Source organism: Muntiacus reevesi, chromosome 9 (assembly GCF_963930625.1).
Source record: "Muntiacus reevesi chromosome 9, mMunRee1.1, whole genome shotgun sequence".
In the NCBI taxonomy this organism is placed as follows: domain Eukaryota; kingdom Metazoa; phylum Chordata; class Mammalia; order Artiodactyla; family Cervidae; genus Muntiacus; species Muntiacus reevesi.
Window position 1 is genome coordinate 43,931,337 of NC_089257.1, and position 72,089 is coordinate 44,003,425.

General features: G+C 39.2%; 3 protein-coding genes and 2 pseudogenes across 3 annotated transcripts; 1 reads left to right on the plus strand and 4 right to left on the minus strand.

Moving 5' to 3' along the window:
* Positions 1-16,738: 16,738 nt before the first annotated feature.
* On the plus strand, positions 16,739-17,680 carry LOC136174912 (olfactory receptor 56A3-like). The gene has a single exon (XM_065945176.1). It carries the CDS (start codon positions 16,739-16,741, stop codon positions 17,678-17,680), a length of 942 nt encoding a protein of 313 aa, XP_065801248.1.
* Positions 17,681-23,361: 5,681 nt separating this feature from the next.
* LOC136174831 (olfactory receptor 56A4-like) lies at positions 23,362-25,288 on the minus strand. The gene is made up of 2 exons (XM_065945077.1): positions 25,040-25,288; positions 23,362-24,057 (listed from the first exon to the last, which is right to left on the minus strand). The coding sequence occupies exons 1-2, from the start codon at positions 25,286-25,288 to the stop codon at positions 23,362-23,364; spliced, it is 945 nt and encodes a 314-aa protein (XP_065801149.1).
* Positions 25,289-32,744: 7,456 nt separating this feature from the next.
* On the minus strand, positions 32,745-33,686 carry LOC136174919 (olfactory receptor 56A4-like; annotated as a pseudogene).
* A 6,167-nt stretch (positions 33,687-39,853) lies between these two features.
* Positions 39,854-40,795, minus strand: LOC136174918 (olfactory receptor 56A4). The gene has a single exon (XM_065945185.1). The coding sequence runs from the start codon at positions 40,793-40,795 to the stop codon at positions 39,854-39,856; it is 942 nt and encodes a 313-aa protein (XP_065801257.1).
* Positions 40,796-58,778: 17,983 nt separating this feature from the next.
* On the minus strand, positions 58,779-59,719 carry LOC136174895 (olfactory receptor 56A1-like; annotated as a pseudogene).
* Positions 59,720-72,089: the final 12,370 nt, after the last annotated feature.

Consider the following 72,089-nt stretch of genomic DNA (forward strand, 5'->3'; position numbering starts at 1 on the left):
TTGTTCAGTGCTTTTTGAGAGGCATTTGCATTGAAGAACATGTAGGAACAAATATTCCAGGGAAAAGAGAACAGAAGGGTCAGTGAATGGGGGGGGGGGGGAAATAATCCTCTTATAATATTCTTTAAAAAAAAAAAAATTTCATCCTACTGCTAATAATAATTAACCCAAAGTTCTTCAGGAAACAAGATAGTGCTTCTTTTTCCAGGTTCCCCTTGGACACTAACTTCTAAATTACCAGTTATTCCAATTGGCTATACCTTCTGAAGATCATTTCAAAATGTTTCCTGCTTCCTTGTAGGCATTTCTTAATTCTTTCAGGAAATACTTTGAAATCCCTAGATAAGAAAAGTTTCTGAAGATACTGAGAATTGGGACTGTGACATGTGAAACTTAAATGTGAAAATTTTGCAGAGTAGTACCAGAGGATGATGTGTGCAAAGATCAAATGACAAAACCTGAAGGGCAGAAGTAGTGGGGTTTTTTTTGAAGGCAGGTGACCCAGTGGTTGATGGCGAGGAAGAGAGAAGCCTTCCAAAGACTCATTGATTGAGCCAGTTCAGAATTTGCCTTGTGGGTTTCTGAATACACTGATTGATCAAATTAACATGCAAGCTAAAGCTGTGCATGTGCATGCGTGTGTGTGTGTGTGTGTGTGTGTGTGTGTATTTTAGATAAAATACAATATGTGACTGACTGATTCATTTAAAAAAAAAAAAAAATTAACCTTGTGAACACGTACCAGCCACTGGGAACTGGGAAGAAGGGAGCTGGGCTGGGAGAGGAAAGACGATGTGGTGGGGCCAGGAGCAGGGAGCAGGGAGGGCCAGGGGTGATGGCAAGAGGAAAGGAAAGTAAAAGAAAAATAAGGGCTTCCCTGGTGGCTCAGATGGTAAAGAATTTGACCGCAATGGGGGAGACTTGGCCCTGGAAAGATTCCCTAGAGAAGGGAATGGCTACCCACTTCAGCACTCCTGCCTGGAGAATTCCATGGACAGAGGAGCCTGGCAGGCTACAGTCCATGGGGCCGCAAAGAGTCAGACATGACTAAACAACTAACACTTTCAAGCTTTTCCAATCTCCTCCCCTCGGTGACCCCCTCATTTTCTCTCTCTCAGTGACCCCGCCCCGCCCCGTTCTCTCTCTCTCTCTCTCTCTCTGTGTCTCTCTCTCAGAATCTCTTGGATTTGACTCGCACCCTCTCTCATCTCAGCAAAATCAGAGATGGTGTTTAGAGGGGACATTTGGAATTTGGCAGGCTGGGTTGTACGAGGTGTGGATACAAACAAACCTAATAGAAACTGGGTCACTGTGGCAAGTGGTGCGCTTGGTAAATTTTTTTTTCCCCACAAATTTGTAAGTGAATGAATGTATTCTAAGAGAAAGAGGGAGAGAAAGGCAGAGCTGAATGAACATAATTCAGAACATGGAGAAGGTCCTTTGGTTACAGCTCCAAACTGGAAGTTATATTTCTTTTCTCTTAATGATATCCTATACTTCCAGTATCTCACTCTTTGGGGGCAATTCTACCTGGAAAAGCACTGAACTGCTAGACAAGATGCACTGAGTAGAAGTGACGTGTGTATGGTTTTGAAATAGAAAAAAAAAAAAAATAGAGAATACGGCTATAAAATTATTTTTAGAATCTTTATCGAATACTTGAAGGGCAAACCCGGGAAAACAGTAATGAGAGACACAAGATACAGGTAGACTAAGAAGGAAATTGGACTCAGTGAGCACTGGGAAGCAGGAGTCAGAATAGCAAGTGGAAGAAAAAGAGAGATTTCAGATAGCTGGAAAAGTACCCTTAGGATGGTCCAGTGAGAGACCTGCAAGTCTATAAAACAATATGGCAAATAAGATAAGCATTCTACCTCACTGTGGTGACAGCTGTATGCATATGTTCAGAGGCTTTGGACCTGTTCAAAGTCCTGTTCAAGTCCTACCAGTTCAAGTCCTACCAGTTAAGCTACAGAAAAGACTTGTAATACCACTGAAGCAATCTGTCCCTTTGACAGGATAAATTATTAAGATCATCAACCTTTCCCACTTACTCAGAGTATGGCGTGCATGCTCAGTTGTGTCCAACTCCTGCAACCCTATGGACTATACTATAGCCCACCAGGCTCTTCTGTCCATGGAATTTTCCAGGCAAGAATACTGGAGTGGGTTGCCATCTCCTTCTCCAGGGGATCTTCATGACTCAGGGATTGAACTCAGGTCTTGTGTGTCTCCTGCATTGGCAGGCGAATTCTTTACCACTGAGCCACCTGGGAAGACCTTACTCAGAGTATTATGAGTCCTAAAGGACATAATATGTTTAAAATCCAATCCAGTGTTGTCAAAATCATTACTAATATGTTTTGTTATTATCAAGAAAAAAATGAGAAATAGGTCATGTAAATCTCTTCTACAAATCAGGTGGGAAGGCCATGCCTGGCAAACATCAGCAAGAGAGCACCCTTTGTCTGGGGAAGAAAAGGACCAGGAAGAATGAAGAGAGGAGCCCTGGGAGGGCATGCCCCTTATCCCTCCTCTGAGAGCCAGCCCTGGTCGCTAACAGGGACTCTCTGGTGAGGAGAATCTGGGAGGAGTCAGCTGAGGAGGACTGGAGCTGCATTTGAAGACTAGAATTCATAACTGGAAACAAAAACACTACTTGAACCACTACAAAAACAAAAGGATGTTTCTATTGGTATGAAAATATTGTTCCATTCTGGGTTCCCAGTTTGATTAAAATGTCCTTTCTCTTGTCATCCTGCCCCCACTCCAAAGTTATTTCTCCTCTAGTTCTGTTTTCAAAACTATTAATTGTATTATGGATGAAATTTGCTTTCTTTTTTATAATGTTGATGAGGTAAGTACATCATCATAGAATTCTTTATTAAGACCAGAGGAATACTAGAAATTATTCACATCCAATCCATTGTACTACACAACATTGGGATTTTGAGAACCAGTTCCCTTGTTTGTAATGTGGGATAATGAAACATCTCTCAGGATGATGAAGGATTAAATGGGGGAGGCCCTAGAATATTTGAGCAGTCTGAGCAAATGTGAGGAGTTCTAAAATTAATTAATTTGCAATTTTATGTATGTTAGGCTCCAAAGTAGTTTGTAAACACCTGATAAAAAGGTTTCTAAATCCATAAAATAAAACTTTATCTGAGAACTCTGAGTAGACAGATTTAAATTTAATAGACTGCATGATTTAAAGGACCCCAGAAAGACAAGACCTATACATTTTGCTAAGTTACTACCTTCTTTGGACTCTCTATCACAATTCAGGGAGAGCTTTAGAGTCCTTATCTCTAATGTAAAGGAACATACCACATCACTTTCCCTACAGTTTTCTTTTTTCCAGCCTATTCCCCATGCCCATTAGTTAGTCCTCCCACCTACTCTCATAATAGCTTATGCAAGGCCCTTTCATTTCTCACAGGACTTATTTTTATCCATTGTCCCTAGAATGGCTTTAGTTTTACTCTTTCAGAGTAAGGACAATTCATTATTCAATTTTTTTTTTTTAATTTTTCAGTGGGTTTTGTCATACATTGATGTGAATCAGCCATAGAGTTACACGAATTCCCCATCCCGGTCTCCCATCCCACCTCCCTCTCCACCCGATTCCTCTCATTATTCAATTTCGTGATCCTAGTTTTGGTTCCTAAGAGAATACCAAGAGGAAAGTTTAAGTGATAAGAGAACAGTGGCAACATTGAACCACTTCCTTGAAGAGACTGTTTAGTTTCTATAAAGACTTCACAGTTCTATTTAAACAAACAAACAAACAAACAAAAAAACCTTGCACACATCAAACGTTTATAAAGAAATAAAATCCACCTCATCCTTATGTATTGTTAAAAGTAATAAGAATAAAAGTAATAAGAATATCCCAGCAAAGGCACAAAGGATATACACATAAATTTGCTTAGCTCTGCAGAACCTGCCAGAATCCACAAGTCACTTTTTCTATTTTCATGTATCTTGCATCAGTTGCTAATTTTTATCTTAATTTTACAGAGCACTAAAAGGAATCCGCAGAAATATTTGATAAAACGTGACAGCACACAAAAATGGCACCATCCCCACTGAAGTTTCAGGTTTCCTCCTGAACTGTTTGGCCATGGCCTCCAGCTGGTAGCACTGGCTATCCCTTCCCCTCAGCCTCCTTTTGCTTCTGACGCTGGGAGCCAACACTACCCTCCTGATCACCATTCAGCTGGAGGCCTCTCTGCATGAGCCTGCTCAGCCTCATTGCCCTACTGGACATTGTGTTCTGCCTCACTGTCATCTCCAAGGTGCTGGCCATCTTCTGGTTTGACTTCGGGTCCTTCAGCTTCTTTGTTTCTTTCAGATGTTCATCACGAATAGTTTCTTTGCCATGGACTCCTGCACATTCATGGTCATGGCCTATAACCACTATGTGGCCATCTGCCATCCACTAAGGTACACATCCATCATCACTGTTCAATTTATCATCAAGGCAGCCATTTTTATTTTGGCCAAAAATGCCCTTTTCATAGGGCACATCCCTGTTCTTTACTTTGAGATGAAGAAGAAAAAGAAATGGACGTAGCTTTGCAGAATGAAAGCTCAAAGTAGGTTAAGGAAGCAGGTGCTTCCAGTGAAAACTAAGAGGCTCAGACTTTGGGGACAGTATTGACACTGCATTTTGGGGAGATTTTCCTTCCATGATCAAAACAAAGTAACACACAAGTTGTTACTGAGGCACAAAAGCTTTTATTTGGAAAAGATCAAAAACAAATTTTTCTCTGTCATCAGGTTATAGATGATGAGTAGTATCAGGATAGACTGGAACCTGGAACTCTTTGCTGCAGTACTGCAATGCTGGCATCTGGACAAATGTCTCCTTGAGCAATAAAATACATAGAAACTATAAGAGACTAAAAATAACTGCATGCATGCACAGTTGGGGATAATTTAGAGTGAAAAGATACAAAAAGACCAAAAACCCAACTGTCACTTCTGGAGAGTTGGGAGCAAAGCAAAGTGTCAGGAGCAAAAGCAAGGTACTGCACATGCCCTGTACAATCAGCACCGCTAACGAAGTGGTCAAAACACCTAAGCCACTGCTCCAGCCCAACCCTTGGACATACGCTTACCCTCATTCTATGTAAGAAACCAGCTAACTTGAGATTCATAACAAAGGATGAGAGAAATGAACTCTTAAAATCAAAGAAGACAAAATGTCCAGTTTACCCAGTCCACAGATATAAATTTCAGTCTATTCATCCATTATTTTTCCATTTATTTTTTTTTAATTGACATATAGTTGACTTATAGTATATTAATTTCAGGTCTATAGCACAGTGACTCAGCTGTACACATAATATGCATATTATATATCTTCAAACTTATCTCTCATTAAAAAAAAAAACAGGGTTATAGTGTACATATATCAAACCCAGATATCCCAAATTAGCTCTTCAGTGATACTAAAATATAATAAAAGGGCTACATAGGGGATTTAGAGCACATAACCCTCTCCCAAGGATCGAGGAATTTTACACAAATTTTGTCTTCCAAATACTAAGACCATTATATTTTTAGAAGTAGTTTGTTGGCTTTGCATTTCTTTCTGTTTTATGCAACTTTTACAGATATATGACTCATATCAAATCATTACTGATGGCTTCATTTGATAAACAAGGTGAACAGATTAGCAATGGCTTTATCCTTATCCCACTAAAAAAAAAATAAGAATTTTCTCTAAAATAATATTTTCTACTTAAAAAATATTATTTTGTGACTACCCTATTGACACAGTGGATAGGAGTCCATCTGCCAATGCAAGGGACATGAGGTTCAATATCTGGACCAGGAAGATTCCATACGCACAGAGCAACTGGACCCATGGTCCACAATTACTGAGCCCACATGCTGCAACTACTATAGCCTGCAAACCTAGAACCCGTGCTCCACAACAAAAGATTCTACTGCAATGAGAAGCCCATATGCCATAACAAAGAGTAGCCTCTACTCACTAAAGCTAAAGAAAGCTTGCACACAGCAACGAAGACCCAGGGCAACAGAAAATAAATAAAATAAATAAGTAAATACTAAAAACATGTAATTTTAAGCTTTCATGTGGCCAAATTAAAATAAAAAGGAAAAGTTACATTAATTTTAATAATGTATCTTATTTAATCCAATATATCTAAAGTATTATTTCTACAAATAAAATATATAATTTAATAATGAATATTCTTTTGCCATGATCTGGATCTTTGAAATCCAGTGTAATTTATATCTGAAGCATATTTCAGTTGGGACTATCTGCATTTTGAGATAACCACATGTGGCCAATGGCTACCATATTGATCAGAACAATTTGCTTTTAAAAGGCAAATGAAAAGTGTGTAGGAGAGCAATTGAGTTGGGGGAAAGTGTGACCTTCTTGGAAAAGAATTACAGCTATATTCTTTCTTTTGGCTATGGTTTTTCTTTCTTTATTATGTTTTGCCATGTAGAAAAAAAGGAAGCCAGGATTTTAGGAGATACATGATGACATCTTCATCTTAAAATGCTGGATGACATGAACCTAGATACCAGGCATCAATGTGTGAAGATTAAAATGAAAGAATACTCATTTATTTGCTATGTACAACACATAGTCCTCAAATCCTCAAAATCTGCAATGACAGAGTTGAAATGGAGCCATGCATAAAATTTGTAAGTCACAGAACCTAATGAAAAATGTAAATAGAAATTTTACTCTTTACTCATGTAAAGTAAAAAATATTAGTGCTAAAATAAGCAATAGATATAAATATCAAAGATTTATAAGAAGGTAGATGATGATCATCATTTGTAATTTCTAAACTTTATGCTGTTTGCACATGCTTATGTATATGTATTTTAAATTAGTTATTTTGTGTTTTAGTATTTTAACAAATATATTTTCTATGAAATGTTTAATAGTAAAAACATTATAATTTATTATTCATTCAAACATGAACAGGAAACCTGTCTCTTCAAACCAAATAAGCATTATCCATAAAATTCAAAGCTAAGATTTTGTTGATGTGAACTTGCAGTTTGCTCATACATTATCCATAGTTAGACCTTTCTTCATATATCCAGAAAGAGTGAGATAGATAGATATTTGAGACCAGACCCAGCTGACACAGGATATTGATCTTGAGCTGGGAGAACAATGCAGAGTGCATACAGACAATGGTGATGGCCCTTCAGGCCAACATTTTAACATCATATCATCTATCAAATATGCATTTATGTCTAATTTAGTCAAACCCTTGTTATGGTGCTAAGGTTTCAGTAATGAGCAAATAGGCAAGGTCCATGTGTATAAGAGCAAAGTCTCTGAATTTGGAAGAAACAGAAATTCAAGAAGTAGTGAGAAATGTCAATAGGCAGGAAGAATATAGCCAAGGAGAACATAAGATATGGGTACAAGGCCATGGTCACTTGCAGAGAGAACATTATGAACAGTTTTGTACAAATAAATTGACAGACATTTTACAACTAAACAAAATGAACAGATTTCTTAGTGACACAAATTATTAAAACTGAGTATGATAATTAGTATCATGTGTCAAATTAGCTGGGCCATGAGATGCACAGATAGTTGGTCAAATGTTATTCTGGCTATCATTCTGGGTGTTTCTGTGAGGGAGTTTTGAATGAGATTAACATTTAAATCAGTGGACTTTGAGTAAAGCAGTTCATAATTTGTGTGGGCCTCATCCAATCAGTTGAAGACCTGAATAGAACAGAAAGATGGTTGTCACTCTGAGCAAGAGAAAATTCTCCAGCTGACTATTTAGACTTCATCTGCAACATCAGCTCTTCCTTGTTCTGCAGCAGATGGTCTTCAGATTAAAACTGAAGCATTACCCTTCCTGTGTCTCCAGCCTACCTGCTCACTCTGCCAACTTTGAACTTTCCAGCCTCCATATTGACATGAGCCAATTCTTTTATATATATAAATGTATATATATATGTAACTACACACATTATATATATATACATATATACATACACATACACTGATACAATGAGAAATAGAAAATCTGAATAGAATAACACCTACTAAAGAAGTTATATTTTACAACCTTTCCATAAAGAAAATTCTAGTCACAAATACTTCCATGATGAATTCTAGTAAACATTTATGGAAGAAATAATATTAATTTCCAAAAGCTCATAATAATAAAACAAAGGAAATAATTCTTGTCATTTTATGAGACCAAAATTACCCTGACAACAAAATGAGGAAATAATATTGTAAGAGCATTTCAAATCAATTTCATTCATAAATGTACATATAAAATCTTAGCAAATCAAACAAGTAGTATATTTAAAGGGTAATATATTATGACCAAGAGGCCTAGAAATGCAATATTGACTTAACATTCAAAATCATTCATTGTAATTCTTTGAATTAAACTAAAACAGTTTTGAAAAACAGAGTGAAATTCAATTCACCTTACCAGATATTAGTATAAATCACAAAGCAATTGTAACAAAACATTGTAGAACTGATTCAAAAGTGACCACATACTTCAACTTAGAGGATATTTTGGACATGAGATTCTTGTATGTAAGAATATAGCAAATGTCATCACTGACAATATAAATCAGTACTGTAAATATTTATTACTTAGTAAATTGTGTTGATAAAATTGCACCCTCATTTGCAGAAAATGAAGCTGGTTATATATGTTAGAATAACCACAGAGGCCATATTCAAAGACTTTAATGAGTAGTACATACAGCATGAACACTAACAGACTAAAGTGAATAGCTATTTACATAACTAAAGGCCATATTTAACCCTTAATAACTTGATCCTAAATAAATAGGATACTAGGGCAGTGATGGTAGGGGGTGGGAGAGGGATAGTTGCCCATGGGCCTTTGAATGGCAGTTATTTATAAAGAAACCAAGTCTTTTTTTTTTTTTTCCCCAGTGGGTTTTGTCATACATTGATATAAATCAGCCATAGAGTTACATGTATTCCCCATCCCGATCTCCCCTCCCACCTCCCTCTCTACCCGATTCCTCTGGGTCGTCCCAGCCCACCAGGCCCGAGCACTTGACTCATGCATCCCACCTGGGCTGGTGATCTGTTTCACCATAGATAATATACATGCTGTTCTTTCGAAACATTCCACCCTCACCTTCTCCCACAGAGTTCAGAAGTCTGTTCTGTACTTCTGCGTCTCTTTTTCTGTTTTGCATATACGGTTATCTTTACCATCTTTCTAAATTCCATATATATATGTTAGTATGCTGTAATGTTCTTTATCTTTCTGGCTTACTTCACTCTGTATAATGGGCTTCAGTTTCATCCATCTCATTAGAACTGAGTCAAATGAATTCTTTTTAACGGCTGAGTAATATTCCATGGTGTATATGTACCACAGCTTCCTTATCCATTCATCTGCTGATGGGCATCTAGGCTGCTTCCATGTCCTGGCTATTATAAACAGTGCTGCGATGAACATTGGGGTGCACGTGTCTCTTTCAGATCTGGTTTCCTCGGTGTGTATGCCCAGGAGTGGTACTGCTGGGTCATATGGCAGTTCTATTTCCAGTTTTTTAAGAAATCTCCACACTGTTTTCCATAGTGGCTGTACTAGTTTGCATTCCCAACAACAGTGTAAGAGGGTTGCCTTTTCTCCACACCCTCTCCAGCATTTATTGCTTGTAGACTTTTGGATAGCAGCCATCCTGACTGGCATGTAATGGTACCTCATTGTGGTTTTGATTTGCATTTCTCTAATAATGAGTGATGTTGAGCATCTTTTCATGTGTTTGTTAGCCATCTGTATGTCTTCTTTGGAGAAATGTCTGTTTAGTTCTTTGGTCCATTTTTTGCTTGGGTCATTTGTTTTTCTGGAATGTAGCTGCAGGAGTTGCTTGTATATTTTTGAGATTAATCCTTTGTCTGTTTCTTCATTTGCTATTATTTTCTCCCAATCTGAGGGCTGTCTTTTCATCTTACTTATAGTTTCCTTTGTAGTGAAGAAGTTTTTAAGTTTCATTAGGTCCCATTTGTTTAGTTTTGCTTTTATTTCCAATATTCTGGGAGGTGGGTCATAGAGGATCCTGCTGAGATTTATGTCGGAGAGTGTTTTGCCTGTGTTCTCCTCTAGGAGTTTTATAGTTTATGGTCTCTGGTCTTACATTTAGATCTTTAATCCATTTTGAGTTTATTTTTGTGTATGGTGTTAGAAAGTGTTCTAGTTTCATTCTTTTACAAGTGGTTGACCAGTTTTCCCAGCACCACTTGTTAAAGAGGTTGTCTTTTTTCCATTGTATATCCTTGCCTCCTTTGTCAAAGATAAGGTGTCCATAGGTTCGTGGATTTATCTCTGGGCTTTCTATTCTGTTCCATTGGTCTATATTTCTGTCTTTGTGCCACTACCATACTCTCTTGATGACTGTGGCTTTGTAGTAGAGTCTGAAGTCAGGCAGGTTGATTCCTCCAGTTCCATTCTTCTTTCTCAAGATTACTTTGGCTATTCGAGGTTTTTTGTATTTCCATACAAATTGTGAAATGATTTGTTCTAGTTCTGTGAAAAATACTGTTGGTAGCTTGATAGGGATTGCATTGAATCTATAGATTGATTTGGGTAGAATAGCCATTTTGACAATATTGATTCTTCCAATCCATGAACACGGTATGTTTCTCCATCTGTTTGTGTCCTCTTTGATTTCTTTCATCAGTGTTTTATAGTTTTCTATGTATAGGTCTTTTGTTTCTTTAGATAGATATACTCCTAAGTATTTTATAGCAGCCATCCTGACTGGCGTGTAATGGTACCTCATTGTGGTTTTGATTTGCATTTCTCTGATAATGAGTGATGTTGAGCATCTTTTCATGTGTAAACAAACCAAATCTTAATGGACAAAATGAAATGACTGTACTAGAGTAAGGAAGTGAATATCAGCCTCATGATATACAATATAAACCATAAATAAAGACATAAAAATTAAAGGTAATACTTGAGAGTTTATAGAAAATATAGAAAAACAACTTTGCAAACTTGATGGGAAAGAGTTCTTAACCAATCATCCAACAGTAGAAACTACTAGGAAAGCTCTAGCTAAGATTGCCTATATCAAAATTGAAGATTTCTATTTAACAAAAATATTGTATTCTAAATTAGACTGCTGATCAGGAGAGCCTATTAGCAATCTCTAAAGATAGAATTAAGTGTTCTAAAACTTCAGTTTTAAACTATAAAAGGAACTATCGAGAAAAAAAAGAGCAAGAAAAGGTAAAGAATATATAAGAGAAGAATCACCAGAATGACTTAAATTTTTGTTTAAAAAAGTTTAACAATCCAAAAGTTAAATTAAAGCAGTGAGGATTCTTTTCAACATTATATCTATTTTTTTTTTTAATTGGACAACAGCTAACACTGCAGTGGCTATGAGAAATCAAGGAACTCAATCTAATTCTGGAAAGAGTGCACAGGTGTCATAGAGAAATCTGGTCTCCTAGGTTTATACCACAGGGAAATTTTCACACATACAGTTTTGAAAAATAATAAAGACAACATTCCTTGTCATGTAGCTATAGAAAGGCCCCAATCTAAATGTTGGCTTTGTTAATAAAAAGTATACATACGATAGAATACTACTCAGAGTTAAAAGAAATGATTTGGATTTGCACATTGTACTTTTCATAGTTTTTTTTTTTTACATAGTTGAATGAAAAAATAAGGAACAGGGTGAGATTTATAATATAATACAATATATAAAAGTTAAACATCACCACTGAGAAAAATTCTTTCTTATGGATAACTTATAGATAAATAAACATTGATGCTGAATGAGCAAGGACATGTATTATTTAAATAAAGCTTATGTCTTTTGAGGGGAGCAGAAATTAGGATTGAGATTGCACGATGAAAGTAAAATAAACTGTTTCATTATTAATATTAAAAAGCAAAAACATTAGCATAAAGTTAAATCGAGGTCATGATATTAGTGTGTCACAATGTGAAGAGATCCTCAACTCTGGGACCCAGAAATCCCAAAGGAAAACAAATAAATAAATAAAAGAAAAGTTTCATTTTCCATAACAATTATAGAGTTAAAATCAAATCACCAGAGTTCCTTGGCAATCCAGTGGTTACAACACTACACTTTCACTGCTGTGGCCTGGGTTCAATTCCTGGTCGTGGAACTAATAACCTGTAAGTGTCCAGCATAGCAAAAAGAAAAAAAAAAAAACTTGCAATTAAAAATATTGTATTGCAAAAAATATATATATTGTATTGCATTTTGTAATCTTTCATTTCAGTAAAAATGTAATGAGAGTCTTCTCTGGAGAATGCATCTTATTTCTCAATAACTAAGTTTTCATTTGTTTCATTTCACTTTTTTCATTGTAATGTTACAGTGAGGGTCACAATAAGAAATCATCTATCCATTCATTAACTTTATATGTGTGCTTAGTTGCTCAGTTATGTCTGACTCTTTGCGACCCCAAGAATTCCTCTGTCTGTGGATATTCTCCAGGCAAGAATACTGGAGTGGGTTGCCATTCCCTCCTCCAGGGGATCTCCCCAATTCAGGGATTGAACCCAGGTCTCCCACATTGCAGGCAGATTCTTTACTATCTGGGCCACCAGGGAAGCCCTTAATAACATTTATGGGCAATACTTATTCTCCACTGAGAATGAACTTGAAGCCACAGTGACTTGTGAATGAGCTTAATGCATCTCTGGGAAGGAATGAGGGCATTCCTATACATAATTGTGTGAATACATGGGTGTAAATATGTGAGTTATTGATGTTCAGAGAAATAACTCATAGCATGTCTTATATACAACATAGCCAGTAGGTCTGAGCTCCCACAGGCTCTTTTTCTCAGGCTGAGACAGAAACATTATCTTCCTTAACTGCATTCCTATCTGTCCTGGAGGGCCTTATGAGCTTGCTTGTCTTGATTTCTACCTCCACCTCAAGGGAAAAGGGACAGACAGTTCCTCCAAGGCAGAGTCCCTGAGGCCAGTGTGGTTATAACAATCTCAAATTATATTGGTTAGAGTTCCAACGTCAGAGGAGCCAGAACCCGTGATATTGCATCCTCTGAAAGTGAGTCTGGGAAGCAAACCTGGAGGAGGGCTGAGAGGCATGGACACCAATATCAGCTAGAAGGCAGAAGGGCCCTATGTCTTCAGTCCAGATGTGTATTCCTGTCCTTCCCTGAGTCAAGAGTGCTTGAGGAGTTCGAACAGAGGTAGTGGAAACTGTGTCCTGTGTGATAAGAGGGCCTTTCTTAACTGCCTTGGCACATCTGGGGGTTTCATATACTAGGGATGAATGTGAGCTGGATCTTGTCCATGGAAAGTTAACTAATGTCTTGGAATAGCTAATAAATAGGACCTAGTAGAACAATTCAGCTGTTTTCAGTCTGAAGTCTGGAAATCTAGAAACCCGACAAGAGAAAATCTGTGCATAAATACTTGATTAATCAGAGGAGAGAAAGATACTCTACACAGTGACAGACCAGAAAACAAGGGTGTGTATGAGAAGGAGGAGGGGGAGAATAACATATCTCAGTTCAATCCAAAGAATTTCTAGGGACTTCCCTGGTGGTACAGTGGTCAAGACTCCATGCTTCTCTTGTGGGATTATAGGTTCGATCCCTAATCAGGAAACTAAGGTGAGGGAACTAAGATCCTGCTGCTTAAGGGCTGAGTGGTGAAAAAGAATTTATAAAAGCTTTATAAAAGAATATAAAAGCTTTATAAAAGAATTTATAAAATGCTAATAGTAGAAAATCTAGTAACTTCTTTTCTGTCTCTAGATCCAGCCCATAAGTTTAAAAGACAGACTGATGGTAGTTATTTCACATTCATCCAAATAATATAGAGTTGGGCAATCCTTTTCATCCCCTCCAAATTTCAAAGTCTGTGCTTCCAGGGTGCTGTGACGTAGTTCTGTCCTGGACTCTAAGCTTGAGTTAGTTTCCTGCATTGGTCTCCACCTTCAGCTGGCTTCCTCAGCTTGACCCTGATGGAGACAAGAAATGATTAGCTCTGGGGTCTCAATCATATTCTTGCCATAGGCTACCTCTTATTGCAGAGGAAAAATTGAAGAAGAAAGGGAAAAGGTATATACATATCTAAGTAATCCAAGTACTTTAGTCCTATAAATGAGTAGATAGATACTCAGTGCTTATTGAATAAAGTATTGATTGAACGGAAAAAAGAGAAAGAATGAGAGGGGGAAAAAAGACAAGAAATCTTTAAAAAGAAAGAATGGAAAATAAAATGGGTAATTCCTCATTTCTGCTCTCTAGAAATTCTATTGTAGGGCTAGAAATAATCTTTCCAAAACTATCCAGGAATTTTTAAAATACTGCGTTTCTTGTAGGTTCCCTTATGGGTCCTTGTTCCCTGTGGCTGAGATGTTTTCACGTGACTGGATCCTCCAGAAATCAAGCAGGAGTGAGTATTTAATGCAGTTTAACTATAGTGAAATTTGGGATTGTGCTAAGAATAAAAATGCTGTAGTGTTACTACATGAAGGTGTGAGCAAAGGAAGAGCTAAAACACAAAATTCAGTACAAAATGACAAGTCCTGTTTGAAGGAAAGTGTGTCAGAATTTGACGTGGAAATTTGTATGTGTTGCAACAAAATTAACTGGTATAAATGAAACTCTTGCTTTGTGTACTGTCTCAGAGGCACAGATGAGACCATTTAAAACCACTTTGAAATTCACCAAGGCCGTGTAAGCATTGCTATTCTTAAAAACTGTAAAAGAACTGAGATTTAATATAAAGTCCCAATGGATCTTGAAAGTACTTTTGTCCCAGAGAGAGGGACAGTTCTGGCAGACCCTACTAAGACAGACCTCCCTTGATGTTAAATCAGAACATAAAAAGGAATAAAGAGAAGAGTTGGGGAAGAGGAGGATAAAGTCCAGTATCTTTGCTAACCCAGAAATTTCCCAGGGCCAATTGGTAGGAAGGTTGAAGTCTAACAAAAAACAATGTGAACAGGATTGGAAGTGTGGGATCAAGGACATGCATAGGTGGAAACTAATATGTGTTTTTAACAGTTCCATCAAATTAGATATTTTTGATTGAAAAATCTTTTCAGCTTTGGGTTCATACTTCTATCAAAAATCCATTCCTATCTACTGAGCTCTCATTCCAAAATTACCTACTAATGTATTCAACTTTCAAAAATTGTATTATCTTAGAAGAATAGATTTGCTCTCTTTTGAGGACATTGAGGAACCAAATACATTTTCATAGCATTATAGGGCTCATTATAATAGGAATCCTGACTGTCCAACCAATGTTCTTTAACTAAATAGATGTAGTATCACTAAGAACTGGGTTGAAAATCAAGTAGAAATTTGCATCTAGATTGAAAGTTTTCCTGTCTGTGTGGCCTTGGAATTTTCTCAACCTTTCTCCCTCTCCTTCCCCCTCATTTGTAAAGCTATGTAAGACATACCTCCTGGGTCATTTTAATAATTGACATAATGCTCCTAATATAGAGAGGAGGGTTTGATCCTGGGCTTTCCAGGCTGGCTCAGTGGTAGAGAATCCCACCTGCCAATACAAGAGACTTGGGAGACAGGTTTGATCCCTGGGTCCAGAGGATCCCCTGGAGGAGGAAATAGCAAACCTCTCCCAGTGTTCTTGCCTGGAGAATCTCATGGACAGAGGAGCATGCAGACTACAATTCATTGGATCACAAAGAGTTGGACACTTCTGAGCAAACACACACACACACACACACATACATGCAAGCTGCTAATATATTTTAGCACAATGTCTAATAAGTATTCAAAGTTCACTTGATTCACTGCAAACAATATTTGCATTTTACCAGCTAGCTAAACAAATGGAAAACAGTGAAGTTGATATACTGATGAAACAATTTATACCCATGGGATTACACTGGAGCAGAATATCTTTGTAGACAGATAAAGGGACTATATACCATATGACTTTAAAGACTACAGAAATGCTAATATCAGACATTTTGTAGGCATTTCTCACTGCAACAAGCAGCTCATTTTTTGCAGCTTTCTTTGAACTTGCCTTTAAAATTCAGCAGGAGAGTAGTCCTGGGAACACTTTACTTTCATGTGAGTAAGTTTAGAGCTCATCTACTCTCAAAATATTCTGCACATTACTCTGTTATTATCTTATCATTTTGTCTTATAACTGACAATCCCAAGGGAATTTTCACCTCTCTGAGAACAAGGATAATACTTAATCTTTTTGTTCCCTCTCTATAAAGGGCTTTAAAAAAAAAAAAAGCTAAATTAGAAAAAAGGAGTGGCAACACTGGACGGTGTATGGTATGAATGTAGGAAACATTATCTGGTCAGTTGGGCAAAGAGATTCAGAGAGGAATCACTAAAGACCTCCACACTGCTAAAATCAGAGGAACTGTTCTGTAACAATCCTCAGTTGCAAGAACACATCTTACAGCTAACTGTTCATAACTCATTCTACTTTATAAGATGTTTTCATTGAAAAAATAAAACTATTTCATAAATGAGGAGACACAAAAATTGCAGAAGATTGAAATGAATTTATTTCTTGTGTGCAACGTGAAAAATCCTCATTTAAAGCAAAATAATCTGCTAGAAACCGTAACTATGCTCCTGAACTTTTCTCCCAGCATTAGTATAATCAGAGGCTAATTTTGATCCTAACTTTTTAGATCACAAAAGGAAGTCTGTAGAAACAAAATCCACAAGATGACATCTCACAGAAATGGCTCCACTGGGGTTTCAGAATTCCTCCTGAATTGCTTTGTCAAGTCCCCCAGCTGGCAGCTCTGGCTTTCTCTGCCCCTCAGCCTCCTTTTTCTTCTGGCCATGGGGGCCAATGCCACTCTCCTGATCACCATCCGGCTGGAGGCTTCTCTGCATGAACCCATGTACTATCTGCTCAGCCTCCTCTCCCTGCTGGACATGGTGCTCTGCCTGACCGTCATCCCCAAGGTCCTGGCCATCTTCTGGTTTGATCTCAGGTCCATCAGCTTTGTCGCCTGTTTCATTCAGATGTATATCATGAATTGCTTTCTTGCCATGGAGTCCTGCACATTCATGGTTATGGCCTACGACCGCTATGTGGCCATCTGCCATCCACTGAGATACCCATCCATCATCACTAACCAATTTATAGCCAAGGTGGCCATTTTCATCTTGGCCAGAAATGCACTTCTAACTATGTCTGTTCCCATCCTCTCTGCTCGACTCCATTATTGTGGGAGAAATGTCATTGAGAACTGCATCTGCGCCAATATGTCTGTCTCCAGACTCTCCTGTGATGATGTTACTATCAATCGTCTCCTCCAATTTGCTGGAGGCTGGACTCTGCTGGGGTCTGACCTCATCCTCATCTTCCTCTCCTACACCCTCATACTAAGGGCTGTTCTGAGATTCAAGGCAGAAGGAGCTGTTGTAAAGGCCTTAAGCACATGTGGCTCCCACTTCATCCTGATCCTCTTCTTCAGCACCATCCTCCTGGTCTTTGTCCTCACTCATGTGGCAAAGAAGAAAGTGTCCCCTGATGTGCCAGTGTTGCTCAATGTCCTCCACCATGTCATCCCTGCAGCCCTCAACCCCATTGTCTATGGGGTGCGAACCCAGGAGATCAAGCAAGGAATCCAGAGGTTACTGAAGAAAGGATGGTAATTAGGACAACTGGATCTCTGTATTCCTAAAATAGGATGGCTAATAAATCAGTTGATGGGAAATTTGGTTGAAATCCATAGCTCACAGACTCAAGTTCAAGCAGAGAATAAATTTAATTCTGAAACAATTTTCTTGACTTTATTCACTTTTTCAAACTTCAATGCTTCCCCCCAAAAGTCTGGCATTTCTGGGACTTTTTAATTTTTTTTTCAAATCTGCTATTGTTGTATCTAAAATGTGAGAACTCTGGAGGATGAATTCTATAATGGAGAAATAAATCCAAATTAATATTAAACTTGCTATTTCAGTACATGTAATATTTTATTATTTATTTTTTTAATGTATTTATTTTAATTGGAGGATAACACAATATCGTGATAGCTTTTGCCATACATCAATATGTATCAGCCTTAGGTATACATGTGTCCCCTCCACCCTGAAACCCCTCCCTCCTCCCTCTCCACCCTACCCCTCTAGGTTGTCACAGAGCACTGGCTTTGGGTGTCCTGCTTCATGTACATGTAAATTTTAATATGTAATTGTGGATATAAATATCCTTGCCTGTAGCATATTATTATTACTATTTTTGTTCTTATTAGCTCAGCTGCATAATGCAATTGTGAAGAGTTCACATTACTTTAAATGTCAGTCCTGAATGATGAAAAGTAGCTGAACTCCATAAATAAATCTCTCTCACTTACCTCTAGCTAGGCCAATAAATTTCTTCTCCACCTACTCTTTATCAAGCAAAGTTGTGTCTTATTATCAGGTCCAACCCTTGAAAGGAAAGATCTCTTGCAAGAATTGCTCACATTTGAAGAAATGAAATTTACTAGATTTAGGAGAAGGGGTTATCACATAAAGCTTCTTCCTCAATGTCTTCACACCATTGTCTGCACTTCAAGCTTCACCTTTGAAATTCACAATGACTCAGTTTGTGATATGTATTTAGGGTACATACATATTTAGGCTCTGTTTTAGGATACTAATATATCACCATATCATAAGTTGTTCCAGTAATGACACTGAAATATACTAGGCTCATTATTAATTGGAGAAATATTTTCTAATTAACTGTTACTTTGTTACAGCCCAAGGGTACAAAGATGCCATCATTGAGGAACTCATATGCTGTTCAAATGGAATTAAAGCAATTTGCATCCTATAATGTTGAACAAATATTGTCTTTTATATAGAAGGAAATAGAAAGAAAAAAAGATGCAAATAAGCTCAGTAAGCTACTTGAAGAAAGAGTCTGTGCCTGTCTTAGCAGTTCTGCATTCTAGGCCTTACACAATGAGATAGGCTAAGACATCGTCCCTCTCCTGGAGTGTTTCCACATGCACCTGGACAAATATCTTCTTGAACAACAGAAGACAAAGAAACTATAAGGGACTAGAAATGCAGACACAGTTGGGACCACCATGAACAGTAAGATGTAAAAGAAAGCACAACTAATATTTCCCAGTTGTCAGGAGCAAAAGCAAGGCACTGGGCATGATCCCTGCAAACAGCACCATCAAGGGGGTGAGCATATCACCCAAACCACCCCTCTGACCTGACCCCTGGACCCACCTCTATTCTCACTTCATTTAAGGGACTAGTTTGCCCCCCTGTCAGGGAGCTGAGCAAGGGAACCTGTTACTTCTTTTCACTCCCTCATGCTGCAGCACGAGTTCCAGTAAAGTTTTGCATGAATTTCTTTTCTTACCTCTTACCAATTTCTATTGATTAGAGTGTAGGAACCCAGGTCAGTAGCACAACCACAAATAACATGTGATTGGAAACCAATCAGCAGCCTCACTGAGTTTCAGAGTCCTCATCTGTTACATAAAGACTGTGAATTGGTTATTTCAAAATACATTTCTAGTTCTAAGAGTCTATGAAACCATGCCCTTCTTTAAGACAGTCATCACTCACCTTATTCAGTCTCTTTTCTTCACTTTTTCCCTTTAAGCTATTGGCATGAACCTTCACACATTCCCTCATGACAGTTAAAAGGAAATAATTTAAACATCATATCAAGGGTAACTTCCAAATACCACCACATATGATTTTTGTTCAAATCATAAGGTCAAATGATCAGGCCAAAACCCAAAATCATTTGTATATTCACATCATTTACAGGTCCCAGCCTACATTCATCTGCTCAGAGAAGCTTATGGCTTTCTCTATTGGGAGAGCTCAATGTATGTTTACTTCTTGGTCTAAAAGCCAGGAGACCCTAAGAAACAAAGAGCATTTTCCTCTGAAAGCCCAAGTCATACTATGTAAATCTTCATCTTTTCTTTAGGATTGACATGTTCCCAAGATTACCGACACAGGAAAATGTCAATTTGATTCAGGAAAAGTCCTACTCAATCCAAAATTATGGGTTTCTGCTTTCTGACTCCCAAATAAAAATACTTAAATTCCATTATCAGTACAGTTCCCAAAATCTGAACCATTTAACTTAAGGTAAAATATTAGATGAATTGCTGATCAATTTAAGGTACAGTTTTCCATCCTTTGTCAGTTTCTTTATTCCTCCATCCAGGGATGCAAAGAAATGAATCTTGAATTTTTTCTTTGGTTTCCTGACTCTTGAACTTCTATTAGTAACTATTTGAAAATGAAAATACATTTATATCAGCCTAAATTGGGCTTCCCAGGTAACTCAGTGGTAAAGAATTGGCCTGCCAATGTTGGAGACACAAGAGACATGGGTTCAATCCCTGTGTTGGGAAGATTCCCTGGAGAAGGAAATGACCACTCACTATAGTATTTTTGCCTGGAAAATTCCATAGACAAAGGAGCGTGGTGGGCTACAGTCCATAGGGTCGCAAAGAGTTGGACTTGACAGAGCATAACAAACAATAATTTCAAGTGCTATTAGATTCAAATTCCATTTTTACAATACACTCTCTATTATATAAACGAGTATGACTAACTAAAGTCTCACCCTTACAAACTTTACTATTTCAGAAGAAGGTCTCAATTCAACATGTTTTTAACTAAATATCATTGAGAAGGGTTCTCAAAAGAAAAAGGGGATCTACTTTTAAAACAAATTTAATTAACAGCTATTGTGAAATAGATAATCGCTTGCAATCACTAACTGATTTTTTTCCAACATCTTCTCACTGATGGTCTAAAAATTTATGAGATTTTATGACTCACATCAACTTAAAGTAAACACAGACTTTCCAGTAAAATTGCAGACTGAAACTTAGATGAAATGGGTTCACAGAACTGAAGAATTTACCACAAACTATATCTACCAAAACAGAGTTTAAAAAATTTTTTTTGTTTTATTTAAAACTGCTTTGTTTTGCCTACTTACAGATTATTTTAATGTGGGGGAAGAAATTCTGTATAGCTTAAGAAATGTATGCCCAATTTCTATGTGAAAAACACAACAGAGAGTAAGAATGGCTATATCCCATTCAAATTACATAATATGAATTAAGATTATTTTTCCAATCACTGATGTGAAACTCAGGTAAGTGGATAGGAAAAGTTAGCTAATTAGACAAAGAAACGTTTACTTTTTAAAAATGCCCATAGTAATAAATGATGTTTCTGTCATTTGTTTTTGCTTTACCACAAATAGAAAAGTAAGCCAGGGAATCAGGCTTCTTTGTGCTAAAATAATGAGAAAAGATAGAATATTAGAAAATAGAGTGAAAAGAATAAAATGGGGGAATTCTTTTGTATTAGCTTTATGCATATCAGACATGCCCAAATCCTGTGGTGACAGCCCTGAGCCTGGAGATAAGCTGTAAATAAATCCAGGAAATTGTTATTCCTAATTAGTTTTTATTGGTGAATAATAAGGATTATCAACATCAGGATAAGCAATGCTTGCTCATGTTTAAAGACAATTATCATAAAGATAACATGTATTTTTATCTCATTTAAATCTTGCTTAACAGATTTTCATAATCTTATACATCAGTATTTGAAATTGGCTGATTTTAATTTTTTAAAAACATTTTAAAGAATGTGTAAGAGAAATAGAATGTTTTATAATCTAACATTTGGAAAAAACACAAATAGGAAATGTGGTCCTTTGAACCTTAGAACAAATATCCAGGTAATGTTAAAATGAAGGCTATATTGGCAACTTTAACATTATTAATAATTAGAAAGTCTTCCCCTATACCGATATATGTATCAAATGTATATCTTAGAGCATCAGTCCCTAACCTTTTGGGCACCAGGAACCGGTTTTGTGGAAGACAATTTTTCCATGGACTAAGGGGTGGGGGATGGTTTCAGAATGATTTAGGCACATTATATTTATTTTGCACTTTATTTCTATTATATTTATATCAGCTCCACCTCAGATCATCAGACATTGGATCCCAGAGGTTGGGGACCCCTGTCTTAGAGGACATGCCAACTGACACTGGAGATTGATATAAGTATATATTTCAGAATGTTTCCAGGACATGACAGTGACCATACACACCAAATTTTGAGACCAGTCGTTCCTTTATCTATGTATTCAGCACCCAAAATATTGTCAGATATATCAGGATCTAGGATTTGAGGATAGGGTCATGAGCAAAAGAGACTTAAATCTAAGTATATTTAAAGGGAAATTAAAGAAATAAATAAATAAATTCAGAAAATGACAAGTGCTATAAAGAAAAAAGGTAATACAATGTGTTAGCATGACCTAAGAGAAGTATGCTACTTTGGATGTAATTATTAAGGAAGTACTCCCTGATAGGTGGTTTTTGAATTGAGATTATGAATGTTGAAAAGTTCATCATTTGAACATGAGGAGAATACTGTTCCAGTCAGTTGGAGCAATGAGTACAGAGTACTAAACAAAGAAAAAGCAGAAGTCTAAGAAGTAGTGGAAGTCCTAGGGAGGGATACAGCCATGGGGAGGATAAGGCAGAGATGACAGGGAAGATCTGATCACAAATAGCAGAACTTCTGGTTCCAAACAAACAAAGGAAGATTGGCTATGAGAAGGTGACTATCATTGTAGGCCTGTCAGAATATACTGGAGATCTTTTCAAAAGTAGAGTTGGAGGAATTTGGTATGGAAATAGAGTTCAGTGTTTAAAGCTAAACTTCTGATAGCATATGTAAGAAAAAAGCTCTGCCATTGATGCAATTCTGCTTTTTTTATTGCTCTTGCAAAAAAACTTTGGTGTAACCCTTTATTCCTCTCAATCTTTTATAACCTCCTTATGAACTCTCAGCAAATCTTGTGACCCATAACTTCAATTTTCACTCACCACCTTAGTTCAAATCATTATCATTTCCCACCTGGATTATTGAAGTAAAGTCCTCATGGTTTTTTCCAGTCCTACCCAATACTCTTCATGTTCTATTTGAAGCACTGTCCCATCCTTGCTCTGGTAATTACATGTGAAGGCATTTGGAATGTAAAGATTGAGTAGTATGTGGAAGGCACTAAATACTTATTTAATGAATGAGTAATTGAGATATCACAATGGCAAAGGGTCAGAATGAAGAAAATAATGGATACCAAAACATATTCAATGAGGGTTTCAGGAGAGGGTTGCTGAGAGTAAATATTGTGATAGTGGTTGAGGAAGGTTTAAAAAAAAGATGAGGGTAGCAGCATGGATGTTACATGGTGTTCCTTGTGGTATTCAGTTGAAACCATCACTGACACACTCAGATTTCCATAATCCCTAATCTTTGACTCACATCTCTCAGCACTGGTACTTGAATAGTTTGATAATCCCTTGCTTGATTTCCTGGGTTCGCACTCCATAAACAATGGGGTTCAGGGCTGGTGGGATGAGATGGTGCAAGACATTAAGAAGAATGGGTACCTCTGGGGACACTTTTTTCCCTGCCTTATTTGTGAAGATGAAGACTAGCAGCAAAGTATAGAAGAAAAGTATAAGAATGAGGTGGGAACCACAAGTGCTCAAGGCCTTGGTGGTTGCACCTCCTGACTGCAAATGCACAACAGCACTCAAGATGAAGAAGTAGGATAGCAAGATAAGGACCAGATCAGAACCCAACAGGCACCAAACACTCACAAATTGGTAGAGCTTATTCAGGTGAATATCTCCACAGGAGAGCTTTGCTACAGAAATGTTGGCACAGATACAGTTTTCCACTACATTGCTGGCACAGTAATTGAGTCTCGCAGCCAGAATTGGTGTAGGCAGAGTGGCCAGCAAATTGCGAACGATGATGAAGATGGCCGCATTGACAACAAACTGTTCCGTGATTATGGACGGGTAGCGCAGTGGGTGGCAGATGGCCACGTAGCGGTCATAAGCCATGACCAGAAAGGTGGAGGATTCCATGGGAAGGAATGTATTCATGATGAACATCTGCAGGAAGCAGCCCATAAAGCTGATGCGCTTCATGTCGAACCAGAAGATGAGCAGGACCTGCCAGAATTATTATTTTTAAAAGCGGTACATTCACTCCCACCCTACGGTACCTAACCCTTGGATAATCCTTTGATGACTTCAACCACTCATATTCCCAAACCATAATGTCATAATCCTAACGGGGACAGCGTCCTAATTTCAAATATCTTCTATGTGCATCCCAACTTCCAGAGCCCTATTTATACACTTTTAAACTATAGATCACACCCTTTTGCTTAAAAACATTTGTTTCTAGTCTGTCTTCTCTTGATCTCTAGAGTTCTTACCCAAACTTCATATGGACACATCAGCTCGTCTAAATGTATCACAAGGACATCAAATCAAATAAGCTCAATACTTATATTTGGACACCCTCCAACTTCACCTTATACATAAGAAACATCTCCCAATTATACCTCCTACCTCAGTATATGACATAAATATACATCTAGTTACATTTTTTAAGTTTTTTTTTAATGTTGATCAGTTTTAAAAAGCTTTATTGAACAATAAATATTGTTACAATATTGCTTCTGTTTTATGTTTTGGTTTCTTGGCCTTGAGGCACGTAGGATCTTAGCTCCCCCAACAGGGATCAAACCCACACGACCTGCACTAGAAGGTGAAGTCTTAAGCACTGAACTGTCAGGGAAGTCCCTTGTTATGTTTTACAAAGAAAAGTCTTGAGCCCTTGAATATAAGGGTGAGGTGATTCAGAGTCAAGGAGAATCTCCTTAGAAGTAAAGAGAAATTCAAAACTTGAAATATCACTGACTTGGACATTGAGAGATGGCTTCTCAGTTTGAAAAAATAATGTGAAACCTTAAAAATCATAGGCACTGAGAATGAGAAAAGACATATCTGGAAGCTGTGATAGACCTAGTATGATACTGTTGGCAACTCATTGAAAATTTTACAGGAGTATTTACATCTACAAAGCAAGGTAGTGTTTAGAGAAAGATGATTGAATACCCGGGAGTAAATCCAGGGAGGGTCTGACCTTAGGGATGACTGTGAGGCAGAGGATGACATCCAGCACAGAAAGGATGGCAAGCAGGTAGTACATGGGCTCGTGCAGAGATGCCTCCTGCCAGATGGCAAGTAATAACAGAAAGTTGGCCCCAAGGGCCAAAACTAGGAGAGGAGCCAGGACTAGAGACAGCCAGTGCTGGGTATCCTGCATTCCTGGAAAGCAGATCATCAGGAATTCGGTCACCCGTGTCCCTGTGTGGTTGAGAGATAACACCATGGTTGGCAGATAAGCCTGAAACTGACTTAAAGAAAAGAGATATGATTTCAGTTTGACTGTTACATTAGTAATCCCCTGACAGATTTATCTGCCTTCATTCTAGGCCACCAAGTTTCTCCACAGTTCTATTGACACAAAATCAGTCTAAAATTTAAATTGGATAAAATCACTCGTTGTTAAACCATTTTCCTTAGCATTTGTAACTTTATGAAGCAAGAATAACTCCCTTCACATGAATATGTTCCAACTCCACTCACATAGACACAGCCCCTTATAGAGCATGCTTTGTTTTGTCTCACCTGCATGTTTCCACACATGTAATACCCTTCTCCTAGAATTAACTCTCTTGCCCTCAAATATATAGCTTCTCTTTGCCCCATTCTATCTGTGCCATGAGTTACACCTCTTAGAAATTTAAGAAAAAATATGGTTTTTTCTTGTTACTCTTTTTACGTATATATATATAATTAAATGCTTCTTCCACTTCTTCTCCTTGTTCTCTGTGACCCTTAAACATCCTGAGCACAAAGCGTTAATAAAACTTTCTCATATTCCTTCACATTTCCTATTTGTCTTCCAAAAACTCTGTGTTCCATCTGCCAGCAGTTGAATCTTATCTCTTTATTATAGCACAAAGAAAAATACCACATATCTGGTAACACAATAAGCACTCAATAAGTACTATTCAGATAGGAGACTGATAGATTGTTGAAAGTATCATAACACCTTGCACTCATTTAACTCATTAATGTTATCTCCACATCTTGTTCCACCATTAACCACTGGCACTGTTGCTTAACACTCACTAAAAATTTAAAGAAAACAAAATGGGTAAATATGTTAGTGCTGAGAGGAAAAAGAGAACAATAAATACAAGAGACAGCTGTGCAGTGTCTTATCTGCATGAGTCTTTGGTAAGTAACTGCTTAAAACAAACAAATCATTTTTCATTTCCTGAAAAAAAGAAGAAAAATTAAAGAAATGAGGTTCTTCAAGGGAAGAACTGAGGAATACTTAAACATGCCCCAGAATAAAATCTCACAGACAGAAGGGTCAGTTCATTTTGAGTATCTTCTTAACCATCCAGGATCCTGCTGGTAAAGTAGTTGCCAGGTTGTGCTGCGCTCTCTCATGAAGCAACAGATGGATTTCGGAGCACACACACAAAAATTCTCCCTATCGAGGTTTGGAGATGTTTCTTTTTCTTGACCCTGTAGTATGGGTATTACACTGGGACTCTCTTTTATCTAGACCAGCGGTTCCTCAATACTAGTGTGTGTCAGAATCACCTGGAGAGTTTGTTGACGCACAGGTTGCCTGACACACAGAGGATAGTCTGCAAAGTTACCAACTTTGTAGGTCCGTCTGCAGGGAAGCTCTGCTCAGCTTTAGACATCAAACTGATTGTTTCTCCCATTATCTTTAGACATTTAAGTACAATTCTGGCCAATCTCTAGTCTCCCAATTTGAAAATTATCTTCCTCCCATGGACTCTCTGGGAATTCTCTAGGTCTTTTTTTAATGGTTTTATCTCTCTTCCTGGACCTGCAGTTCTTAGCCACCTCTCTTAGTGGCTCATTAAGGTCATTAAGATCAGGGACAATTTATCTTTTTTTATTAATTTAATTATTTAATTGGAGGCTAATTACTTTACAATATTGTGGTGGTTTTTGCCATATACTGAGATGAATCAGCCATGCATGTACATGTGTTCCCCAACCTGAACCCAGCTCCCACCTCCCTCCCCATCCCATCCCTCAGGCTTGTGCCAGTGCACAGATTTGAGTGCCCTGTTTCATGCATCAAACTTGGACTGGTGATATATTTCACATATGGCCATATACATGTTTCAATTCTATTGTCTCAAATCATCCCACCCTCACCTTCTCCCACAGAGTCCAAAGATCTGTTCTATACATCTGTGTCTCTTTTGCTGTCTTGCATATAGGATCATCATTACCATCTTTCAAAATTTCATATATGTGCATTAATATACTGAACTGGTGTTTTACTTTCTGACTTATTTCACTCTGATTAATAGGCTCTAGTTTCATCCACCTCATTAGAACTGATTCAAATGAGTTCTTTTTAATAACTGAGTAATATTCCATTGTGTATATATACCACACTTGCTTATCCATTCTGCTGCCAATGGACATCTAGGTTGCTTCCATGTCTTAGCTATTGCAATCAGTGCTGCGTTGAATATTGGCATACACGTGTCTCTTTCAATTCTGGTTTCCTCGGTGTGTATGCTCAGCAGTGGGATTGATGGGTCATATGGCAATTCTATTTCCAGTTTTTTAGGAGCCTCCACACTGTTCTCCATAGTGGCTGTAATAGTTTGCAGTCCCACCAACAGTGTAAGAGGGTTTCCTTTTCTCCACACCCTCTCCAGCATTTATTGTTTGTAGAGTTTTTGATAGCAGCTATTCTAACTGGCTTGAGATGTTACCTCATTGTGGTTTTGATTTGCGTTTCTCTGATAACGAGTGATGTTGAGAAACTTTTCATGTGTTTGTTAGTCATTTGTATGTCTTCTTTGGAGAAATGTCTGTTTAGTTCTTTGGCTCATTTTTTACTGGATTGTTTATTTTTCTGGTATTGAGCTGCTTGTATATTTTTGAGATTAATTCTTTGTCAGTTGCTTCATTTGCTATTATTTTCTCCCATTCTGAAGGCTGTCTTTTCACCTTACTTATAGTTTCCTTTGTTGTGCAAAAGCTTTTAAGTTTAATTAGGTCCCATTTGTTTATTTTTGGTTTTATTTCCACTACTCTGGGAAGTGGGTCATAGAGGATCCTGCTGTATTTTAAGTCAGAGAGTGTTTTGCCTATGTTTTCCTCTAGGAGTTTTATGATTTCTGGACTTATGTTTAGATCTTTAATCCATTTTGAGTTTATTTTTGTGTTTGTTGCTAGAAAGTGTTCTAGTTTCATTCTTTTACAAGTGATTGACCAGTTTTCCCAGCACCACTTGTCAATGAGATTGTCTTTTCTCCATTGTATATTCTTGCCTCCTTTATCAAAGATACGGTGTCCCTAGTTGCATGCATTTATCTCTGGGCTTTCTATTTTGTTCCATTGATCTATATTTCTGTCTTTGTGCCAGTACCATACTGTCTTGATGACTATAGCTTTGTAGTATAGCCTGAAGTCAGGTAGTTTGGTTCCTCCAGTTCCATTCTTCTTTCTCAAGTTTGCTTTGGCTATTCAAGGTTTTTTGTGTTTCCATACAAATTGTGAAATTATTTGTTCTAGTTCTGTGAAAAATACTGTTGGTAGCTTGATAGGGATTGCATTGAATCTATGGATTGCTTTGGATAGTATACTTATTTTCACTATATTGTTTCTTCCAATCCATGAACATGGTATATTTCTCCATCTATTTGTGTCATCTTTGATTTCTTTCATCAGTGTTTTATAGTTTTATATATATAGGCATTTCGTTTCTTTAGGTATATTTATCCCTAAGGACAGAAAATTAGCAAGGAAACACAAACTTTAAAAGATACAATGGACCAGTTAGACCTAATTGATATCTATCTTTTTTCTTCATGGAAGTTGGTACAAATTCAGATGCTTACAATATGCCTCTAATAATTCAAGAAGATCTACTCTCTAGTTGGACTCCCAGTCCAAACTTCCGTGAGCTCAGCTGACCCACACTCTAATGTGCTCATGCTCTTCTGATATTGGTGATCTTCAGGGTCTTCACATACTAACATCTGCAGCTATAATAACATTCTCTGAAGTAAACAGTAAGTAAAGTTGGGGACCAAACTCAAAGTGTCACTTATGCTTAGCTTTCCAATGTACTGTTCCCAAAAATACTTACAGAGAAAGTCTGTGCCAAATAATAGTAACAGCTTGACAATTTCAGACAATGTGTGACTCCTCCACTTGGCCTCCTACTCTGGCTTTGCCCAGATGAAGATACTGTGTCTATAACAGTCACTGTTGTGCAGCTGGAAACATGAGGACTTGGTTTAAGAATCCTGTTCCCTTGGGTTTCTGCCTCCCTGCAGACACAGACACACTTCCAGTATAAAAAAAGAGAATTTTGCATTTAAACTCAGTGACCAACTTACATTTTCTCTTGAGATGTCTGAGAGTTACATAAACTGAGATATTATTGGCAATGGAAAGAAGTATCACTCAGAGACTTGGAGGATGTATTTAAGAGATCCTTTAAAAAGACAAATGTCATTAAATAAGAAATGACTTCCTCTTACATATTAGCTACATTCTAGAAAAACTGTTTTTTTCAATGAGTACTTTATGATGATTTATTTTATTTTACTATTGGTGAAAGTGTTAGTGGCTCAGTCATGTCTGACTCTTGGCAACCCCATGGACTGTATAGCCTGCCATGCTCCTCTGTCCATGTAATTCTCCAAGCAAGAATACTGGAGTGGGTAGCCATGCCCTCTCCCAGGAAATCTTCCCACCCCAGAGACCTAACCCAGGTCTCCTGCATTGAAAGCGTATTGTTTACCATCTGAGCCATGAGGGAAACCATTAATTTTTAGTTATTGAATTTTAGAAATATCTTTTTAAATTTATTTATTTTTTAATTGAAGGAAAATTTCTTTATAGAATTTTGTTGTTTTCTGTCAAACCTCAACATGAATCAGCCATAGGTATACATATATCCCCTCCCTCTTGAACCTAGAAATATCTTTGCACAGGAAAAAATATGTCACTTAAGTGAAAACAAATATATGGATATATAGAAACTTTCTATTCTCTAATTTCACAAAATTTCACCCAAAAAATGAAACAGCAATAGCAAGGTAGGGATAAGTAATTGTAGGGATGTGTAGTGAATCTGTAAGCACACATAGAAGGACATATTTTGAAAATAATGAGCTGGGAGCAACTGGAATAGTGGTCATATAGGAGAGCACTTGAGAAGTTTTGTAACTGGGTTAGAATTAGTTTTGGGAATTGTGAAACAGAGAAAAGAGAGCAGATTAAAGCTATTGCTTTGATGGAAAACAATACCATAGAAGTAAATTATTTAATAATTTTTTTAAGAATGACTAACTTTATCATGGGCTTTCCGGGTGGCTCAGTGGTAAAAGAACCCCCCTGCCAATTCAGGAAACACAGCAAATGTGGATTTGATCCCTGGGTGGGAAGTATCCCCTGGTATAGGAAATGGCAACCCACTCCAGTATTCTTGCCTATAAAATTCCATGGACAGAGAAGCCTTGCAGGCTATAGTCCACAGAGTTGCCATGAGTTGGACATGACTGAGCCCCTGAGCACACAGCTTCATCATAGACCAGTTATACTAGAGGATATCTTCAAATGATTCATAAAATAACATACACTGTTGCTGCTGCTGCTAAGCCACTTAAGTCATGTCCGACTCTGTGCGACCCCATAGATGGCAGCCCACCAGGCTCCCCTGTCCCTGGGATTCTCCAGGCAAGAATACTGGAGTGGGTTGCCATTTCCTTCTCCAATGCAAGCATGCATACTAAGTCACTTCAGTCCTGTCCGACTCTGTGCGACCTTATGGACAGCAGCCCACCAGGCTCTCTTGTCCACAGGATTCTCCAGGCAAGAATAGTGGAGTGCCCAAAAAGGGGTATGGTCACAAAAAGGAGCAAATTAATCCTAGGAACACTGACAAAATCTGAGTCTCCACTATTTTTAGGGTGATCATGGAAGGAATTGCAAAGAATAAAATCCACTTAACTTTGTTCAATTAACCCACTAACTTGTAAGTCTGAATTCTATGGGAAGACAAGATAGCACCAGAACAGGATATAATAATTGACACAACAGGGCTGAAAGCAGAATGAGAAAGTTAATTTAACTGTATATCTAAGATAAGCAGGAGAGAATGGGAATGCACATGGTACCTGAAATATGATAGAAAAGTCAGGTAGGACAAGGTGAAGTCAGAAGTTGACAAAGTATATCTGAAAAAAGGATACTCATTTTCACTTAAAATGTGCCCATACACACACACTAACACACACACACACACACACACACACACAAGTCATTGTTAATTTTTTAATTCATTGAAAAGAAGGAAAGAATTATGAGACATTCGTATTCCAGAGAAGTGACATTAGATAAGTAACAAGATCTGGCAGAGCTAAGGGAGACAGCCCTATTCACTCAACTATAAGAATCAAAGTTTTGGAGCAAACTTCTACATCACCACAAGAGATACATCCATGTCACAAAACCAGTTTGAACTGTGTCAGGTGGAACTAAGAGATTTAACATATAGCACTGTGTCAGGTGGAACTAAGAGATTTAACATATAGCAAAGTATTAAGCAGTTAAAGAAACTGAGAGCCATTGAAAATGATAACAGTAACACTTATTTCTCTTTTTTCTTATAACTGACATACAATATTATATTAGTTTTAGGTATACAACATAGTGATTTGTTATTTTTACACATTACAAAATGATCACCATGGTAAGTCTAGGTATCAACTGTCACCATGCAGAGTTATTACAATATTATTGGCTATATTTCCTACTCTGTGCATTACATTTATTTTATAGATGAAACTTTTTATTTCTCAATCCCCTTTATCTATCTCACCTGTTCCTACCCTCACACACATGCCCACGTGCACACACACACACACACACACACACACACACTGTGCATCCCCTCTGACAATAACCAAAAATCAGGTGTTGACAAGAATGTGGAGAAAAGGGAATTCTTGCACACTATTGGTGGGAATGTAAATTGCTGCAACTACAATGTACAAAAGTTGACAAGTCCCTCTCAAAAAAACTAAAAATAGAACTACCATATGATCCAGAAATTCCACTTCTGGGTACTTATCCAAAGAAAAGGAAGACACTAATTCAGAAAGATATATGCTCCCTTATATACATTACAGCATTATTTACAATAGCCCAGATATGGAAGCAGCCTGAGTGTCCATCTATACATAAATGGATAAAGAAAATGTGGTTATATATAAAAAGCTATTATTCAGGCATTTTTTAAAAGAATAAAATTTTGCCATTTGCAACAAGCATAGACCTAGAGGACATGCTAAGTGAAAAAAGTCAGACAGAGAAGGGACAAATACTATATGATTTCACTTATATGTGAAATCTAAAAAGGAACACCAACAAACAAAACATAACAGAAGCAAACTCACAGAAAAAGTTTTTCTTTATTTGAAAAATAATATCACTCTAGTTAAGCTCTTGTAACTATGACTTGACAAGTCCTTCTAACATAGATAAGGCCAGGGGAAATATCCAGGTAACTTCAGAAGGCAAAAGACTGTTTCCAGTAAGTGAAATAGAAAGTAGGAACCAAGTTACAGATATTTTCATAATCAACTCTAACACTGGAGAAAGTAAAATCCAAACTTATTCCTGCAGTTATACCTCAGGAAAATCATTGCCAGTTAGCAATTTCTGTTCTCAACATTAGGCCTCTCGCATTTTACCTCTTAGAACCTCCTGAGCAGTTTCTGGATTCCCTGCTTGATCTCCTTGGTTCTCACACCATAAACAATGGGGTTCAGAGCTGGGGGGATGAGGTGGTGCAGGATGTTGAGCAGGATGGGGACATCTGGGGGAATCCTCTTCCTGGCCAGGTTAGTGATGACCAGGACCAGCAGGACTGTGCTGAAGAAGAGGATGAGGATGAAATGGGAACCACAGGTGCTCAGGGCCTTGGTGGCAGCTCCCTCAACCTTGATCTTTAGCACAGCTTTCAGGATAAAAGAGTAGGAGAAAATGATAAGGATGAGGTCAGAGCCCAGTAGGGTCCAGCCTGCCACAAACTGGTAGAGTCGATTGAAGGTGATGTCATCACAGGAGAGTTTGGACACAGAGAGGTTAGTGCAGATACAGTTCTTGATGATGTTCTCTGCACAGTATCTCAATCGGGAGGAAAGTATGGGGATAGGCATAGTAATAAGGCCATTCCGGGCCACAACGAAGATGGCAGCCCTAGCTACAAATTGGTCAGTGATAATGGACGGGTACCGTAGTGGGTGGCAGATGGCCACATAGCGGTCATAGGCCATGACCATGAATGTTCAGGACTCCATGGTCAAGAAACTATTCATGATGAACATCTGGAAGAAGCAGCCTGAGAAACTGATGGCTTTATTGTCAAACCAGAAGATGGCCAGGACCTTGGGGATGACGGTGAGGCAGAGCACCATGTCCAGCAGGGAGAGGAGGCTGAGCAGGTAGTACATGGGCTCATGCAGAGAGGACTCCAGCCGGATGGTGATCAGGAGGGTGACATTGGCCCCCATAGCCAGGAGGAAGAGGAGACTGAGGGGCAGGGACAGCCAGTGCTGCCAGCTCTGGTAGTTAGGGAAGCAGATGAGGAGGAACTCGGAGACTGGAGCAGTGGTGTAGTTGCTGGGTAATCCCATGTAATGTATCCTGATCACAGCTGACCCTTTGGAAAACCTGAAAGACAAAAGTAAACCCATTCCGACAACATGACTACCTATGGGAAAGTAACTTATTTTCCAAAGAACCACTGAAAAATGATAGTAGTGGAGTATTTCACAAGTAGAAGCACATCACTTTTAAAATATAAACTCATTTATTCTATTAAAATTCTACAAATAGAATGACAGTAAAATGACCATATTTCTGCTTTAGCTTGAATAATTCCCATTTATACCCCTTCTCACTGTTAACAGTTTCCCAACTTCTGAATCTCAAATCTGAATTTATAGCTGAAGCTCTTAGCCACTAAAATTTCTGCCTCTATTTACAAAAACACTTACGTAGGCCTTGATGCTGGATCAGCATAGGCCCCACATGAATGCCTATTCTTGTCCTTTCAGCAAGAGAGGACAACACAGGCAAAGCAGAAACCAGGCCTATGTGCCTCACCAGAAAATAACAGACTTTAGAATCATGACTATCATTTTACAGAAAATAGCACCTTAAAGAGTTCTAAAAAGAAAAATTTTGCAATAAGAATGTATGGAAAAGTCTCCTAATGCAAGCAGTTGAGAGAAGAAAAAGAAATTTGAGGCATCAATGTATGTGCATGCTAAGTACTTTCAGTTGTGTTTGACTCTTCGCAACCCCATGACTGTTTCCAGTCTCCTCTGTCCAAGGGATTCTCTAGGCAAGGATACTGGAGTGGGTTGCCATGCCCACCTCCAGGGGATTTCCACAACCCAAGGATGGAACCCAGATCTTCTGTGACTCCTGCATTGCAGGTGGATTCTTCACTGCTGAGCCACCAGGGAAACCCCTTAGAGTCAACAGTTTGGGTTTAAAGGTACTATTATAGGAGTGAGCGATAGCAGCACCTGCTGTATTTATCTGGCCACTCATGGATTCCCCATCATTCACAAACACAGATAAACAGATTCCCATGTGTTCCTGGTCTGGTACACTATAACCAGTTATGAATAAATCTAAGATACTTATGAGATCACCTTATAAATGGTTGTCATACTAAAACTTAGAACATTGGTTGATGGGCCCCAGTGACATTTTGTTGTTGTTTTGTTTGTTTGTTTGGCTGTACCACACAGCACGCAGGTGTCCAGGGATGTAATTATGTAATTCTCTGTCCAGGGATGCAAGCTGCACCCCCTACAGTAAGCAGAGAGTCTTAACCATTGAACGGCCAGGGAAGTCCCTATTTTTAATACTCAGGAATCCCAAACTCAGCCAACTTTTATCAACAATGACAGTGGTCCTAATGAGTTTTGGACTCGCCTAGAATCAACTTTCTTCTCCTTTCTGAGAAAGTAGAAGCCTGTTCCTCCAAACTAAGAAGTGTGAATATCTGAAGGCAAATTTCAAAGTTGGAAGAAACAAATTTACTCTTCTGTTTTGCCTCATATGTTATCACTTTCCAGACCACCTATAACAGTACTTCTAATAGAAATACAATGTGGGCCACATGCATAATTTTAAATTTCTAGTAGCCAGCTTGAAAAATTTAAAGGAAACATGTGAATTTAATTTTAATAATATGCTATTTTACTCAAAATATCCAAAATATTATTGCTTTAAAATGTAATCAACATAAAAAACTGTTAAAGAACTGTTTTACATTCTTTGTTTTTTGTATGAAATCTTTAAAATTAAGTATCCATTTTACACTCACAGCACATCTCAAGTCTGACTGAGCACTGGCTACCGGATTGGACATCAATGTCTAGAGTTTGGGGAAAACTGAATGCTTCTCTCTCTCTTTTTTTTTTTTTTTTTTTTTTTTTTTTTGCTTGAACTATGTGTTTGTTCTTGGTGTTGGTCACATGGCATTTATAGTTGCTGGATTATATATGGGAACTCCTTTCATTTGGTTCTATTTCTGGGTCAGCTCAAAATTACAGTTTTTGTTTTCTTTTTCAGTATACCCGATTAAGTTTCCTTTAGAGATTTCCTAGCAAAGTGATCCTTCAGCTTCATGATGGGAATACTTCCTTTAGGACAGAGATAATCCACACCTCCAGACCTCCCACCTTAGATAAAACAGACATATCAGAGACTAGAGCTTCCCAGCAACCCTAACCTCCCTGACTCAGACTAGATATCCACTTCTTCCCATCCTCCCTAAACCAGTGACGTTATTTCATTTTTTTAGAATCAATGTCACTACTCAGTAAAGAATGCCAAAATGTCTAGATATCTCAAAATCTGGTCCTAGGAACATCATTCTTTCACATAAAATATATTTGGAAGCTGCAACTAGGTTTTGTTAACAAAGCATGGCAAAAGAGCTGAAGTTCAAAAGGTAGAACTGGAACTTTAAAACAGCTATAACTTCAGACATAAATCCAGATAAAAACTCTTTATTGTGTTCATCAGACCATACGAACTTACCTGTGGCCAGATTCCAATTACCTTAAGGAAATAAATAGATTTCTATAAACTCATCTGCTTTGTTTCCAGCTGGTTATTGTGTTCTTTTCCCTGGATCAGTGAACTTAAAATATTGACTCTGCACACAGTGTCAAGTCCTCTGGAGAGCATGAAGCTTCGAGCAATAGAAAAGCTCTTCTGTCCTAGCTAAATAAGTAGGGAAAAGCACTGGGAGACACAGCAGGATGAAACAGGAAGGCAAGGCAGGGGTAATCAAGGTAGCTGAGATTACTGGTACTTTTTCTTCTGGTGCTTCTAGAGCAATCTTCAGGAACAGGGGTTGAATTACAGTTGAAAATATAAACTCTTCCTCTCGAGTTGCCACAGGAGATAATGAACGTATAAATTTAGTTCAAGAACATTTACTCAGATATCTCAGCTTTCCTAAATGGATAATACACAGCTTACACTAGAAACACTTTGCTTCCATTTGAAAGCTGTGATGCACCACATTTTGGGAAAGTGGTAGACTGATTATGCAGAACCAGACCTGCTTTAGTTCTGCTAGAAGAATTTCTTCTCTCTGTTTATATTGAATACTTGAAGTTCTACATGCCTCGTCATTCCCATCTTAATGATTTTCCCAGCTACAAAGCAGACCTACCAGCTTGAGGAGACTGAACTGTGAGCTGCTGTTATTTATGACTGTTTGCTGCACCTTCTGGTCCAGCTCTCCAGAGGGTCCAAGAGTCTATTTTTATCTCCATGAACTCTATTCTGTCCCTTCTTTCCCACAGCCCACAGTGGGGCTAAGACTATTTTAAACATCTCAACCTAGAGCATAGGCCCATTTCTTGTGAAGGGAAGGAGAGGAGGAGAAAAAGAAAGTGGTAAAGGAGAAATGGAGTAAAAGGAGGGGGAGAACATGGAGTGGAGTAAACACAAAAAACAAAATTCAGTGTGGGAGTAGTGACGAATAGGTAGAGAGTTGAGCCAGGAAGACTTGTGGGGAAACTGGGGCAGTCTACATAAGGAGTATAAATGAAAAATAAATTTTCAAAAAAAAAAGAAAAATAAATTTTCAAGACTGAGGACAGAGAGAAATTTATTTCAGATATTAAGTGTACTCTTAGAAAAGTTACATTTAGATGAGGATTTAACTTTGTTGTCATTGTTCAGTCACTAAGTCGTGTCTAACCCTTTGTGTCCCTATGGACTGCAGCACACCAGGCTTCCCTATCTTTCACTGTCTCCCAGAGTTTGCTCAAACTCATGTCCATTGAGTTGGAATATTATCCATTAAAGAGGGTCCTTTCCTTATGGTGAGTGCCTGCAAAATGGGCATGAAGTGTAATGTGCTATATATGTATTACTTTCCCTTATTACTTACTGCGCAGTGGCTTAAATGGAAGTAGGAAAGGACAAAGGAAGTATTTAGTATTAATGATAGGACAATAAGGGCATTAAAATCTGACTCACTCACTGGGTGACTATAAGCTTCATCTGAATACACACAGAAACAAAAGGGAAATGCCTTAGAAAGCTTCTGGGGTACCAGCAAGAGGAGTGAGGGAGCTGGAGAGGATGCTGAGACACAATCTGTCTTTCCCACTTTACCTGAACTTCAGGACTATGCTTGCAACTGTGTATTTCAGATGACGGGGGATAGCTGGACAAGATACTACGTCTCATACTTTGAACCTAACTCTACGTCTTCTGAAGGGAACCTTGGGTTGGATATCAGCTTCATCCCATCTGACAAAGCTAGTACTAACCATAAGTAAAGCTTGGGGGTAGAGATAACCCTTCTACACTTTATTCTTCCAACTTTGCCCCTCCTTCTGAACAGAAACGAGGATCCCAGGGGCTTCTGCTACTACCTAGTTAATGTATTGTCAGCATGCCAGAACCAAAAATCCTCACTTAGGAAGAGTCTAAACTAGGGAGGATAATCAACCAAAGAAAGGAGAAATCATGACAGACAGGATGGAGGCAGACAAAAGTGATAAAAACAATGAATGATACCGTCACTCTTTTCTACTGAGAACATTTCAGAAGCAAAGAATAACATCTTAACAGCTTTTCTCAGAGGAAGTACCAAGTCATAGATGGTTCTGAGAGAAGTTACAGGAGCTCTTCTTCCCTAAGAAGGAAAATTAGACTAAATTAAGGACTCCATGGGATCTGAGGAAAACATGATATATAGCATTGTGGGCTCTATATGTCTCTGGTTATTTTACAAGTAAACTGATATTTATACTCTTTTGTACTGCTTTGGGCAGGGCTTGCAGAGCTACACTATGTAACCATAAGTCAGTAAGATAATTTACTAAGCTAGCTGCCTTGGTCTGATGAAAGCAGATTGCTTTTTCATGATTGGTGCATCAGAGCCTGTTTTGTTCCCTTCACTATACCAGATGGGAAAATGGAGAGAACTGGGGAACCAAGTAACACTAGAAGCCAGAGAGTTTCAAAAGGTGTGAGTCCTGGAGTGGTACCATAGCCACTTATCACCAGAGACTGTCTCTTGGAGTTCAAGAAGGCATGCTTGTAGGAAGCCTCATGGCGTATTCAGGCTGAAATGGATATGAATATAGTATGCTCAATCCATAGTTTTAAGTGGCATTTAATGTTTTGGGACCCAGTGGTTTGAACTTTCATGTAAGTAAAATTTTCTCAAGAGAAAATCTAGTGGTAGAAATGACTGTAGGGACAGAGGAGCAATAAAATGGCATGGATATCTTCTACCCCAAGGTAAATGGCATATATGATAATGATTTTCCTCTTATTCAGAGTGCAGCAGGAAACAGTGTGCTTAGGAAAATGGTAATAACTAACCACTCATTTAATGTCTAGATAATTTAATGTGTGTACATGCAAAGTGGGCTTCCCTGATGGCTCAGTGGTAAAGAATCCACCTGCAATGCAGGAGACACAGCTTCTATCCTTGCATTGGGAAGATCTCCTGGAGAAGGAAATGGCAACCCACTCCAGTATTCTTGCCTGGAAAATCCCATGGACAGAGGAGTTTGGCAGGTTACAGTTCACAGGGTTTCAAAGAGTCAGATTTGACTTAGTGACTAAATGATGACAATAACACACAAAATACTGAACAAAATGTTCATACTTACTCATTCTGCAAAATGATGGTAAAAAAAAAAAAAAATGGGAAGTTACACAAATGGAAAAGTTTATCAGGTCTGAAATGATCTGGGGAGCCGGAAGATGTCACCTCTGCCAGAGGTGCCAGAGAAGAATGTCAGGGACGCTCAGGGCAAAACACTTGACCCTGAGAACCAGAGTAATTAATGTCTATAGTCCAGCCCAATCAACTCTTCACAATGCAGAAGTCATGTAGGGCTCTATCAGGCTGAAAGTGGAGAAAGGGAAGGCTTCTACATCCTTTGTAAATCAGGGGACAGGCAGATCTTTTTAAAGTTATCATATACATTCTGTGTCTTTAGTGGTCAAAAATTCCTAATGTAATCTTACGCCATTGACTAAGGCTTGCCGTGCCTCTCATTTAAGGATTCTGCCAAGAAAAATTCCCCAAAATATCTAACAAAGAAAGGATTCCTTTGAAGCAACAGGAAACAAAGATTCATAGAGGAATGTTTTCATTCTTATCTAAGATATTAAGGCAAAGAAAAATCAGAACTCATTTCAGGATTAAACAGTGAAATTCCCTTTCCAGTATAGAAATAATTCCTGACTTTTTTTTTTAACAATTCCAGGAGTTGGATCTGATTCTTTTTACCTCTTACAACCTCCTGAGCAGTTTCTGGATTCCCTGCTTGATCTCCTTGGTTCTCACACCATAAACAACGGGGTTCAGAGCTGGGGGGATGAGGTGGTGCAGGATGTTCAGCAGGATGGGGACATCTGGGGGAATCCTCTTCCTGGCCAGGTTAGTGATGACCAGGACCAGCAGGACTGTGCTGAAGAAGAGGATGAGGATGAAATGGGAACCACAGGTGCTCAGGGCTTTGGTGGCAGCTCCCTCAGCCTTAATCCTTAGCACAGCTTTCAGGATAAAAGAGTAGGAGAGAATGACAAGGATGAGGTCAGAGCCCAGTAGGGTCCAGCCTGCCACAAACTGGTAGAGTCGATTGAAGGTGATGTCATCACAGGAGAGTTTGGACACAGAGAGGTTAGTGCAGATGCAGTTCTTGATGATGTTCTCCGCACAGTATCTGAGTCTGGCAGAAAGAATTGGAACAGGGAGAAAAAAGAGGCCATTCCGGGCCACAATGAAGAAGGCAGCCCTAGCTACAAATTGATCAGTGATGATGGAGGGATATCGTAGTGGGTGGCAGACGGCCACATAGCGGTCATAGGCCATGACCATGAATGTGCAGGACTCCATGGCAAGGAAGCAATTCATGATGAACATCTGGAGGAAGCAGGCAGAGAAGCTGATGGACCTGAGGTCAAACCAGAAGATGGCCAGGACCTTGGGGATGACAGTGAGGCAGAGCACCATGTCCAGCAGGGAGAGCAGGCTGATCAGGTAGTACATGGACTCGTGCAGAGAGGCCTCCAGCCGGATGGTGATCAGGAGGGTGGCGTTGGCCCCCATAGCCAGGAGGAAGAGGAGACTGAGGGGCAGGGACAGCCAGTGCTGCCAACTCTGGTAGTTAGGGAAGCAGATGAGGAGGAACTCGGAGACTGGGGAAGTAGAGTAGTTGCTGTGTGATATCATGTAATGTTTCCTGATCACACTGAAAATTCACAGTCCTTAAAATATAGGACAGAATATATTACCACAGGAAGTATGCGTTCTAGATATGCTCTTAACCTATTCCAATGAAGTTTTCAAACTATCATCAATCATTGCTGACATTTAGCTGAACAAACTGTATGCTATATTATTCTGAATGTTTATATTCATTAACTCATATCATCCTTTTAAAAACACTTAAATGTAATTAATATTATTATTCTAACTTCTCATATAATGAAAGTGTACAGATAAAGGGGAGCAAGATAGTCTGATCAGAATTAAAGAGTTAGTATGTGAAGCCAGAACTGACAACCAAGGAATCTGCTCTAGAGCTCTTTCCCAATATTTAGCCTCAACAAGCACAGTTTAATTAAGGCTTTCCTTCTCTCGAAGCTTAGAAGGGACAACTATACAGAGGGCTCTGTTCAGCTGACCGCATGGAAGTCTTAGAAAAGCCCAGCCATTTCCTTACAATTGGATGGGGACTGACTTCAGGATTCTTTATTTTCATAAAAGATTAGAGGGAAGTATTCCTTGACCCCACCCAAGGAGAATATGTTCTTCCAAACTCAAAGAGGATTTAACTTCAAGGCATAATGTTTACCATTCTCTTACTGGATTATTTGCTGCTATTTCTCTTTGTGAAATTTGAAGAGTGCTTTCTTTGGCTCGATTCCTTTAGAAAAGACTGTGAATTTCCTATTCTAGTGACAGAGACAGTCAGTATTGAGGGATACCAGGAGGTTACCAAATGTAAAATAAAAAACCAGTTAGTGAGCGAGTTTTAGACATATGAACTTCAATAGGAATTCATAAACCTGGTTAGCAAAATTATCTGTGATTTCTTATGGCCGGACCCAATGATCCCAGCATTTGGAATCTGTTCTGTAAACTCATCTGCTTTGATTCCATTTGTTTCTTGGATTGGGTACTGTCTTATCCCCTCACTGCTAAACAGAGATTAGGGTGAACCAAGTACTAAGAAGGGTAACAACAATGGATGCAACAGCCAAAGAACAGGAAAGAGCCAGAGAATCATGGCAGGATGAAGGCGGGAGCCCAGGCGGTATATAATCAATAGATCTGAGGTTCTTAATGATGTGTACTATCTGTGTGTGTACTATCCGACAAGTCTCCTGTAGGAGGGTGAAGTGTGTGCAAGGAGGTATCAGACTCTTGCTGTCAGAGAAGAATTGGAAAAAGGACTTTCACTTTGAATGTCTCAGACTTCCCAAATGCAGATTTTTATCAAGATAACCCATATACACACACACAATTTCTACCCATTGTAGGGTTTTTAAGACAAACCAAGGGTTCTGGGATTAAAACAGCAATAGGGAAAATTATGTATCAACTCTGTCTTATATTCCCATTTGTGATTAAGAAAATTACCCTATGCAAATCAGAGAAACAAGAAGAATAGTAAACATATCCACCTTTTCTGAAAAGGCTTCTCCTTTCCAATAACCTCAAGTTCTGAATCCTCAGAGTGGCTTGATCTATTTGAACAAATGAGAAAAGAGTCAGTGCCTTCTCAGTACTCGGTCTTATTGTAAAGCATGCAAATGTATAACATGGATTACAGAAAAACAGTTATCTTCTGAGAGCTTAATTAATAGAGGAAAAGTAATGTATCAATACTTACAATACAGTATAGCTGTGGCTCTAGTAAGATGATCTTACAAACAAACAACTGGAAAGAGACCAAAGTACAGGGGAATGAAGCAATGTGTTATGCTTGAAAAGTGGACCTTAGATGCAAATGAATTCCAATTCTGGCTTTTATGCTCATTGTACCACCCTGACAGATACTTAAACTCTTTGGTACCTAGTTTTCTCATTTATAAAATAGATAAATGATATTTAGCTTCAGTGTTGTTGTGGGGACAGAAAGGATCATTTCCTAAGATTCTTTTAGCCCAGGGATATGACAAGCTAAGAGCCACAGAATAGGAAACAAAAAGGGATAACATTCACCTGGGGAGAGGAGAGGGTCACTCATACAGGTAATGGCAAGAGAACAAAGGTCTGCATAGGTGGATGCTCAGTAATAAATAATGATGGGGTTTTATGGGCTGGTAGATCCTAATTTCTTTAGGGAGAGGAGATAGGAGAGGAGTGTCAGGAAACAAAGTTTACAGGTATGAAGGAGCATACTCAGCCATTCATGGCCCACCTAGCAGTAGGCAGTCAGGTACATCCTAAGGAATTAACAGAGAATTTGACAGGGAATTACCATGCTAAAGATGGGACAAAGAAGACTTGCACACAAGTCTTAGAGAGTCCTGAATAGTTCAAAGGAAAAGTGAGTAAGATTTGAACACAGGTATGTAGGTGGATAAGAAAGGATGTATTAGAGGGGTGAAGAGGACTCTTGAATTTGGTGTAAGAAAAGATGAGATTCAGGGAGACTGGAGTTAAGAACATCACCAAAAGTCACAGGAAATAAATGACCCTTTAAGTGACACAGGAAAGAAATGTCCCTTTCAGACCTCCAATAACACTGATATATTATAGCAATATACTTTCAGCTCCATCTTCAGTTCAGTTCAGTTCAGTTCAGTCGCTCAGTCGTGTCTGACTCTTTGCGACCCCATGAATCACAGCACTCCAGGCCTCCTTGTCCATCACCAACTCCTGGAGTTTACTCAAACTCATGTCCATCGAGTCGGTGATCTCATCCAACCATTTCATCCTCTGTCGTCCCCTTCTCCTCCTGCCCCCAATCCCTCCCAGCATCAGGGTCTTTTCTGATGAGTCAACTCTTCACATCAGGTGGCCAAAGTACTGGAGTTTCAGCTTCAGCATCAGTTCTTCCAATGAACACAAAGGACTGATCTCCTTCACAACGGACTGCTTGGATCTCCTTGCAGTCCAAGGGACTCTCAAGAGTCTTCTCCAAAACCACAGTTCAAAAGCATCAATTCTTCGGTGCTCAGCTTTCTTCACAGTCCAACTCTCACATCCATACATAACAACTGGGAAAACCACAGCCTTGACCAGACGGACCTTTGTTGACAATATAATGTCTCTGCTTTTTAATATGCTGTCTAGGTTGGTCATAACTTTACTTCCAAGGAGTAAGCATCTTTTAATTTCATGTCTTCAGTCACCATCTGTAGTGATTTTGGAGCCCCAAAAAATAAAGTCTGACACTGCTTCCACTGTCTCCCCATCTATTTCCCATGAGGTGATGGGACCAGATGCCATGATCTTAGTTTTCTGAATGTTGAGCTTTAAGCCAACTTTTTCATTCTCCTCTTTCACTTTCATCAAGATGCTTTTTAGTCCCTCTTCACTCTCTGCCATAAGGGTGATGTCATCTGCAGATCTGAGGTTATTGGTATTTCTCCCAGCAATCTTGATTCCAGCTTGTGCTTCTTTCAGCCCAGTGCTTCTCATGATGTAATCTGCATAGAAGTTAAATAAGCAAGGTGACAATATACAGCCTTGACGTACTCCTTTCCTATTTGGAACCAGTCTGTTGTCCCATGTCCAGTTCTAACGGTTGCTTCCTGACCTGCATACAGGTTTCTCAAGAGGCAAGTCAGGTGGTCTGGTATTCTCATCTCTTTCAGAATTTTCCACAGTTTATTGTGATCCACAGAGTCGAAGGCTTTGGCATAGTCAATAAAGCAGAAATAGATGTTTTTCTGGAACTCTTGCTTTTTCAATGATCCAGCAGATATTGGCAATTTGGTCTCTGGTTCCTCTGCCTTTTCTAAAACCAGCTTGAACATCTGGAAGTTCACGGTTCACATATTGCTGAAGCCTGGCTTGGAGAATTTTGAGCATTTCTTTTCTAGTGTGTGAGATGAGTGCAATTGTGTGGCAGTTTGAGCATTCTTTGGGATTGCCTTTCTTTGGGATTGGAATGAAAACTGACCTTTTCCTTATAGTCTCTTTTATATTCCGTAATAGCCGGAACCTTTTTTTTTCTCTAAATATGTATTTTCCTCATTGAAAGTAAGGCCTCTTATTCTAAGAAGTGAGGACTTGTTGGCCATCTGGGGCATAGATTTGATCACCAGTACTCCAATTTCATTAGTTTTTACTCACAGGCTAATATCTACAAAGGAGTGGCTGCTGTGATTCTTTGTTCCAGGTGCTAGCAAAGAAAACATGTTCTCTGACCATGATATACTAAATCTGGAAAGGTCAGATAAGTCTTAAATAACCAAAAATATAACAGAATATCCAAGCCCAGAAATGGCTGCCTAGAAAAAGGAGTGGTCATCTTGGCTCACAGATGGATTTAGACTAGGTCGGAAAGAGAGATCCTGACCCAGCCAGGCACACAGCCTTGGTCTCCCAGCCATGATATGGGTGAAGGACTTTGAGCCTAGAGTTGTTTGAAGCCCATAAACCTTGTATGGCCACAGGATCTAAGTATCTTCACAGGATCTACATCTGCACTAGGCCCTATTGAAAGCATCCCATCTCCTTTTTATTCCTGGACTCACCTCCTTTCCTCATTGCCTCCTTCCTCACAATTTTCCTGGCCCCAGCTTGGGACTTACCACCTCCAGAAGTTTGCACTGCTGATGCTTCTGGTTCTTGGGGAAAGTATCTGAACTGGCCCTTACAAAGGCTCTAGAGGCTGATTTTATGGGCTCTGGCTTCACTGTGCCCCTTCCATCCCCATTGCTCACAGGGGTTGGTGCCCTTATTAGACACCTGTACCCCAAGGCCCTGTGGCCTATTTCCCAGTAGAGTATATTAATTCAGCACTGTGAACAGAGTGAGAGAGAGATCAAAAGCTCTTGGGGAGTCTGAATAAAGAAAAAGAAACCCCAAGAAAAGAAGTGTAAGAAAACTGAGGGATGAGAACCTTCTCAGAAAAAAATTTCTATAGTCGCACCTGTGGAGAAAGGACAGAATAAATTACCCTCAGCAACTGTAAGTCTGTGTAGGGAGGTGACAGAGGAACATCCCCAATGATCAAAAGAACAGGGATCTCAGAGGAGCATGGACCACAAGCAACTGTGGGGGTCAAGAAGCACTTTCCATGTGTCCCATCTCATACGATGGAAGGATCAGTGGTTTGGATCCAAACAAATACCTGGGAGGAACCCTCTTTACAAGTGGACTCATGTCCAAGATTTTACCTGCATGACTATTCTTTGTCTGAACTGTCACTGTGGTTGTAGGAAATGCTAATGTTAACAATACACATCTTATACAGAACAACATTTAGCATTGCTTTCTTAGGAAAACAAGAGGAATTGCCACCAGTACAACCACGATTCTGAATTGAAAATCAAATCTAAAAATAGCCTCTCCTGTGAAGGTCTTCAAATGCTTCTTAAGATAGGGACTCTTAGGCTAAGTGTAGGATCTTTGGGACTTTGTGCACAGCAATCACAGAGAGAGGAGTGCAGGTGGAGTCTGGTTCTAAGTCTCACACTCTCCTACACACAACTGCTGGAGAAGGAGATATCAGGGCAGAAAAAAGGGGGGGGGGGCAGAGAAAAAGAGGAGAGGAAGATGGAAAAAAAAGGGAAGGGAGAGAAGAAAAGAGGAAGACAGGAGATTAGTAAGGAAACATAACAAAGCTATTGAATGATTGTAGTTAATGTTTTTATGTATACAATCGAATTTACAAAATCACAGTTAAAAAATTGATTTTGTCCATGCTTGTGAGAAAATGAAACTAATATATGGCAGATTTAAATTATCTACCTAATTCATATAGCTAACCATAACCTAGGCAGGATAAGAAAGGTGACTTCCAAATATTAAAATTCAAGTCTCTTTAGAAAAAAGTGAGTGTCAGGAGGTTCTTTCTCAAGAGTATACTGCACATTGATCATTCCATCACTCAGTGAAGAGCAGGAAGAATGAGGCATGGTGATCACTATATTGCGTTTATTATTTGGTAAAGTACGCAATCCATTTGGCTGAGGTAAAAAGACTGGTGCAAAAGAAAATCAAAGTTTATGATTCTAAGCAAGGCAGAATTTACGTCACGGCAGGAAAAAGAAATGAAAACTTATAGTCTCAAAAATATCTTCTAGCTGATACTAGTTATCTGGATAATATAGTACAGAGCTCTTCAGACTTCTCTCAAGTAATCAATGTACCTAGGAAGTCAGGGAGCCTGCGCCCACCTCACCCATGAGGAAACAAGATGCATGGACCCATAAATATCCCTCTTTTGGCTCAGTCTACAGACAAATCAATACTTACTTTTACAGGAGTGGTCATAGGTCTTTGGAAACTCTCAGCCTATTTTTCAAACAGGACACAGTTCTTAATTCTATTATAAACATCCAAGTAAATGCAACAAATTCGGTAACTTTGTTGAGGAAATCCATCAAGGTCTGTCTTTCCTAAATATAAACACCTCTAGTTTCCCTTCCCAATTAGGTCTCAACAAAAGTGTCTCCTGACAGACAACAAACTACATGAACTCAAAGACTGAGCAGAAAATTGTCATTTGTTTTAATTAAATGTTGAACTCCTGAGGTCACCATGGCAGAGTGACAAGGCAGGTCTCAGGAGAACATTTAGATGGTCCTGAGCTGGGGGCTGGGTCTGGAGAGGGATTCAGATCTCTGCACCACATCCATTGGACTTCTACCCCTGGCATGCAGTTTACCTATGCTCCACCCAGTGCCTTCTCTTCCTTCCTACTGCAGGTGATGGAGATGACAGAAAACCATGGAAGAGATCTAAATGTCCCTCTGCTTCTCTCTCTTATGTCTAAAATAAAACATGGAGAATTACTTAATAAATCATCTGGAAGATGCAAACAAGAGGTAGATCAGGTTTTAGGGTAGACAGTGTCTCAGAGAGACCAGAAGAGTCATAGTAATTTCCAGAGATTCTCCTACCACTTCTCACCTTTCTCACAACACAGTTGGATTTTTGCTTGACCATCAATGTATATAAATGATAGTTCAGTTCAGTTCAGTTCAGTTGCTTAGTCATGTCCAACTCTTTGCAACCCCATGGACTGCAGCACGCCAGGTTTCCCTGTCCCTCAACAATTCCCGAGCTTGCTCAAACTCATGTCCATTGAGTCAGTGATGCCATCCAACCATCTCATCCTCTGTCATTCCCTTCTCCTCCCACCTTCAATCTTTCCCAGCATCTGGGTCTTTTCAAAAGAGTCAATACTTCGCATCAGGGGGCCAAAATATTGGAGTTTCAGCTTCAAAATCAGTCCTTCCAATGAATATTCAAGAATGATTTCCTGTAGGATAGACTGGTTGGATCTCCTTGCAGTCCAAGGGGCTCTCAAGAGTCTTCTCCAACACCACAGTTCAAAAGCATCAATTCTTAACTGCACTCAGCTTTCTTTATAGTCCAACTCTCACATTCATACATGACTACTGGAAAAACCATAGCTTTGACTAGATGGACCTTTGTCAACAAAGTAATGTCTTTGCTTTTTAATATGCTGTCTAGGTTGGTCATAACTTTCCTTCCAAGGTGCAAGCCTCTTTCAATTTTGTGGCTGCAGTTACCATCTGCAGTGATTTTGGAGTTGCAAAAAATAAAGTCTGTCACTGTTTCCACTGTTTCCCCATCTATCTGCCAGGAAGTGATGGGACCAGATGCCATGATCTTAGTTTTCCGAATGTTGAGCTTTAAGCCAACTTTTTCACTCTCCTCTTTCACTTTCATCGAGGCTCTTTAGTTCTTCACTTTTTCTTTTGGCAGCTGCCACTGCCAAGTTATCCTGATGCTTTCGAACTCTGATGTTGGAGAAGACTCTTGAGAGTCCCTTGGACTGCAAGGAGCTCAAGCCAGTCAATGCTACAGGAAATCAGTCCTGAATATTCATTGGAAGGACTGATGCTGAAGCTGAAGCTCCAATACTATGGCCACCTGACGTGAAGAAATGACTCATTGGAAAAGCATCCTGATGCTGGGAAAGATTGAAGGGGGAAGGAGAAGGGGACAACAGAGGATGAGATGGTTGGATGACATCACCGTCTGTATGATCATGAGTTTGAGTAAGCTCCGGAAGTTGGTGAAAGGCAGGGAAGTGTGGCATGCTATGGTCCATGGGATTGCAAAAAGTCAGACATGACTGAGCCACTAAACTGAACTGAGTAGCAAAGATGCATAGAAACCACCACTGAGAAGAGACTAGATGATGTGAATAGCTGTCCTCTCAAGACTGATAGTCTTCAGTTCAGTTCAGTTCAGTCGCTCAGTCGTGTCTGACTCTTTGCGACCCCATGAATTGCAGCACACCAGGCCTCCCTGTCCATCATCAACTCCCGGAGTTTATTCAAACCCATGTCCATCAAGTCGGTGATGCCATCCAGTCATCTCATCCTCTGTTGTCCCCTTCTCCTCCTGCCCCCAATCCCTCTCAGCATCAGGGTCTTTTCCAATGAGTCAACTCTTCGCATAAAGTGGCCAAAGTACTGGAGTTTCAGCTTCAGCATCAGTCCTTCCAATGAACGCCCAGGACTAACCTCCTTTAGGATGGACTGGTTGGATCTCCTTGCAGTCCAAGGGACTCTCAAGAGTCTTCTCCAACACCATCGTTAAAAGGCATCAATTTTTCAGTGCTCAGTTTTCTTCAGTGTTCAACTCTCAGTCTTAGATAGACACAATTATGCAGAAAAGAAGTGTCATGGGGAAAAAGGAAATAAAGAAAAGAAAGAAAAATGTTACATTATGCCAAAGAAAATTCTTGTGTGTTTTGTGATGCTATTGGCTAAAAATGTCTGGGGTGTGTGTGTTTATATTTAATTGCTAAGTGATGTCTGACTCTTTGCAATCCCATAGACTTCAGTCTGCCAGGCTCTTCTGTCCATGGGATTTCCCAGGCATTCTTGGGAGTCAGTTGCTAATTCCTTCTCCAGGGGATCTTCCCAACTCAGGGGTCAAACCCACATCTCTGGAATTATGGGCTCCTATTCCTTGCAGGGAACCCCCAGAGATATTTTCCCAACCAGAGTCAATGCTGAGGCTGAATCAGTCCTTGTAGTTCTTATATGATTACACAATACCCCTCAGCCACAAACATCAAGAAACTTTGGGAGAACAAGGTTTATTGCTCACAAGTCCTATAGGGTAAAGAGCATACCTGAGCCACACAACAAGGTCAGGGATACAGAAGAGGGAGAGACAGAGAATGGACCTGAGGTTCTGCTTTTATTGGGGTCAAGAGTGAGGTTCCCAGGTTTTCACAGTTTCTCTCTTTATTGGTGAATTTAAAACAGAAGAGAGAGAATTAAAGTACAAGAAAAGAAAAGCAGGGACAATCAGCAGATCATTTATTTACAGGACCAGAGCTTTCTAAAATTTCACAGGCTGATATCCTGGTTCTTTACCTGGTCATGTCACTGGCGATATGTTTATTTGAGATGAATGTTTTTATTTTTTAATTAATTTTTATTGGAGTATACATAGGTGATTTACAATGCTATGTTGGTTTTTGCTGTGCAGCAAAGTGAATCAGTTATATATGTGTGTATATATATATATACATATATCCACTTTTTTTAAAGATGCTTTCCCAATATTGGTCATTACAGAGTATTGAGTAGATTTCCCTGTGCTATACAGTTCCTTTAAGTTATCTATTTTGCATATGCTGAGTTTAGTTGCTCAATCATGTCTGACTCTTTGCGACCCCATGGACTGTAGCCCACCAGGCTCCTTGTCCATGGGATTCTCCAGGGAAGAATACTGGAGTGGGTTGCCACGCCCTCCTCCAGGGGATCTTCCCAACCCAGGTCTCCCGCACTGCAGACAGATTCTTTACCATCTGACCACCAGAGAAGCCCATTTTACATATAGTACTGGGTATATGTCAGTCCTGATTTCAGATGTGCACAGCAGTGAATGTCAACTTATAGCAAGCAGTAGGGAGCAGTAGTTAGAAGCAAACTCTTAGTTTCCCAGACCAGGAGTCCTCATCACTGAACCACATGGGGCCAGCAGTTAGAGCCGGGGTCCCTAGTCTTTGCCTGCCTTGTCAAGAACAAATTCAGGAGAGGAGGCAGAAGGTAAAGAGTAAAGTGAAAAGTTTATTGAAAAGTACTTGCAGAAAGGGTCACAGGCAAGCTCAGAGAGAGAGTCGCGCCTTTGGGAAGTTTAAACCTTTTGTAAGTGGGCAGCTTTCTGGGTCTTTTCCTCTCTCAGGCCAACCACCTTGCTTTGTCCCTCGCCCCTGTTAATCTGTTTCAGGACCCTCCCCGGGGTGTGCATGCACACCATTACCTAGATAGGTCTCAAAGTGAAGGCTTCTGGGAAGAGCAAGATTCATTATGGGCTGGAATTATTCTCTGACTTTTGACTCCAGGGAGCCTTTCTGCACATGTATAGTGTCTCCCTTGTCCCAAAAGAGGAGGAAGGGAAGATCCCTCAATCCTTTACTCAGACAGTTTTCGCCTCTGTCCTTGCCTTGATTATTCCCTTGACATGCTAACAGGAGACAAAGACTGGCTATGTACCCTGTTTCTCTGTTACTTCCATTTTGAAGAGCAAATGGGAGGCTCACTCATTATAAATTTCTCAACTGGAGCCCACCTATCTGTTGCCTCAGGAAATGCAAAAGGAGGCTGGTTGATTGTAAATGGCCAAGTTGGAGCCCTTCCATCTCCTATCTCAATCCCAATCTCCTGATTTATCCCTGCCTCCACTTTCCCCCTTGGTAATCATATGGCTGTTCTATATTTAGTTTATAAAATAACCTCCATAATGTTCTCCATAAAGGCTATACCAATTTACATTCCTACCAACAGTAGAGAAGGGTTTCCTTTTCTCCACACCCTCTCAAGCATTGATTGTTTGTAAATTTTTGATAATGGCCATTCTGACCACTCCGAGGTAATATCTTATTTTAGTTTTATTTGAAGGAGATGAATATTTTTAAAGTGTATGCCTCAGCAATCAAAAGCCTAATGTCAGGCACTTACATTATAATCAAAAATGCTACCTGTCAGGTGCTTACACGGCAGTGTGATTCTAGCACCTGGAATTAACCTAGTACTAACATATCAGAGGGCTTCCCTGGGTAGCTCAGCTGGTTAAGTATCTGCCTGCAATGCAGGAGACCCCAGTTCAATTCCTGGGTTGGGAAGCTACCCCAGAGAAGTCATAGGCTACCCACTCCAGTATTCTTGGGCTTCCCTGGTGGTTCACTGGGTAAAGAACTTGCCCGCAGTGCAGGAGACCTGAGTTTCATCCTTGGGTTGGGAAGATCCCCTGGAGGAGGATGTGGCAACCCACTCCAGTATTCTTGCCTGGAGAATCCCCATGGACAGAGGAACCTGGCGGGCTACAGTCCATGGGGTCGCAAAGAGTCAGACACGACTTAGCAACCTAGCATATACATTTGCCAACATAGGCTTCCCAAGTGACTCAGTGGTAAAGAATCTGCCTGCAGTGCAGGAGATGCTGGTTCAATCCCTGGGTCAGGAAGATCTCCTGAAGAAGGAACGGGCTACCCACTCCCGTATTTTTGCCTGGGAAATCCTATGGACAGAGGAGCCTGGTGGGCTACAGTCCATGGAGTTGTAAAAGAGTCAGACAAGACTTAGTGACTAAAACGAGCAACATTTAGAAAACAACTGCCAGATATAAATGAACTTGGCTATTAGAGAAAGCTTTTAGTAAACAATTAAAATAATTGTTGACACTAATATCTTTTGAGCAGGGAACGGGCTACAAATACAATACCTCCAAAAGAAGTCACGTGCTCCAATGCCTGCTTCATTTAATGTCATTGGGGACAACCCCCCAAAAAAGAACAAGGGGAACATAGAAAACAATGGTCAGGAGATATTCTCCCAAAGAACATAACCGGTATCTAGTTAGGGATCTTCCCCAACTGTCAGGAGATTACAGTGTGATGTCTGCCCTCAAAGCATTCCAGCATTACCATTGACAAGTTCCTGTGAAATGTATCCCATGCTTCACTTTCAACTTAGAATCTTAATGGCTAGTACCCAGTTTCTGCTCCACCATTAAATATGTGATGGAAGAAGGAAGATGATGGTCTAAGAGGAACCACATCAGGACTGATGAAGATGACCACACACTCCTGGCGATCTTAGACTCTGCTGCATTCAGTGACTAAATGATAGTTTGGGTAGCCTCACTTGGAGAGAGTCAAGTATGTGTTACACATGAGAGTCTCTCATATCATTTCTCTTAGGAAATAAATATTTAGTCACCTGGCCTCCCCTCTAGACAGCTAGATTTATGTGAGGATTCTGGCCAACAGAATGGTAAAGAAAATGATGTAAATCTCTCCCAGATTGGTCCCTAAAATATCCCAAAAGATTCTGCACACTGTCTCCCTTCACTGTATGACATGTTCATGCTCAGTCATTCAGTCGTGTCCAACATTTGGTGACCCCATGGACTGTAGCCCACCAGGCTCCTCTGTCCACGGGGATTCTCCAGGCAAGGATACTAGAGTGGGTTGCCATTTCCTTCTCCAGGGGATCTTCCCAACCCAGGGATCGAACCCACAGCTCTTGTGTCTCCTGCTTTGGCAGGTGAATTCTTTATCACTGAGCCACCTGGTAAGCCTCACTGTGTGAAAGTCAGATGCAGAATGGTCTGTGAAAGTCTCTAAAGGCTTAGAATGCAGAATACCCAAATATGACAGAAGTATGGGTCCCTAGATGATGACATGAAGCAAAGCCCCCATGCACTGAAATCATGATGTGGATGAAAAGTAAACATAATGTGTTTAAGTTCCTGTAGTATCTTTATTGCAGTAACTAACTTTATGGGCATTTATTAATTCAACATATCATGGATTTTGATGTGCACTACCTTTGCTATCTATAATTAGGAGCATGAAAAAACTTCAGAAAACCCTACATCTATCTAATTAGAGTAGAAAAAATGTAGATCAATCCCTAGACAATATAGTAGGAAAAATAGACTTAGTAACGAATATGCCTAATTTCCCTCTCTTCACTCTTGTGCCTGTTAGTTGAATGACCATTAGTATTTTATCTTTTAACTCAGTTGTCTCTCCTGCAAATTTTCAAAAATGATAATTCATGGTATTTTGACCAAAATCTCTCTGAAAGAAGTTTACCTCTTGGTAACCATCTATGCTAATCACTACTGCACTAATCACACATGAAGCACTCAATAACTAATTTTTGGTTGTGTAGATGAATAAATGGGGGGAAAAAAGTTACTATTTCATATAGTCCTTAGCAAAATACACCTAATTTAGAATCTTATTAAATATTATGGTACAATATACCCTTATCAATGTTGTAGTGGAAAGGAAAAGAGAAGAATGAATTTTTTTCTTTCCCTTTCCTAAGAATGGAGAAGATAAACAGAACAATGAGTAGGCCTGAACATTCAAAGTTTTTTTTTTACTTTAACTCCTTCTAACTCTGCGTGTCTGTAACTAAGTTTGCTTTTCTGCTCCCCTGACTCTGAAAGAGCTACATTTTGCACCTAATATCTCTTCCCCTTGCTGTTGCTGTTCAATCACTAAGTCATGTCCAACTCTTTGTGACACTATGAACACCAGGCTTCCTTGTCCTACAGTCTCTCCCAGAGCTTCTTAACCCATGTCCATCGAATCAGTGATGCCATCCAACCATCTCTTCCTCTGTTGCCCCTTCTCCTCCCACCCTCAATCTTTCCCAGCATCAGAGTCTTTTCCAGTGAGTTGGCTCATCACATCAGGTGGCCAAATTATTGGAGCTTCAGCTCCAGCATCAGTCCCTCTGGTAAATATTCATGGTTGATTTCCTTTAGGATTGACAGGCTTGATCTCCTTGCTGTCCAAGGGACTCTCAAGAGCCTTCTCCAATACCACAATTTGAAAGCATCAGTTCTTCAGTGCTCAGCTTTCTTTATGGTTCAGCTCTCACATCTATACATGACTACTGGAAAAACCATAGCTTTGATTCTACAGACCTTTATCAGCAAAGTGAGGTCTCTGCTTTTTAGTACACTGTCTAGGTTTGTCATACTTTTTCTTCCAAGGAGCAAGCGTCCTTTAATTTCCCCTTGTAGTTCTTCTGTTGTGCATATCAGAAAGAAGACTGCCGAGCCACTGAACTGCCAGACTCGATAACTGGGTTACTGATGCCAGCCTATGACTATTTTTGAAACAATGTGAGAAGGAGACACGATCCTAACACCTTTGTTCCTCATCACTGACTCTTGACTGTGAGCCCTCATCTTATATAGGCCCCTAGACTTCTCATGCAGAGGAGGAACAGTTCCTGAGGTATGAGCCTACCCTGTTCCCCTCTTGGCAGACTAAGAATTAAAGCCACCTTTCTATTTCCTCCAAATTCAGTCTCCATATTTTTTTATTTGGCTTCAGTGGGCAGAGACAGCCAAGATATAAGCCAGCAACATGAATATCTGATTCATGTGATTGATTTGATATTGTTCTTAAATGTCAATGAAATAAAGGAAACCAGACTGCATATTATTATATCATTTTATTTTTTAATCTTTCAACCCCCTCACAGGCTTCTGAGCAGGAAGTACAGTATTTTTGTCTCAAATCTACCCTAGCCCTTCCGCTGAGTGTTGGAGATCCCAGGAATTTTTCAGAGTTGCCAGTTTCCTTTTAAGAATAAAGAGAGGTTGAGAACCAAATTCACTCCAATATTGCTATTCCTACTTAAAGCCACAGGGCGGCACTGCTGACATGTCAACAACGAAGCATTTCTTTACTTCTTGCAGTAATGCTCTCCTGTTTAGACTCCCTGGCTGCACAGTCTTGATGTCCCACAGTCCGCCTTTGAGGTCATACCTTTCACGGTTAACACCCGCATGCTCAGAGTACACCCCGAAGCACACTACAGTGTCAAATGGCTATGAGCTCAGAGGCTCCCAAACTCCACTTTATGATCTGTGGAAATGTAGTTTTGCTCCCTCAACAATGTCTAGGTCTTTGTTTTGAGCATTGATCACCAGCATAGACTCTGTTTCCTCCAGGTAATTGAATTCCAGGGAACTTGTTGCTTTCTCTTGCCTCTGAATCTTGTTTTAAATCTGCTCTGTTCCTAGAGAGCAGGGTTCAGTGGCTTCAGATCTTTCTCAAAAGACTCTGTGTTCCTCATGTACGTGTGACTAACCTGAGTGGCCTTGACAGATCAATTTTCTCCCCCTCCCCTTGTTCTTAATACACCCCCCTTCTATTACAACTGGACCACAGTTAACAAAGTGACTCTTCACAGACCTTCTCAGTTAAACTGGAAAAAAAAAATCTATATCCCTCCCTTTTATTTATTTTTTTCTCCCAGTTTTATTGAGATATAATTGACATATAGCACTGTATAAGTTGAAGGCACACAGCAATGACTTGACTTACATATACATATACTTACATATACTTACATTAACATCCAACATCTCACATAGACAACCAAAAAAATGAAAAACAATTTTTCCTTGTGATGAGAACTTTTAGGATTTGTTTTCTAAGCAGCTTTCAAATACATCACAGAGCAGTATTAACTATAGTCATCATGTTGTACATTGCACCTCCAATACTTATTTATAACTGGAAGTTTGGACATTTATACCCCACCAATTTAAAACTCCTTTAGTTTATGCCACTTCATTCTATCCACTCAAGACAGCGCTCAAAGATTTCTACCTTTGCAATGCTATGATTACTTTATAGCTGAGTTGTGTCTGCCCTTCAAGAACAGGCTGTTTGAATTACCCTGTTCCTTCATCCTCTTTATCTACATGTAGATTCACCCCAAAGCCTGTCTTGATACCACTGTGTCTCATTCCTTGAACCACTTGCACTGGGCTTGACAATTCTGAGAAACTGTGGTCCTCTTAACCTTAATCATCTACAGAAGACTCATGAAAATTAAATATTATCATGCATAAAAACTGGAATATTACAAGTGTTCAAAATATTTGAGCTTTTAATTTCATTAGTATTACTATAATTATTATCAGTACATTGGACATTGCAATTATGTGTATCATATTAGGCAAGAGGTATTGAAGTTGGCCCTTCTGTCTTCTGAGGAACAGTTGGAGATGATGATGGAAAAAATTATTTGGGCAACCATGAGATGGAGAGAAGTCCTATTAAACAATTCCTTTCAAAAAATGAAAAATACTGAATCACATCTGTGGCTCTGGCTTGAGAAAATGAGAGCCAGGTATAGGGGTACTAAGAGCACTATCTTGCAGAGAAACGGATGTCATTTTTCCTTTCAAACTGTTATTGAGTGTGGCTTTGGAAGAATCTGCCCCTGGAGCCCATATCAGCATTGATATGCAGTTACTTTTATCCCCATAGGGTGGAGCAGTGGATCTCCATTCCTCTTAGCAGCTTAATACCAAATTCTTTCTAACTCTGAAAGCTGCCCCTACAGCATTACGTCACATCTCTTCACCTGTCTGCCCTGGAGGACTTGACTCTGTCTCCAGCCCACTGGGTGGCATCCTATACTGCAGGGACTGGATAACTGTCCTTCATGTGGTCCTAAGTTTTCAGACTCAAACATTTGAAGCTGTGCCAGTAATTAGCTTGTCACTCAGAGCTACACCCTCCCATCTAAACATCTTGTGATGCTGGGGCTTAGACCCTAGGACTCTCAGTCAGCTGGATACCTCTCAGTTTCTACCTACAGAGAACAACAGAGAAAGACTGGAAGGTGGAGGCGGTGGAGAGTGGGGTGGGATACTTGTTCCTTCCCCTTTCATTAGTATGACTCTTCATTCTCGCAGTGAAATAGGTTTTAGCTTCCAGGATTTGTTGGTTGGTTGCTTTGGATTTTGTTTGGGTTAGAGTTCAGAATTCCCAGAATCAAGTCAGCCTCTCTGAATTCCCTCAGAGATACCAGCAGCAAGATAGAGTCCTTGCTCAGAGGTCTCTGCCCCAGCTCTAAGGGCACCTCCTCGGAGCCCTTGTGACTCTAATACCGGTCAGAGGCAGCACCCCTCCTCAGAGCTGTGAAACTCAGGTCAACGAGCCCACCACCAACCTGCTGACTCCTAATGACCCAACACTTCCCAAGTATAAGATTCTTCCCTCAGGTACTATCTCTGTGTTGCTTTAGCATCCTCCCCCTCTTTTTTCCTTTTTTTGATTTTCATGTCTCCAATACTTATTTAATCAAGTCCTTACTTTAAATTCTCTAAAAGTAATCTGTGAGATTTATTTTCTCCTGAATGGATCCACTTTCATCCACAAACATGACACTTTGCTCTGTCTTTTCACCTTCAACTAGAGTTCTTGAGATGAATCAATAAATAAGACCTACCTTTCAGTTCACTGCATGTGCCGCTTAAACCCATGGGGACATGGCCAACTTACGGTCCTGATTCCCCAATTTCTTACTCCCTTGGTATCCACTCTCCTCCCACCTCAAACTGTTTCCTCATTCTCTAGACTCCCTGAGGACAGTGAGGCGGTTTAGGACATGGTAAGAGGTTAGCATTGGTTTATTATTATGAATGCTCTTTTCCTGTGGTCCTGCAGGTTTTTTGTCACAGGACTCTGTCTTCTCTGAGAACTCATCACTCTCAAAATAGGAGATACAGGCAGGAAATACCCATGGACATCCAGAAGAACAAAACACAGGCAAAGGAAAGTAGGGTGGGGCATTTCTGTAGAAAGACGCCAGGCTCTAGAGCCTGGACTTTAATCTCTGCTCTGTCATATATCTGCTATATATATATGTGTATATATACACATACATATATATATATATATATATGATCATATATATATATGATCTCCAGCAGTTTTTTCTCTTAAAATCATGTTTTTTTCTACTATGTAAAATGGAAGTAGTAGTGGCTGCCTGAATGTTGTAAAGATTAAATTGCTTCACTGTAACTGCCCAGGACCAAAGCAGTTGCCCAAGAAAAATGAGTTTCTTCCTCTTGCCTACGGTCTCCTGAACCAGGCAAGAACAAAGGAAGAAACAGGGTCAGGCTTTTCTCTAGATCGTGTCTGGGAAAAATCACTGAGAAGGAAGGGCAGATAGAATCCTAAATCTGTTTTACAAATTCATATCCCTCTCTGCAGCAGTTTCTGAATTCCTTGCTTTATCTCTTTAGTCCAAACCCCATATACAATAGGGTTCAAGGCAGGAGGTATGAGGTGATGAAGGTCATTGAGCAGGATCAGGATGTCCATGGGGACCCTCTTTCTGGTCACATTTGTCAACACCACAACCAGAAGGATGGTGCTGAAGAAGAGAATGAGGATGAAATGAGAGCCATATGTGCTCAGAGCTTTGACTGCAGCTCCCTCAGCCTTGAACTTGAACACAGTTCTTAGGATGAAGACATAGAAGATGAAAATGAGGATGAAATCTGAGCCTAGTAAGATCCAATCAGACACAAACTGGTAGATTGTGTTCAGGGTGAAATTGTCACAGGAAATCCTGGACACAGACAGGTTGGCACACGTGCAGTTCTCAATGACTTCCCCACAATAACGAAGCCTGGCAGCAAGAATGGGAATGGGTAGAGTGAGAAGGGCATTTTGTACAACAATGAAGGCACTAGCTTGGCCACAATGTGGTTAGTGAAGATGGGTGGGTACTTTAGTGGGTGGCAGATGGCCACATAGCAGTCATAAGCCATGACCAAGAATGCACAGGACTCCATGGGGAGGAAGCTGTTCACGATGAACATCTGGAGGAAGCAGGCTGAGAAGCTGATGGACCCGAGGTCAAACCAGAAGATGGCCAGGACCTTGGGGATGACAGTGAGGCAGAGCACCATGTCCAGCAGGGAGAGCAGGCTGAGCAGGTAGTACATGGGCTCATGCAGAGAGGCCTCCAGCCAGATGGTGATCAGGAGGGTGGCGTTGGCCCCCATGGCCAGGAGGAAGAGGAGACTGAGGGGCAGGGACAGCCAGTGCTGCCAGCTCTGGTAGTTAGGGAAGCAGATGAGGAGGAATTCAGAGACTGGGGGAGTAGAGTAGTTGCTGGGTGAGGTCATCCAGTCAATCCTGAGGTGAGAAGTCTTGTCTTGACTGTTTGCTTGGTCAGATACAAAAGGTAATTTTGTTTAATTGGTTTCAAAAGTATAGCTCTCACTCTGTAGGTCACTAATGATATGCAGAAGAAAGAAAATTCCAGGCAATATCCTAAAGATAGAGTGGTGGGACTTGACAATTAATGTTGCTGCTGCTGCTGCTAAGTCACTTCAGTCGTGTCCAACTCTGTGCGACCCCATAGATGGCAGCCCACCAGGCTCCTCTGTCCCTGGGATTCTCCAGGCAAGAATACTGGAGTGGGTTGCCATTTTCTTCTCCAGACAATCAATGCTACAGTCTATGAAAGAGAAAAAAAAATCAGTGTAAACACTAAGGTTTGAAAAGAGAATAACAATAGGTAGTAACCTCATGACATTAAAAATGTGCAACAAATTAAGTCCGTGTAGCACCAGTTTAAGAAAAGCAAAATGATAATAGTATAAAGGAGAAGTTGCTTTCTACATGAAAACTTTAAGGAGCATAGGATCAACTTGTCAGCTAAGCAAAAGTCTAATAATATGAGAATATGAAAGGTCATTAAATTTTATTGAAAGGGTGTCACTAGTGACCCGGACATGGTTAATTCATTGGACTGGTGGCAATAGAAACCAAAATGAAAGGAGCTGAAGATTCAGTGAGAAAGTGTAGCTAGAGAAAGCTGACTACCTAGCTAAAAGGCTCGTTTCAAGCTTGCAGGTAAAGGAAAAAGCAAGACAAGAATGAAACATATTGTAGCATGCCTATTTGGGAAAAGATCACAAATTCAGATGGAAAGTAAGATAATTGAAGTAGTTGTTTATTAAGAAAGAAACTTTTTTTTTTACTATTATCATTTCTTTGTAATTTTTTACACATAGATTTTGTACCTCTCTGTCTCCCTCTACCCTACTCGGAAATATCTGAGGACTGACAACATGCACTTTTCATTGATACACATCAACATTCTCTAACGCCCCATAGATTCTTAACAAAAGCCTATTGAAAAATGCTAGACCTTAGTGTTTTACACAGATGGAAAATTTCAAGGAAGGAGAGTGAAAGTGGAGTATTAGCCAGGGTCTCAGTGCTGAAGGAACTTGGAGGAGGGGAAAGGAGAAGCTCTGATCAATACTACAAATGGTGGCTATATTTAAAATGGATAACCAACAAGGACCTACCTAACAGCACAGGAACTTTGCTCTGTATTATATAGCAACCTAAATGGGGAAAGAATTTGAAAAAGGATGCATACATATGTATAATTTGAATTGGCTCAGTGTTAAAGAACCTGCCTGCAACACCAGAGACATGGGTTTGATCCCTGGGCCAGGAAGATCCCCTGGAAAAGGGAATGGCAACCCACTCCAGTTTTCTTGCCTGGAAAATCCCACGGACAGAGGGGCCTGGTAGGCTTCTGTCCATGAGGTCGTGAAAGAGTCAGACATGACTGAGCACAGCACACACACATAATTTGAATCACTTTGCCCAAAACTATCACATTGTTAATCAACTATACTCCAGCATAAGATAAAAAATAAATGAAAAATTTTTTAAGAAAAATGTTTTTAAAAAATACTACAAATGTTGGTCGCTGAGGGTTTGTATGGTGGACTTCAGGGGATGGACAGAGCATGCCACAAAAGGCGTGTTGGAATCTGGAGGCTTATTCATGCCACTGTCTGCAGGTGCTCCTCAACAGCCTGTCTCTTGGTGAGTGGTAAAACTCTAGGCTAGGTCTCTTACTTAATAAATCTTTTGCCCTTGCCCTAAAACAAATTCAGAATCACTCTATTTTTCCTGCTATGTTAGTACAAATTTTCTTGAATTTCCTTCAGCTTAAAATATTACCAATTTATCCATACAAAATCTCATCTCTCTGCACCCAGCTTTCCTGTTCTTCTTGGCCTTCATCCTCCTCATATTCTGTTTTCTCATCCCTGTTGAGTGCTCTTCTTAGCACTTTGTCCTTTTCTAGCGTTGTTTGACATAATATTTTTACCTGTTCATGCCCCTCCTCAAAGGCTACTTGCTGATCAATTCTCCTGTTTATCTGTTTCCATTCACCACTTGTTCATCATTTCCTTGTGAAAGGGTTATTGCCCAAAGCTCATCAAGTCCAAGGTACTTGCCTTCAGCCACCCAGTGTTATCACTTGGACTCTAAGCTTATTAAAGTCCAATTCAATTTATTCACCATTTAACACTGGCAGGAGGAGAGAAAATCTGGAATGGGAAAGAAGGAAAAGGAAGCAAATTTCTAGATGTTCTAATAAGTGTAAGTGCTGGTATATGGAGTAAAAACTAATTTAAGGACTCTAAAGCTGGATCGACAATATTCACTGGTATATATCAGGCATCTTGTATATACCAGACATTCTTCTGAGAATATCATATCTATTCATTTATTTCATAGAAGCACGATGTCAAAAACAAAACTGAGAATCTTTCTCAACTCTGTTTCAATTAGCCCTCTGGAGTATCTTATCCAATTCAGGGTAAAATGTATTAGGAAATTCCTTGTCAAACTGAGACAAAGTCATAGGAAGTTAAAACACAATAAAAAGCATTGACCCCTTTTGTGGGGTCAAGTAATTGTTACAAAATATAGATGTGTGAAGAGTAAAAAATTTGGCTTAAAGCTCAACATTCAGAAAACTAAGATCATGACATCTGGTCCCATCACTTCATGGCAAATAGATGGGGAAACAATGGAAACAGTGAGAGACTTTATTTTGGGGGGCTCCAAAATCACTGCAATGGTGATTGCAACCATGAAATTAAAAGACACTTACTCCTTGGAAGGAAAGTTATGACCAACCTAGATAGCATATTAAAAAGCAGAGACATTATTTTGCCAAAAAAGGTCCATCTAGTCAAGGCTATGGTTTTTCCTGTAGTCATGTATGGATGTGAGAGTTGGACTATAAAGAAAGTTGAGTGCCAAAGAATTGATGCTGTTGAACTATGGTGTTGTAGAAGATTCTTGAAAGTCCCTTGGACAGCAAGGAGATCCAACCAGTCAATCCTAAAGGAGATCAGTCCTGGGTGTTCAGTGGAAGGTCTGATGTTGAAGCTGAAGCTCCAATAATTTGGCCACCTGATGCGAAGAGCTGACCGATTTGAAAAGACCCGGATGCTGGGAAAGACTGAAGGCAGGAGGAGAAGGGGATGACAGAGGATGAGATGGTTGGATGGCATAACCAACTCAATGGACATGAGTTTGGGTGGGCTCCGGGAGTTGGTGTTTGACAGGGAGGCCTGGCGTTCTGCAGCTCATGGAGTTGCAAAGAGTCAGATACAACTGAGCAACTGAACTGAACTGAGCTGATAGATATGTGATCTGCAATGGACATCAGTGACAACTTCAAAATATTTGAATGGTTATCTTCAGCAAAAGGGCAAAACTAGAACCATCAGAGAAAAATCACAGAGAAACTGAGTTTGGTTAAATGTGAAAGAGAGAGTTCTGTCAGTCTAAAGAAAGTTATCTATCTGCCATTTAAACTACTCTATGGGGACAGAGTTTGGGGGAGACGTCTTCATCAGTTTTTTCCCTGAGTCCAGATGACCAGTGACATAATAATTCAGCATCTCTACACCTTTTATCTCACTGTAGGATTTATAGACCTCCTTTCTTTTCTGGTCAAGCCCAAGATGAAGGCCAATTCTCTACTTTCGCTAAGTCTCCTAACCAAGAAATGAAATGGGGTCCTCTTCTAGGAAGGCAGAGAGAAGAAAGAAAACTTACTGGCTGCTTATTGATTTGCTTAGTGTTTCTAGATGCTAATGCATCCAAAGTTACCATACCTCTCACCTTGTCATTGCCTTTTTCTTCCTATTTACTGGAATCTATTAGAAAAGGATCCTTGACTGTTTTGTCATTCTTCCTGTCTAGATTCAATAGAGCCCGTGCTATCTGCCCTTAGCCCTGGAACTTACAGAAGATGTAGAGGGATGAGTCTTTTATGATGTATCAGCTGTAGTAAAGCCATGTTGGGACTTTGCTAAATAAATCTTGAGGGTTTTATGAGCTCCTATTCCTCCCCTACCTTTTTACTTAGACCCAGATGGGAAAATGTAACTTGGGAAGCAGAGACTTGATGGGTAAAAAGCTGAGTCCTTTGGGAACTGTCATATGATGCTCCTGCAGGTAGGGAGTTAGGATGTGAAAAATGGACTGGTTTGAAACTAAGGACTGGTTTGAAACTAAGGTAAGAACTTGCCCTAAAAGCCAGGGATCTGGTGCATAAGCCCTGACACACAAACGTGGTTGAAGATGAAGGAAAAGAGACTACAGAGTTTTTATTACAGTAAGTCCAATGTTTTGAGTGCTTTCTGAGTGACCTAAGCTACTTAAGTTCTTTACATAATTTTTCTCATTGAATCATCTCTCTTAGATATGGATGAGCAACTCTTTGGAGTAGAAACTATTATCCCTACTGTGTGTAGGGGGTAGATATAGAGATGGAAACGTGCCCAAAAGTACACAGCTAGCCTACATTTATAGCTACATCCGTCTGACTTCAATGTCTATGTTCTAAATGACACTTTCCCACTGTCACCACTAATCTGATAAATGTGGCTCTAAGTATTGAAATCCTAAACAAAATCCTAGCACATCAAGTTCAGAAAACTGTTAAGATTTATTTAACTAATAAATATATTTGTCCTCTAAAAAATGCAAATCTGTATACTGTCACATGCTTATTTAATTTATATGCAGAATACATCATGAGAAATGCTAGGCTGGAAGAAGCACAAGCTGGAATCAAGATTGCCGGGATAAATACCAATAACCTCAGATATACAGATGACACTACCCTTATGGCCGAAAGTAAAGAGGAACTAAAGAGCCTCTTGATGAAAGTGAAAGAGGAGAGTGAAAAAGTTGGCTTAAAGCTCAACATTCGGAAAACTAAGATCAAGGCATCCGGTCCCATCACTTCATGGCAAATAGATGGGGAAACAGTGGAAACAGTGTCAGACTTTATTTTGGGGGGCTGCAAAATCACTGCAATGGTGATTGCAGCCCTGAAATTAAAAGACACTTACTCCTTGGAAGGAAAGTTATGACCAACCTAGACAGCATATTAAAAAGCAGAGACATTTCTTTGCCAACAAAGGTCCGTCTAGTCAAAGCTATGGTTTTTCCAGTGGTCATGTATGGATGTGAGTTGGACTGTGAAGAAAGCTGAGCGCTGAAGAATTGATGCTTTTGAACTGTTGTGTTGGAGAAGGCTCTTGAGAGTCCGTTGGACTGCAAGGAGATCCAACCAGTCCATCCTAAAGGAGATCAGTCCTAGGGGTTCATTGGAAGGTCTGATGTTGAAGCTGAAACTCCAATACTTTTGCCACCTGATACAAAGAGCTGACTCATTTGAAAAGACCCTGAGAAAGATTGAGGAAAAGATTGAGGGCAGGAGGAGAAGGGGACAACAGAGGATGAGATGGTTGGATGGCATCACCGACTCAATGGACGTGGGTTTGGGTGAACTATGGGATTTGTTGATGGACAAGGAGGCCTGGCGTGCTGCAATTCATGGGGTCGCAAAGAGTCGGACATGACTGAGCGACTGAACTCAACTGAAAGAATGCAGAGAAATAAAAGGAAATCTAACAATCTAATTTAAGACATCAAGGTTGTGAATTAAATAAAGGAATAAAATCATTCAAATCACAAACAAATTTGAATCACAGCTCTGATATTTACTGTGTGCATGACCCACACATTAAACAAATAGTACCTACATCCTGTGATCCACAAACTATATTAGATATTGTATATTGGATTGGCCAAACAGCTTGTTTGGGTTTTTTTGTAACAGTATATGGAAACCCCAATGAACTTTTGGCCAACCCAATACAGTGGTAAATAAGCAAATGTGGTCCTAGCCTTCACCAAGAGTACATTCTAACTATATGGTTGTTAAAAGAAAAATGGCATCTCTAAAAGTATTTATTTGAATAATTTCTAAGACACATTGTTTAGTAAAGAAGCAAGAGGCAAAAACAGTATGTAGAATGCTATACAAAATAATTTTGCAATGCTATACCAAGAATATAATATAAATAAATGTATACACACACACACACACACACACACACACACACACACACTTTATTATATGTTCTTAGATGGAATCAAATTACCTCTGGAAGGATACACAACAAACCTGTAAGAGTAGTTCTTTCTGAGAAAGACAAATTTGTCAAACTTGGCAGATGGGTAAAATGGTATGTTAGAGATTACTGGTTATTTACCCGATACCTCCATTCTTCCTTAGTAACAAAAAACATTATTTTATTTGGGTACCCACATATACTACCAAAATACTATACCTCTCAGATTTCAAATGTCAGTAGATGTAATTTGGCAAAGTTTCCAGGAAAACTCTCTAAAGTGAACTAATTTAGCTGAGGAATGAAGGTCATTTGCCCTCTCTCCTTCCACATAGAACAGGCACAGGATGGATGCCTGAATTTCTAGTAAGCACCTTAAACTATCAGTAATATTGAGGATGAACATTAGATTCTAAGCATGGTAAAGCAGAAATAGAGAAACCAGTGAAGCTTTAATTTCAGTCCTAGATGTCCATTTCTGAGACTCTTCTACATGGAAGAAGAAGTATATTTTATTTTGTTTAGACCATAATTATTTAAGTTTTCTATTATATGCAGTCAGAAATAAAACTGATATGGAAAATTATTTTTACTGGATACCTTTAACTTTTAAAACGTTGAACTATGTGTATATATTTTCTATTTTTTAATTAAATATGTTTTTAATTTTAGTCTTTTGATAATACAATTAAAATGTAGAAAGCTTTGTTAATTTTACAAAAGAAAATATACAGAATCCTGTCAAAAGCCATCATAGAACATTACTGTGGGAGCATTACTTTAGGTAAGTTGTTGAATCAAAATGGCCTTAAGGAAGAGAGGTCTGAATGGGAAGAAAAACAAGAGTAGACACAGAGAAGCCAGTCAGAAGACTGTTACTTGCCCAGACAAGATGGTGGCCTGGACCAGGCTGGTGGCAGAGGAAATGAATTTGAGTGGACAAATTTTGGAAGAATAGTCAAGTAAATACACTGATGAATTAGAAAATGAGGCATTCAGTGTAGAAATCAAATCTAATTCTTTTTTTTTTTCAAATCTAATTCTTAAGATTCTCTTTGATAACCTAGTAGACATGGACCCATTTACTATAATGGTATCACATAGTGAGATTTCTAGGTATTGTTGAGCTTACATTTGAAGTTCATAATGATAAATTTAATGTGAAATCAACAAGTTTACTTAGGGTATTTTTTTTCTAGAAAGCTTCAATCTTCCACAAAGGAGATAGATATTTAGATTTAGTCAGTGTTTGGGTTATTTCAAGTAACTACAATGGAGGAAGAGTACGAAGGAGGTTAAAAGAGCATAATTAAAAAATGGGCCATAGAATCTCAGCTTAATAAGGAATAAAGTCAAGAAAAAAGAAAGATAAAAAATAAAATGAAGGCGATTTATTCAGTGGCTTGGTAGTCTTGATGTTCAACAATTGTGATTTCACTAAGGATAGTTAAAAATTTGAGCCTGCAGTTAGAAGGTGATAGTCAGAAAGTAGGATATTTCAAATCTAAGTTTTAGAGATGAATCAGCCACAAAAATGAGATAAGTCAAAAACTGGTAGTTTAAACAAGAAAGTCTAAGTTTTGAGTACAGGCTGAACTAAATATTCAAGCATTTCCACTTTTCCCAGCTAAGGGATGCCCACTATATGAAAATCACATTCTGATGAAAAATAAATGTATGTAAGTGAAGTAATTAATCATAAGAGGGATACATATAGTATACACACAATATAATTTCTTAAACTAAGGATAAATCTGAGAAACGTTTTTGAGGAGTCTAGACTTCAGATAAAGAATACATTCAACAGAAAAAGAATCTGACATACAGTCTTTAGCCTGTAGCCTCCAACTGATTTTAGACAAATAATTTATTTAGGCAATAAGTAATTCATTTTCATTTCTTTGTTGTCTCATCTGATGCATCTGCAGACACCATCACCTGGGAGCCACCCTGCATTAGAAAATGAGCAGAAACTTACTCCAGTGCCCTTTATAAATTTGCCTGGGGTTGGTGTAATTGTAGTAGTCTGCTACTTGTATGAGCTTCCTGATGCTTTATGTGGCACTGGAGGATTGAGTGCATGGATAATAGATCATAATGAGGAGAGCAAAGAGATAACAACTCAGTGGGCAAGCAGGGAGGGAGCTGTTTCTGCTGGGAGCCTAGCACAGCTCTACTCTTGTCCTGCGAGGTGTGCCCCTGGACCACAATAGGGCGTTGCCTAGAGAGCACCGGAACCGACTGATGGCCAAGCTAAAATTTCCAAAGGGAAATTTTACTGTAGTCAAGCCCACAAACAGTGAAAGCGCTGCTGTGTAGTTCCCAGTCTTCTCTTCATTTCTACTGGTTCCCATGAGTTCCTAACTGATGACCTTTAAGTGGGTCCCTGAATTCACTGACTTCTCACATTTGTTCTCTACTTATAAACACTGATGTGTTTTTCCCATCAATCCAACATCAATCGTTCAAATTCTCACTCTGAACAACATAGTCCAATCAATAATAACTTTTCATTTTTCCTATATTACAAAATAATACATTGACATTCTATCATTCAAATTATGATATTGTACATCATTTAAAGTCATTCAGTAAAATCTTGGAACCCATTAGAAATAACTGGTATAAACAATCAGTTGTGTGTTTTTCATCTATTTTTATGTGTATGTTAAGATCTTATATATAAATATTCTTATATATAAGATACCTTATACATAAATATTCTTATATATAAGATTCCTTATACATAAAATATAAAATATCTTACATATAAAATACAAAATATACATAAAATAAAAAATATCTTATATATAAAATAAGATCTTATATATATAGACCTTATATATATATATATATATATATATATATATATATATATATACATTCTTGCCAGCTCTATAATGAATACACAGAATAGATCAAGAATACACAGAAGAACTGTACAAAAAAGATCTTCATGACCCAGATAACCACAATGGTGTGATCACTCACGTAGACCTAGACATCCTGGAATGTGAAGTCAAGTGGCCCTTAGGAAGAATTACTACGAACAAAGCTAGTGGAGGTGATGGAATTCCAGCTGAGCTATTTCAAATCCTAAAAGATGATGCTGTGAAAGTGCTGCACTCAGTAGACCTACAAATTTGGAATACTCAGCAGTGGCCACAGGACTAGAAAAGGTCAGTTTTCATTCTAATCCCAAAGAAAGGCAATGCCAGAGAATGTTCAAGCTACTGCATAATTGCACTCATCTCACACACTAGCAAAGTAATGCTCAAAATTCTCCAAGCCAGGCTTCAACAGTACATGAACTGAGAACTTCCAGATGTTCAAGCTGGACTTAGGAAAGGCAGAAGAACCAGAGATCAAATTGCCAACATCCACTGAATCATAGAAAAAGCAAGAGAGTTCCAGAAAAACATCTACTTCCTTATTGACTACACCAAAGCCTTTGACTGTGTGGATCACCACAAACTGTGGAAAATTCTTCAAGAGGTGGGAATACCAGACCACCTTAACTGCCTCCTGAGAAACCTGTATGCAGGTCAAGAAGCAAGAGTTAGAACTGGACATAGAACAACAGACTGGTTCCAAATCAGGAAAGGAGTATGTCAAGGCTGTATATATTGTCACCCTGCTTATTTAACTTACATGCAGAGTACATCATGTGAAATGCCAGACTGGATGAAGCACAAGCTGGAATCAAGATTGCCAGGAGAAATATCAATAACCTCAGATACACAGATGACACCACCCTCATGGCAGAGCAAAGAGGAACAGAGGAGCCTCTTAATGAAGGTGAAAGTAGAGTGAAAAAGCTGGCTTAAAACTCAACATTCAAAAAACAAAGATCATGGTATCCAGCCCATCACTTCATGGCAAATAGATATGGAAACCCTCAGAGACTTTATTTTTTTGGGCTCCAAAATCACTGCAGATGGTGACTACAGCCATGAAATTTTTATAAAAGACTCTTGCTCCTTGAAAAAAAGCTATGACCAACCTAGACAGCATATTAAAAATCAGAGGCATTACTTTGCCTACAAAGGTTCATCTAGTCAAAGCTATTGTTTTTCCAGTAGTCATGTATGGATGTGAGATTTGAAGTGTAAAAAAAGCTGAGCACCGAAGAACTGATGTTTTTGAACTGTGATGTTGAAGAAGACTCTTGCGTGTCCCTTGAATAGCAAGGAGATCAAACCAGTCAATCCTAAGGAAATCAATACTGAATATTCATTGGAAGGACTGATGGTAAAGTTGAAACTCCAATACTCTGGCCACCTAATTCGAAGAACTGACTTTTTGGAAAAGACCCTGATGCTGGAAAAGATTGAAGGCGGGAGGAGAAGGGGACGACAGAGGATGAGATGGTTGGATGACATCACCAACTCGATGAACATGAGTTTGAGCAAGCTCTGGGAATTGCTGATGGACAGGGAAGCCTGGCATGCTGCAGTCCATGGAGTCACAAAGAGTCGGACATGACTGAGTGACTGAACTGGACTGAAGATCTTATATAGGTATATATGATATTATTATATATATATATCATTTATATCATATCATTTATATCCCATGCTTTTACACTAGCTAGGCAAAACCATTTTATAAATCATGAGTTTGTAGTATGCTTTATTATCTAATCTAAGGTGCAACTTGAATCTTTTTTAATTGGAGGATAATTGCTTTACAATGTTGTGTTAGTCTCCACTGTACAGCAAAATGAATCAGCTATGTGTATACATATTTCCCCTCCCTCTTGAGCCTCCCTAACACCCCCACCATTCCACTCCCTAGGTCATCACAGAGCCCCGAACTGAGCTCCCTGTTCTATACAGTAGCTTCCCTTTATCTATATATTTTACACATGGTACTATATTTATGTCAGTGATACTCTTTCAGTTCATCCCATCCTCTCCTTACCCTCCTGCTGTGTCCACAGACCTATTCTTTATGTCTGCATCTCTATTTCTGCCCTGCAAAATAGGTTCCATTTTTCTAAATAGATTTCACACATATGTGTTAACATGAGTGCTTTTAAAAAAACGCTCTTCCATTTAGTGAGACTTTCACCTTGCATATACATTTAAGAATAACTGTAACAAACATTCCTCTGAAAATCTTGCTGGAGTGTTTCCTGAAATTGCATTGAATTTATCAATTAATTTGGGGAAAACTGACATCTTTAAAATGTTCATATGTTCTTTTCCATATGCATTGTTTTCTCTACTTTTAAGGTGTAAAAGTAAAGTGGAAGCTTCACTTAAATAACTTAGTGTAATTTTAAAATTATGTCCTTAAAGATTTTGTGTATTTTTTATGATGCCAATTTCTACATATTAATAAATTCCTCCTATGGTAAGTGGCATGTTTATTTCTAATATTTTTGGATAACTTTTGCTGGTATAAAGATAGCTATTGAAGGACTTCCCTGGTGGTCCAGTGGTAAAGAATCCTTCTTCCAATGTAGGGATGGGTTTGATCCCCTGTCAGAGAACTAAGATCCCAAATGCCTGGATCAATTAAGCCCATGCACCACAACTAGAGAAGCCCGTGCTCAGCAATGAAGAGCCAGTGCAGCCAAAATTTTTTTTAAAAAAAGAAAACTACTAATTTTTTCAAGTTTACCTTATCTTTGAACACCTTACTGAATATATAAATAATTCTAAAAATTGTTCATTGTTTTAAGTTATTATACCATATAAAATATAAAAATCATGTTAATTTACTCATTTTTATTCTGATCCTTAAAATCCCTTTTTCTTCCGTGATGTATTTTGTGGGTTAGGACTTTGTCTTTTACATTGAACTGTAGCAATGACAAGGGCATTCAGCTGTGTTCCTTTTGGTACATTGCCCTTGGTAAAATGAGGCTGCCTCCTCCAATGTTATGCTCCCTCCCTAGGGCAACCCTCATCCAATGAATAGTTGATGAGAGAAGAAAAAGGCCTGGCACACAAACCTCAGTTTAGAAAACTCTGAAGGTGAAGGTGAAAGTTGCTCAGTCATGCCCGACTTTTTGTGACCCTATGGACTGTAGCCCTCCAGGCTCCTCTGTCCATGGAATTCTCCAGGCAGAATACTAGAGTGGGTTGCCATTCCCTTCTCCAGGGGATCTTCCTGACCCAGGGATAGAACCTATGTCTCCTGTATTGCGGGCAGATTCTTTACCATCTGAGCCATCAGGAAAGACCTAGAAAACTCTGAAAGGCCATCCCAATCTCCCTTTGGAGAG

Coding starts and splice junctions, on each gene's coding strand:
- LOC136174912 (XM_065945176.1), top strand. CDS start 16,739: ATGACATCTCACAGAAATGGCTCCACTGGGGTTTCAGAATTCCTCCTG.
- LOC136174831 (XM_065945077.1), bottom strand. CDS start 25,288: ATGGTGTTATCTCTCAACCACACAGGGACACGGGTGACCGAATTCCTG. Junction 24,058..25,039: donor GCCTCACAGTCATCCCTAAG/GTCAGACCCTCC, acceptor TAATTCTGGCAG/GTCCTGCTCATCTTCTGGTT.
- LOC136174918 (XM_065945185.1), bottom strand. CDS start 40,795: ATGATATCACACAGCAACTACTCTACTTCCCCAGTCTCCGAGTTCCTC.